Source organism: Vicia villosa, unplaced genomic scaffold, assembly GCF_029867415.1.
Source record: "Vicia villosa cultivar HV-30 ecotype Madison, WI unplaced genomic scaffold, Vvil1.0 ctg.000146F_1_1, whole genome shotgun sequence".
Lineage (NCBI taxonomy): Eukaryota > Viridiplantae > Streptophyta > Magnoliopsida > Fabales > Fabaceae > Vicia > Vicia villosa.
The window spans coordinates 1,174,407-1,242,374 of NW_026705038.1; the positions used below are offsets into that span (position 1 = coordinate 1,174,407).

Consider the following 67,968-nt stretch of genomic DNA (forward strand, 5'->3'; position numbering starts at 1 on the left):
GCCAAAATTAAAGTTCTCCTTTGACTTAGCGGATCTTTTGAAGCAATAAGTCCATACGGAGAGGATCTCCTCAATATTGGCAATTCCTAATTCATCATGCATGTTCATGTTTAAGCTTTCTTGCTTTGTTAAATACTGTTGCATGTAAAACTTGTTTGTTTTTTAACTATAATCATAATGCATTGGATATGTTTGTCTTGAAAAAAATCCATTCGCTTTTGCTCTTATATGTTTTTATATGCTTTTTGTGATATTCGACTTTTGTTAACAAAGCATGACAGCTCCAAAGGGAGAATGATGAAAATAATACCAATAACCTCAAATGGTATGCTTTTGAGTAGAACCTTGCTGATGATGTACAGGCATTGTTTCAAATTCCCAAACACTGGAGATATAAGGGAGTGAAACCCTCGTTAACCCCTTTGAGCCTTTGAAGTAGGAGTTTCTTTTCTATTCAGAAAAAACCCTTATTTTTAACCCAGGGGCGGGTAGTATTCAGTTAACCTGGTCGAGCATTCAAAATTCATCAGGAGCACACATCTAAGGATACAACAATGGCTATCCTTCAACAGATTGAGTAAAGTCAAATCCACAACGGTTATCCCTCACCTCAGGAGGTCGAGACATCAAATTTATCCCTCACATCAGGAGGTCGAGACCAACATCAAAGCCGCTGCGGTTTATCACTCACATCAATAGGTCAAAATATGACGATACCACAATGGTAATTCTTCATCAATCAAGGACTCAGGCAGTCACAATCGCTTCACACCAATCTGAGATTCAGGATCACACGACTTGTTCAAAAAAAAAGGGAAAAAAGAATGAAAAAAAAGAGAAGAAAAGCCCGTTAAGTCAACAACTTGAAAGCACGTGACTTAGGCAAAAGTTAGGGCATCCCGCTGGACATCCAAATCAAAATTCAAAAGAATTTGTCCAGGCAAAATTTAGGGAAACGAAAAAAAAAAAGCAAAGCTAAAGCGAAAAACAAGGATTACAAAATAAGAATCCTCATCAAAAGAACAAAGTCGTGTGATCAGACAACAAAAACGAAAGGTAAAGTGACTGCCATATCCAGAAGACCTCTTTGACTCCTCAATCATTTCCAAACTCCTCTTGAAAGATGAATGCTCGTGTCAAGTTAACTGAACTTAGGACTGGAGAACATCATGAAGGGGGTGGGCACCAAATAATTTGAGCCTAAAAATCTTTTTTTTCTAAAAACCGTGAACCTGACCACGTTACAACCCTGAAAAGTCCTAACTGAAGCATGGGTTAATTCGAAAGCATACTATACACGAGAATACGGTAAGCTGACTCCTAGGAGATCCGCTAATCGCTTGAGTTGGTATCACACCATCTTTTCTTTCTTTCATAAAATCGATATTACGACATCCTTTCAAAAAGTTTCTTTAAACTTCAAGACAAACATGAACTTTGCATTAGAATTATATTTCTCATAATAAACATTCTTTGCATATGAACAAGTGCTTAACATCAAGAAAGTTTCCATCATGAACTTCAGATGAAAAGTTTTATCCTCCCGAAGGACAGGTTGTCTTCAGAACTCCGTTGAGTTGAAGCACAAATATCTCAAAGTCTGATCACCCTCAGGGGTACAAAAGTGTTTTATTACTCTATCGAGTAAGTTTTCAGACAATCTAAGGCAATCAGGTCAAGATTCAAAAATCTCTCAAAGTGCTAAGCAATCAGGGGCATTCACCCAAGTGCAGTCAAACCTACCTACAATACAAGTCAGGCAGGGGCATGGTGCTAAAATACTTGATACTGGTGCATGACACTATGCATCGGCATTTTATCCTTATCAGGAGGTGTTCAGTTTAAAGTTCGGGTGTGAGCTAAACAACTTATGAACTTGAAGACCGTCGAGAAGTTAGGATTGTCATCCTCAACATTCATCAGATACTGAAAGCCCAATACTTGTTGACATCCTCACAATCAATATGGATATACAGAACACTATGAAAGCCAATTTCTGTTTGGTCTATTTGAAGCTAACACTTGCTTGACCCCTTAAGTCCACTTTCTGGTGGTGTTCTCTCGGAAAATCAATGTCTGTTTGATGCTCCGGCCGATGCTTGTTTGGCGTTCTAATCACTGCTTGCTTGCCAACTCGTGAATCCATTGCTTGTTTGGAAAGTTTCAAAGACAAGATGTGTGACAATCTGTTTGCTCTTGCATTTGCCCATGGTGGATGAGCATTACCGTTTTCTTCCATGTGAGGAAATCCTGTGAAGATGTCATGCTATATCCTGGGGCATTTTCATCTGTTCATCTCGTAGGTACATCCTTTTGAGCGCATCATGTCAGCGCATTGGCAGATCTAGCCAAGTGAGAGATTCTCATTCCCCAGCTGAGTGCATTCAGATAAGGTCTTCTTTGTTCCAAGATTCTCACCTCCTCAGCAAAGCACATCTCAATGCAATTTACGTGCTTCAGAAAACTTATTCCCCGGTGGAATGTCTTCTCCCTAATTGAATCATGATTAAATGGTATCTGATTCCCCAGCAAGCTCTTAATGAGGTTCTTTACCCGAATGCCTCTCTTTCCCCAGTAGAGCGCTTCTCTCTCCATCAGATGGACCTGTTTTCCCCAGGAGAGTCATCTTATTCCCCAGTGGAGTTGCCTTAATAAAAGGTTCTTATGTTAAGTTCCTTATCCCCGGCGGATCTCTCATCTCCTCAGTGGATCGTTATGCAGAAGTATTCATCTTCCCCACTGAGTTTCTTTCCTCAGCAAAGATTCGCGTGCATCCTCAGCAGAATCTATGTTCATCTAGGACTTCCCCAGCGGAATGCGTCCTATACAAGCAAGTTGGTCACTCCTCATCAGAGTTATCTCCATGACTTGCCCTTGTCTCCACCTCCCCAGAGTGTCGAGAATTTGCTTCTCCAGTGAAGTGACCAGGGTATTCCCCAAGCAGTTAATTGGGATGTTCATATCCCCAGGCAGGATTTATTCCCCAAATAGAGCTCGCTTCCAGATTTGATCATCTCCAGCAGATTTCTGATCCATCTCTGTCAGCTCGCAGTTTGTGACTTCTAGTCACTCATCTTGTCCTCCCCACAGAGTTTCGTACTCTCTCCAGGACTTATTCAGCAATTCAGTGCTCATCCGTTGTTTCCCTAAGCAACGCCCAAATCATGCATCATTTGCATAGCATTCTCTAAACGTGTAACGTCTTCCTCCTCGGAAACGTTATTCCATACGCATTCATACATGCATCATGCATAAATCATATCATATCTGTTTCTTTCTGCAGGGAAGTTATCAAGATACAAATGCCTCCTAAAGAGCAACTCGCCTAGTCATTACAGGCGCTTATCCTGATGTTTTGAATCAGAAGAGGATTGTTCTACTTATTTTCTGGCGTAGCTCAGATCAGTTCAAAGACATTCCTATTCCCGATGCCCCCAGATCGGTGGAAGATATTTGTTCCTATCCTGATATCCAGCTCAGTTTAAGGAACCGCCTCCGGATCTCTATAGATCTTCCGAAGGAGCAAGCCCTCTGATACATCAGATCAGTTGGAAATATCTACTCCCTGACGATTTAGTTCGTTCAGAAGAAGAAACTCGTCTGCCCAGTCCTGATGCCTAACCATCAGTTGAAGACGCTTTCTTTACCCGGCGTACACAGTTCGGAAGAAACATCTGTTCCTATCCTAATATTCAGATTCAGATTAGTTGAAGGAACCGCCTCCGGATCCCCGTGGTCTTACGAAGGAGCAAGCCACTGTTATCATCAGATCAGACGGAGATGTTTGCCTGATTGACTTTTTCATTCAGATGAAGATTGTCCTACTTATTTTCTGGCATCATGTCCAGATCAGTTTAAAGGCATTCTTTCCCCGGCGTACACAGTTCGGAAGAGATATTGTTCCTATCCTTATTTCCAGTTCAGTTGAAGGAACCGCCTCCGGATCCCCGTGGTCTTACGAAGGAGCTAGCCGCTAATTCCCAGATTAGTAGGAATATCTACCTGATGATTTAATTGCATCAGAAGAGATGTCTGCCCAGATTCCCAGATCATGATTCCCAGATCAGAGATACTTATTACCCGTTGATATTCAGATCAACCGATGTATCTCCTTCGATTCCCAGATCGACCTAACACATCTATCCCGATGCATGTTCGGAGACATCTGCTACGTCTGATACTCAGATCATTCGAGATGTTCCTTCTCTTGATGCCCAGATCAATTGAAGTGTTTCCCCTGCCTGTGGGTGCCCGTTCCTTCTTATCACAAGTTGGAGCATATTTAATTGTCCAGATCAATTGAAGTTTTTTCTCCCTGCTTGCGGGGTGGTACATTCCTTCTTCATTGCTAGATGGAATCTTCTATTGATCAAGAGCGCAAATTTTCGAGTTCATTCTGGTATTCAATCTCCTTCCACCTCAACGGTTCGAAACCTCCGTTTCTCACTCGTCACGTTCAAGAAGTTTGAATAGGGGCAGCTGTTGCACCCCAAAATTTGCCCTCTTTATCTGTGCTATAAGTTATCTGATGACGTTTATTTCGTCGTCCAAAAATTGAAGAAAATAATAAAAGGGTTTCTCATCTTCATTCAAGTTTGTTTAACCGGTTCTTTTTGCATGTGTTGAAACGTGAGATAGGGTTGGTTCATGGATTTCTTCTTCAAGTTACAAGTTTGACTGCTTAGAGTGATTGGATTTCAAGTTAAGATGTGTTTCTCTCCTTATCTCCATTAAAGAGGTCCTCAAAGCGTTATGGTTATGATAAGTCATTTGTTGAGGAAATATCTTCGTAAAAACGTGATATATGACTCAAGGATCTAATGTAATCAGGACATCATTGTTCTTTCTTTCAAATTGATTGGCTGTGTGAAATGCAAGCTGTTTGTGTTTGAGAATTGCAAGCTTTCATTAGAGTGAAGATTTGGATTTATTAGTGATTACTTAGGGCCATGAGTTCTTAATGTTCACTTTAATTGCTTCGAAGTATGCATTACTCGGAGATATTGTTACAAAAGCACATTCACTCAAAATTCAAAGTCCATACATTCATTTCAAATTCATTACAAGTCCAAGTCCATTACAAAAAATCGGCACTAGGCGTATCCAACAAAAAAAATCCAAACTCGCATCAAACCGCCATGGACCAAATCAGCCAAACCAAAATAGAACCGGAAATTGAAAGCCTAAACCGGTGGCAACCTTGAATTCTGCAGCATTCTTGAGTAAAAAACCGAACCTGCACATAAAGGAAAAACGAACCGAAACGGAAGAAAAAAGATCAAATCCAATGGCCAGCTCAGTTCTTATAGTGGAAGAAAATTCATAACAGAGAGGGGAATAATCAACAGAATCGGAAAAAGAAACTCACCACATAAGAGGATTCACAAAGATGTAATAAACCTCAAAAACGAAATAGAACGTAACAAACTTTTTCCTCTGAATCATCTACGCTTCAATCTCCATTCACGATCTCAAATCATCATCAAACCGTCATCCATCTTCTTGACCACACATTGACCTTCGTCAATCATCACCTTCATCACTTTCTGCAAATCATCATCACTGCTCAGCATCGACACCTTCAAGCACCATAGCAAGACAACCGCAAATCTTCATCAAACTCTTCCTCTTCATCGCATAGCTTCAATCATCATCTCCATACCTTCAATCTGCGAAGCGCTCCTTCAATCTTTGCCGTGGCACAATCATCTTCATCTCTTCTCTGTAACAACATCGTCGCAACAAACGAATCAACATCATTGCATCGGAAACATAAGAAACGAAGAAGAAGCAGAAGGAGAAGCCTACTAATTCTTGAAGATTCAACCGGATTTATCGTCTTCCTCATCGACTTCGAAGGAGCATCGGATGTTTTCTGTGGTAACACGAGATCAGAGAGGAACGAGAGAATTTGAACGAAGATGTTCCGAGATCGGAGAGAAGCGAGGGCGAGAGAGCGGAGGCGAGTGGCCGGTCGGCGCCGCGAGTTTGAACGGAGATGAAGAAGTTCCGCCGCGCCGTTGTGAAAGAAGGAGAGATGAGCTTCACGTTAGTTAACCTAATCCTCTTTTGGCTTATTAAGAATTTGGATATTGACTTTGAATTAACGCATTAATTGATATTAGTGCTGACTTTAATTGAGTTTGATTGTCAATAAATCTGAGGTATTGGTTATTAGTTTGAAGTGTAGTGAAACAAATCTGAAAATGAGTTGTCAAAAATCGGAATCCATGGATCAATTCAATTTTGGACCAAGAACAATTTGCTGCGCATGCACCTCCCTTAGAGCCCAATCTCATACTTAATTTTTGCCATTTCTTAAAGACAAAAACAATCATTCTGGGCCTGTCTGTTTGGGCCAGCGCCCCTACTGCTCTATGCACCACTGATTTCAGAATAAACTCCCCTGTGTATATAATTTTCTCCATTAGATTTAATTGTTTTTCATTGTTTTTTTTCCTATTTCTTTTAGGTGATAAAATGACATATAAAATCAATCATTTGTTAAACTTTTGGCTTGATAAAAAATAATCAAAAAAACATGTAATGCTTTGCTTGTTAGAATTGAGATGTTTTGCTATATTGCTTAGTTCTAATTCTTTGATAAAATGCTATAAAAAATATTATGTTTGATTAGGCTTTTGCATGATAAAAGATAATAAAAACATGTAATATTTCTTTGTTAGATTTTAATTGTTTAGTTACATAGTTAGTTCTATTACTTTTAGATAGGAATGTCACAAAAAACAATTTAATCTTGTTAGATTTTTGTTTAGGATTTAATTAGAATTTAATTTCTATTATTTTCTATGGTCGGTGCGCGTTTGTCTTGTTATTACTGATTTGTTTGCTGAGGTGTGCGAGGTACTTTGAGAGGGTTCGATTGTGATTTGATTGCTTCGTGTTCCACTTTATTTGTGGGACACGAATTCGCTTCCGATGCGACTTGATTTGCACCGTGTTCCACTTTATTTGTGGGACACGAACGTATTTCCAATCGATTCATCTGATCTCTCATTCATTGAGATGTATATTCCTGTATTGTCTGGTTTGTGTTCTCTTGCAGGTTACCCATGTGGTTATGCTCGACGCGTGCCACATGTCGCTTGTGATCTATTTTCACGACGACGCTTTCTGACTTGCTTTGCTTGATGATGGCTTACGCGAAGTATTTCGGACTTCTCTGCTTACGCTTGCTAGCTCATTGCGGATTTGCTATCCGTTCAGTATTGTCTCCTTGTCCCTTTTACTGATTTCCGCATCATCCTATAACATGAGAAGTAGGACTTAGACATGCATCTGGCCAAGCCCTCGAAAGAGGCTCTGTTTTTGTTGGTGTGTTTATATTTGTGCTTTGCGGCAGGGAGTCACGGTGTAATAAGTCATATATGGCACTCCGTTAAGTCCTCATGGAAGGAACGCGGAAAGGGTTAGCAATCAACCCCCGCCTAGTCTCATCGAGTCTGTTCAGTATGCGCACGCTACGCGTGGCTCGCTTCTGAACCTGCACAAGATCATTGTTATCGAGTATGTCAGGAAAAGGGTTCATGCAGCCGGACCCCCGCCTTTCTTATAGCTCGCGTCGCTCGACGTTGATGCTCGGTGTACGCACGCACCGTTTTCCTTTACGATCCGTGACGGCTTGGTTGCTGAGAGGGGTCTGCCCTCTTGTCTATGGCCCGATCATTTTCGCGAGGTCTAATGCTTGGTTGACTTGGGTTGAGCTGCTCCCCTTGGCTATGGCGGGACCGCTTTTCTACCACTCGGTCAGTACCGTTGGTTTGTTTGCTTTACGAGCGGATGCTCGTTTGTGTGATATTATTGTGTGCTTCCCTTTTTCCCTCGTAGGTTGCTAGTTTAGTTTAGACTTGTACCCTTTGTATGATAACATTAGGTAGCAAGCTTTCCCCTTTAGCTTAGGTTTTCCTCATGCATCTTTTAAAACACAAACCACACTCTTTGATTTTCTTTTCTTAAGAGCTTGTTATTTCCGCTCCATTCCCAGCATAAGTCTCCAAAGGTCGAGCAGCGGAGTGTGAATGTAACTCGTTCACCTAAAAAACACAAAACAAATAGAAATTAGTTAGCCGAGCTACGGTAGCTCTGATTCTGCAAAACAGATACGTAGGCAGCGGGGTAGGGCCCGTGCGAGCACAATCCTTTCTTTTCCCTACATTCTGCATTCATTTTAGTCCAGATTAGCGTAGTTTGCTTACACACCCATAGTTTTAGACACAAGCGTGGATACCATCGAGTACGATGGGCGCGAGGGGTGCAAATACCTTCCCCTCGCGTAACCGACTCCCTTACCCTTTTTCTCTGGTCGTGAGTCCGTTGTTTTGTTTTGTGGTTTACTGGCATTCCCTTCCTTTTCAGGATAAATATGTTAGTGGCGACTCTGTTAATTTTCGCGGTAGCGACAGCTGGCGACTCTGCTGGGGACGTCTCGACCTGTTGCTGGTCCGGACTCAGCGAGTCGATCCTAGCGCTTGTGTGTTTATCTTTGGGTGTTTTATTGCTTTGCATATTTACCTGTTTGCATTGCATTCTATGTGCGCTTTTACTTTTCTGCATCATATTCTGGACTGTCTGGATTTCTATCTGTGGGTGGGTGTTTCAAGAGGTAAAAGACCCAATACCCAGGTCATGAGTGATACCATAGGAACTAGGACTAGAGTGGCCGTGACGGACAGAAGGCGTATGCCTGATTGATCTGAGCACGTATCCACGGGCAGAGCTTGGTGGAATGAGGCAATATCGTATGATAACGCCTACATTCGATCCTCTGTTGGCTTTTTGACCTACCTTGGCCTAGATTTACCCGTGAGTGGGGCGGGAATCAATCATTGCTTAACAGGTACATTGATGGTGACTTTGGTTCTTGTTCGTGGGTTACCGATGTTCTCGTTCGAGTGTACTATTGGTTCCTGTTCATGGGGTACTATGGTTCTTGTTCGAGTAGTGATCTATGTTCTATTCCAGTGTGTTGGTGACTATATGTTCTGGTTCCGATGGTAACTTGTTCCATTGGTGACTTGTGGTTTGTGTGGTGGTCTGAAAATATGCCGAACCTCTGACCTTGTGCTGTGTGATTTCTCGGCGTCATCAGATATATCCAGTATTGTGGTTCCCACCACTTTGCATCATTGCATATTTACTTTTGAAAAAAATGATGTACAAAAAATAACTAGCATACATGTTCCTTCCATTTCAAAGGAATCATATCTTTAAGCCTCGTGTCAAGCTTTTCCATCTCCTTCTTGCTAAAAAAATCAAAACATGAGGATTCCTTGGAAATTGAATGAACATGGCATTGCATTCATATCATGCATCTCATACATTTCATGCATAACAGGTGTTCAGGATTGAGGATCTTTTATTCAAACTTGGTACTCTCACCAGACTCAGAGACTTGATTTGTTCTTATTGTGTGTTCAAAGGTCAGTCATGAAACAACTTTGTGGGGTGATCAAGAAGAAAGCTTGGTTGGGGTTCTTTTCGAAGATAGGTCTTATTCTCATTTGCTTCCATGCTTGCTTTATTTGCAACTGGTTAAGCTCCGCACTGTATGGATGTCTACAGATTCTCTGTTTGATGACAATGACACTAGGTGTGAGTTCTATTCTGGGGCACCTGGTCGTGATGTTAGTATCTACAAGTCTTTGAAATTGCTTGGGGCTCCTGCACGAGGGATAAGCAAGACATTGTCTATCTTGAGCATTGCACCATTTGCATTGCTCGAATCCCTAAAGCACTTACAAATTCCGTGTGACTTTGCCAGAATCTTCTGCCAGACAGTAATCAAGAGTGATCTGCAAAGGCACCTCTCATTCTCAAGGTTCTACTTTATATTCCGAGTCACCTCCTCTCTTGGAGTTTCCTTGTCAGTATCCTTTGTTTGTCAACAGAGACAGAAAGAATATGAGAAGTAATTCAATGTAATCTCAATGCCTGGTATTCAGTTGCTTCCCTGCTTGTTGGAATTTTAGTTGGTTAAGATTCATGCTTTGGGTGTTTCTCACCACAGATAGCTCTCCTGATTTCGATGATAATACTCGGTGTTTTCCATTCTGGGGCACCTGATCATAATGTCAAGTCTTACAAGGTGTTGAGGTACAAACAGTCCAGGACTTGCTCGATACAGAGATGTTTGAGTTTATTCATAATGGTTTCTACTGGTCAATCCTATTTCATCTGCTGCAAGTAGATTGTTTGTTCTTTCTCGAGGAAGTAACTCATGTGAATCACTTGCAACTTGTACTGCCAGAGGCTTCCTTCCTAACAGCTATTGTGTGTTCCAAGTAATGACTTTGATAGCCAAGCGTCATAGGTTAATGTTGTTCACTGATAGTAATACAAGTTTCCATTCATGATGGTGTTTTCTGGTTCAGCAGCTATATTTAGGGCTCCCGACCGAGGGATAAGCAAGACGCCTTGTATCTTGAGTTTGTGCACCACTGGCACAACTCAAATCCCTAAAAGCTGGACACTTACAATTTCTGTATGATTTTGCCGGAATCTTCTACGGGGAAGTAATCTGAAGTGTTCTACAGGAACATATGTTGTTGCTTGGGGTGCTTTCCACTCTGGGGGCACTTGGTTATCTGATTGAAGGCTGACAGTCATTCAAAGACAAAGTACAAGACCTGATTGACTCAAAAGCTATCACATTCGCACTTGAAGGCCAAAATTAAAGTTCTCCTTTGACTTAGCGGATCTTTTGAAGCAATAAGTCCATACGGAGAGGATCTCCTCAATATTGGCAATTCCTAATTCATCATGCATGTTCATGTTTAAGCTTTCTTGCTTTGTTAAATACTGTTGCATGTAAAACTTGTTTGTTTTTTAACTATAATCATAATGCATTGGATATGTTTGTCTTGAAAAAAATCCATTCGCTTTTGCTCTTATATGTTTTTCTATGCTTTTTGTGATATTCGACTTTTGTTAACAAAGCATGACAGCTCCAAAGGGAGAATGATGAAAATAATACCAATAACCTCAAATGGTATGCTTTTGAGTAGAACCTTGCTGATGATGTACAGGCATTGTTTCAAATTCCCAAACACTGGAGATATAAGGGAGTGAAACCCTCGTTAACCCCTTTGAGCCTTTGAAGTAGGAGTTTCTTTTCTATTCAGAAAAAACCCTTATTTTTAACCCAGGGGCGGGTAGTATTCAGTTAACCTGGTCGAGCATTCAAAATTCATCAGGAGCACACATCTAAGGATACAACAATGGCTATCCTTCAACAGATTGAGGAAAGTCAAATCCACAACGGTTATCCCTCACCTCAGGAGGTCGAGACATCAAATTTATCCCTCACATCAGGAGGTCGAGACCAACATCAAAGCCGCTGCGGTTTATCACTCACATCAATAGGTCAAAATATGACGATACCACAATGGTAATTCTTCATCAATCAAGGACTCAGGCAGTCACAATCGCTTCACACCAATCTGAGATTCAGGATCACACGACTTGTTCAAAAAAAAAGGGAAAAAAGAATGAAAAAAAAGAGAAGAAAAGCCCGTTAAGTCAACAACTTGAAAGCATGTGACTTAGGCAAAAGTTAGGGCATCCCGCTGGACATCCAAATCAAAATTCAAAAGAATTTGTCCAGGCAAAATTTAGGGAAACGAAAAAAAAAGCAAAGCTAAAGCGAAAAACAAGGATTACAAAATAAGAATCCTCATCAAAAGAACAAAGTCGTGTGATCAGACAACAAAAACGAAAGGTAAAGTGACTGCCATATCCAGAAGACCTCTTTGACTCCTCAATCATTTCCAAACTCCTCTTGAAAGATGAATGCTCGTGTCAAGTTAACTGAACTTAGGACTGGAGAACATCATGAAGGGGGTGGGCACCAAATAATTTGAGCCTAAAAATCTTTTTTTTCTAAAAACCGTGAACCTGACCACGTTACAACCCTGAAAAGTCCTAACTGAAGCATGGGTTAACTCGAAAGCATACTATACACGAGAATACGGTAAGCTGACTCCTAGGAGATCCGCTAATCGCTTGAGTTGGTATCACACCATCTTTTCTTTCTTTCATAAAATCGATATTATGACATCCTTTCAAAAAGTTTCTTTAAACTTCAAGACAAACATGAACTTTGCATTAGAATTATATTTCTCATAATAAACATTCTTTGCATATGAACAAGTGCTTAACATCAAGAAAGTTTCCATCATGAACTTCAGATGAAAAGTTTTATCCTCCCGAAGGACAGGTTGTCTTCAGAACTCCGTTGAGTTGAAGCACAAATATCTCAAAGTCTGATCACCCTCAGGGGTACAAAAGTGTTTGATTACTCTATCGAGTAAGTTTTCAGACAATCTAAGGCAATCAGGTCAAGATTCAAAAATCTCTCAAAGTGCTAAGCAATCAGGGGCATTCACCCAAGTGCAGTCAAACCTACCTACAATACAAGTCAGGCAGGGGCATGGTGCTAAAATACTTGATACTGGTGCATGACACTATGCATCGGCATTTTATCCTCATCAGGAGGTGTTCAGTTTAAAGTTCGGGTGTGAGCTAAACAACTTATGAACTTGAAGACCGTCGAGAAGTTAGGATTGTCATCCTCAACATTCATCAGATACTGAAAGCCCAATACTTGTTGACATCCTCACAATCAATATGGATATGCAGAACACTATGAAAGCCAATTTCTGTTTGGTCTCTTTGAAGCTAACACTTGCTTGACCCCTTAAGTCCACTTTCTGGTGGTGTTCTCTCGGAAAATCAATGTCTGTTTGATGCTCCGGCCGATGCTTGTTTGGCGTTCTAATCACTGCTTGCTTGCCAACTCGTGAATCCATTGCTTGTTTGGAAAGTTTCAAAGACAAGATGTGTAACAATCTGTTTGCTCTTGCATTTGCCCATGGTGGATGAGCATTACCGTTTTCTTCCATGTGAGGAAATCCTGTGAAGATGTCATGCTATATCCTGGGGCATTTTCATCTGTTCATCTCGTAGGTACATCCTTTTGAGCGTATCATGTCAGCGCATTGGCAGATCTAGCCAAGTGAGAGATTCTCATTCCCCAGCTGAGTGCATTCAGATAAGGTCTTCTTTGTTCCAAGATTCTCACCTCCTCAGCAAAGCACATCTCAATGCAATTTACGTGCTTCAGAAGCCTTATTCCCCGGTGGAATGTCTTCTCCCTAGTTGAATCATGATTGAATGGTATCTGATTCCCCAGCAAGCTCTTAATGAGGTTCTTTGCCCGAATGCCTCTCTTTCCCCAGTAGAGCGCTTCTCTCTCCATCAGATGGACCTGTTTTCCCCAGGAGAGTCATCTTATTCCCCAGTGGAGTTGCCTTAATAAAAGGTTCTTATGTTAAGTTCCTTATCCCCGGCGGATCTCTCATCTCCTCAGTGGATCGTTATGCAGAAGTATTCATCTTCCCCACTGAGTTTCTTTCCTCAGCAAAGATTCGCGTGCATCCTCAGCAGAATCTATGTTCATCTAGGACTTCCCCAGCGGAATGCGTCCTATACAAGCAAGTTGGTCACTCCTCATCAGAGTTATCTCCATGACTTGCCCTTGTCTCCACCTCCCCAGAGTGTCGAGAATTTGCTTCTCCAATGAAGTGACCAGGGTATTCCCCAAGCAATTAATTGGGATGTTCATATCCCCAGGCAGGATTTATTCCCCAAATAGAGCTCGCTTCCAGATTTGATCATCTCCAGCAGATTTCTGATCCATCTCTGTCAGCTCGCAGTTTGTGACTTCTAGTCACTCATCTTGTCCTCCCCACACAGTTTCGTACTCTCTCCAGGACTTATTCAGCAATTCAGTGCTCATCCGTTGTTTCCCTAAGCAACGCCCAAATCATGCATCATTTGCATAGCATTCTCTAAACGTGTAACGTCTTCCTCCTCGGAAACGTTATTCCATACGCATTCATACATGCATCATGCATAAATCATATCATATCTGTTTCTTTCTGCAGGGAAGTTATCAAGATACAAATGCCTCCTAAAGAGCAACTCGCCTAGTCATTACAGGCGCTTATCCTGATGTTTTGAATCAGAAGAGGATTGTTCTACTTATTTTCTGGCGTAGCTCAGATCAGTTCAAAGACATTCCTATTCCCGATGCCCCCAGATCGGTGGAAGATATTTGTTCCTATCCTGATATCCAGCTCAGTTTAAGGAACCGCCTCCGGATCTCTATAGATCTTCCGAAGGAGCAAGCCCTCTGATACATCAGATCAGTTGGAAATATCTACTCCCTGACGATTTAGTTCGTTCAGAAGAAGAAACTCGTCTGCCCAGTCCTGATGCCTAACCATCAGTTGAAGACGCTTTCTTTACCCGGCGTACACAGTTCGGAAGAAACATCTGTTCCTATCCTAATATTCAGATTCAGATTAGTTGAAGGAACCGCCTCCGGATCCCCGTGGTCTTACGAAGGAGCAAGCCACTGTTATCATCAGATCAGACGGAGATGTTTGCCTGATTGACTTTTTCATTCAGATGAAGATTGTCCTACTTATTTTCTGGCATCATGTCCAGATCAGTTTAAAGGCATTCTTTCCCCGGCGTACACAGTTCGAAAGAGATATTGTTCCTATCCTTATTTCCAGTTCAGTTGAAGGAACCGCCTCCGGATCCCCGTGGTCTTACGAAGGAGCTAGCCGCTAATTCCCAGATTAGTAGGAATATCTACCTGATGATTTAATTGCATCAGAAGAGATGTCTGCCCAGATTCCCAGATCATGATTCCCAGATCAGAGATACTTATTACCCGTTGATATTCAGATCAACCGATGTATCTCCTTCGATTCCCAGATCGACCTAACACATCTATCCCGATGCATGTTCGGAGACATCTGCTACGTCTGATACTCAGATCATTCGAGATGTTCCTTCTCTTGATGCCCAGATCAATTGAAGTGTTTCCCCTGCCTGTGGGTGCCCGTTCCTTCTTATCACAAGTTGGAGCATATTTAATTGTCCAGATCAATTGAAGTTTTTTCTCCCTGCTTGCGGGGTGGTACATTCCTTCTTCATTGCTAGATGGAATCTTCTATTGATCAAGAGCGCAAATTTTCGAGTTCATTCTGGTATTCAATCTCCTTCCACCTCAACGGTTCGAAACCTCCGTTTCTCACTCGTCACGTTCAAGAAGTTTGAATAGGGGCAGCTGTTGCACCCCAAAATTTGCCCTCTTTATCTGTGCTATAAGTTATCAGATGACGTTTATTTCGTCGTCCAAAAATTGAAGAAAATAATAAAAGGGTTTCTCATCTTCATTCAAGTTTGTTTAACCGGTTCTTTTTGCATGTGTTGAAACGTGAGATAGGGTTGGTTCATGGATTTCTTCTTCAAGTTACAAGTTTGACTGCTTAGAGTGATTGGATTTCAAGTTAAGATGTGTTTCTCTCCTTATCTCCATTAAAGAGGTCCTCAAAGCGTTATGGTTATGATAAGTCATTTGTTGAGGAAATATCTTCGTAAAAACGTGATATATGACTCAAGGATCTAATGTAATCAGGACATCATTGTTCTTTCTTTCAAATTGATTGGCTGTGTGAAATGCAAGCTGTTTGTGTTTGAGAATTGCAAGCTTTCATTAGAGTGAAGATTTGGATTTATTAATGATTACTTAGGGCCATGAGTTCTTAATGTTCACTTTAATTGGTTCGAAGTATGCATTACTCGGAGATATTGTTACAAAAGCACATTCACTCAAAATTCAAAGTCCATACATTCATTTCAAATTCATTACAAGTCCAAGTCCATTACAAAAAATCGGCACTAGGCGTATCCAACAAAAAAAATCCAAACTCGCATCAAACCGCCATGGACCAAATCAGCCAAACCAAAATAGAACCGGAAATTGAAAGCCTAAACCGGTGGCAACCTTGAATTCTGCAGCATTCTTGAGTAAAAAACCGAACCTGGACATAAAGGAAAAACGAACCGAAACGGAAGAAAAAAGATCAAATCCAATGGCCAGCTCAGTTCTTATAGTGGAAGAAAATTCATAACAGAGAGGGGAATAATCAACAGAATCGGAAAAAGAAACTCACCACATAAGAGGATTCACAAAGATGTAATAAACCTCAAAAACGAAATAGAACGTAACAAACTTTTTCCTCTGAATCATCTACGCTTCAATCTCCATTCACGATCTCAAATCATCATCAAACCGTCATCCATCTTCTTGACCACACATTGACCTTCGTCAATCATCACCTTCATCACTTTCTGCAAATCATCATCACTGCTCAGCATCGACACCTTCAAGCACCATAGCAAGACAACCGCAAATCTTCATCAAACTCTTCCTCTTCATCGCATAGCTTCAATCATCATCTCCATACCTTCAATCTGCGAAGCGCTCCTTCAATCTTTGCCGTGGCACAATCATCTTCATCTCTTCTCTGTAACAACATCGTCGCAACAAACGAATCAACATCATTGCATCGGAAACATAAGAAACAAAGAAGAAGCAGAAGGAGAAGCCTACTAATTCTTGAAGATTCAACCGGATTTATCGTCTTCCTCATCGACTTCGAAGGAGCATCGGATGTTTTCTGTGGTAACACGAGATCAGAGAGGAACGAGAGAATTTGAACGAAGATGTTCCGAGATCGGAGAGAAGCGAGGGCGAGAGAGCGGAGGCGAGTGGCCGGTCGGCGCCGCGAGTTTGAACGGAGATGAAGAAGTTCCGCCGCGCCGTTGTGAAAGAAGGAGAGATGAGCTTCACGTTAGTTAACCTAATCCTCTTTTGGCTTATTAAGAATTTGGATATTGACTTTGAATTAACGCATTAATTGATATTAGTGCTGACTTTAATTGAGTTTGATTGTCAATAAATCTGAGGTATTGGTTATTAGTTTGAAGTGTAGTGAAACAAATCTGAAAATGAGTTGTCAAAAATCTGAATCCATGGATCAATTCAATTTTGGGCCAAGAACAATTTGCTGCGCATGCACCTCCCTTAGAGCCCAATCTCATACTTAATTTTTTCCATTTCTTAAAGACAAAAACAATCATTCCGGGCCTGTCTGTTTGGGCCAGCGCCCCTACTGCTCTATGCACCACTGATTTCAGAATAAACTCCCCTGTGTATATAATTTTCTCCATTAGATTTAATTGTTTTTCATTGTTTTTTTTCCTATTTCTTTTAGGTGATAAAATGACATATAAAATCAATCATTTGTTAAACTTTTGGCTTGATAAAAAATAATCAAAAAAACATGTAATGCTTTGCTTGTTAGAATTGAGATGTTTTGCTATATTGCTTAGTTCTAATTCTTTGATAAAATGCTATAAAAAATATTATGTTTGATTAGGCTTTTGCATGATAAAAGATAATAAAAACATGTAATATTTCTTTGTTAGATTTTAATTGTTTAGTTACATAGTTAGTTCTATTACTTTTAGATAGGAATGTCACAAAAAACAATTTAATCTTGTTAGATTTTTGTTTAGGATTTAATTAGAATTTAATTTCTATTATTTTCTATGGCCGGTGCGCGTTTGTCTTGTTATTACTGATTTGTTTGCTGAGGTGTGCGAGGTACTTTGAGAGGGTTCCATTGTGATTTGATTGCTTCATGTTCCACTTTATTTGTGGGACACGAATTCGCTTCCGATGCGACTTGATTTGCACCATGTTCCACGATGCGACTTGATTTACTCCGTTAAGTCCTCATGGAAGGCACGCGGAAAGGGTTAGCAATCAACCCCCGCCTAGTCTCATCGAGTCTGTTCAGTATGCGCATGCTACGCGTGGCTCGCTTCTGAACCTGCACAAGATCATTGTTATCGAGTATGTCAGGAAAAGGGTTCATGCAGCCGGACCCCCGCCTTTCTTATAGCTCGCGTCGCTCGACGTTGATGCTCGGTGTACGCACGCACCGTTTTCCTTTACGATCCGTGACGGCTTTGTTGCTGAGAGGGGTCCGCCCTCTTGTCTATGGCCCGATCATTTTCGCGAGGTCTAATGCTTGGTTGACTTGGGTTGAGCTTCTCCCCTTGGCTATGGCGGGACCGCTTTTCTACCACTCGGTCAGTACCGTTGGTTTGTTTGCTTTACGAGCGGATGCTCGTTTGTGTGATATTATTGTGTGCTTCCCTTTTTCCCTCGTAGGTTGCTAGTTTAGTTTAGACTTGTACCCTTTGTATGATAACATTAGGTAGCAAGCTTTCCCCTTTAGCTTAGGTTTTCCTCATGCATCTTTTAAAACACAAACCACACTCTTTGACTTTCTTTTCTTAAGAGCTTGTTATTTCCGCTCCATTCCCAGCATAAGTCTCCAAAGGTCGAGCAGCGGAGTGTGAATGTAACTCGTTCACCTAAAAAACACAAAACAAATAGAAATTAGTTAGCCGAGCTACGGTAGCTCTGATTCTGCAAAACAGATACGTAGGCAGCGGGGTAGGGCCCGTGCGAGCACAATCCTTTCTTTTCCCTACATTCTGCATTCATTTTAGTCCAGATTAGCGTAGTTTGCTTACACACCCATAGTTTTAGACACAAGCGTGGATACCATCGAGTACGATGGGCGCGAGGGGTGCTAATACCTTCCCCTCGCGTAACCGACTCCCTTACCCTTTTTCTCTGGTCGTGAGACCGTTGTTTTGTTTTGTGGTTTACTGGCATTCCCTTCCTTTTCAGGATAAATATGTTAGTGGCGACTCTGTTAATTTTCGCGGTAGCGACAACGGCATAGTTGAATATGTTACTTGAGTTGATAGATGAATATAGTATGGGTTATATTCATTGAAATTGTTTGATAGCAATTCTATTTTTCCACGTGCGATGTGCATAATATGATGAAAGCACGAGGTATTCAATTGTGTTACGAGATGATTAGTGCATATTATGAATCTTGGATGTTTGTTTTAGGTTTTCATGTATGTGAAAATAACATGTGACACCTCTTTTACTTTATGCATGCTAATACTCTGTGATTAATATGTTATATTTGGGGTTAGAAAAGGGGTGTTACACTCCACGTCTGCAAGTAACCAATGAACCCCATTTCCTATATTTTCTCAAATTAACCAAGTCTCCCGAAGATCTCTGCATGAAGCCACGACCCCTATTATCACTCAAAAAGAAGTTACAGTAAAGGGCTTTAAAAAAAAGGCAGTTGACAGAAGAAGGGTTCCTTCGTTTTTCCAATTTTTGAGTGCAGGGCTTTTGTTTTTAGTTTTCTTAAGCAGTTTAATTACTTTAAAAACAGTGATATTTTCCTACACCGGGGAGCTATCGCAACCATAGTTTTAGGTTTTCTTTTCTGTTCAATTTACATTTTCGAGAAGCAAATCCTGCCGACATTCTGTGGAGGATTACAGTTAGTACTTAAAGTCCAATATTAATATCCAATTTCCTTTATCAATTCTAGGTTCCAATTTAATTTATATTTAATGTCTTTACAATTAGTAACCATGCTTGAATCTATGTTTTATATCTGCTATTGTATGTTTGCGTTTCTAAGCATGTGCAACTAATCACTTTTGATACCGATATGTAAAGTCATACACCCTGAGGGGTTCGGTAATAAATTGGGATAAATACTTACAAAATACTTTTCTGTTTTTGGTTTCCAAATTTAATATTAAAATTGTTTTTTTACGAGAGTAAAAGATAAACGAAGGTTAAAATCAACACAACGAGAGTTTGAGCTTTTAACCGGATAGTGGTTACTGAACATTAATAATAAACACAGCGAGAGCACTTTAGGATTAATTAGATTCTATTTGTTTTCAAAAAGTATTTTTAGATTTTAAATGAGACAGCGGGAGCAAGCATTTAAATTTAAGAATATAGTGTGAATCAATAAACATGGGAGTGTAAGATAAAGGTTTTTAAATTAATAGTCTCTACTGAAAAGTGTTTTTAATAATTAAAAGCTATGCCAAGGGTTTATTGAATCCCCGAAGTCCGACGTATAGCACACCAGTGTCTTGCCTTTTAATATTTCAACAAAAACCTAATTTAGTTCCCGTTTCTTCCTTACCCCGATATTAGTCATTAGCTTTAGCTTACATAGTAACATTATATAGTACTAGTTCGATTATCAGTCTTTGTGGGTTTGATATCATTTAAAACTACGCGATTAAACTGTGCACATGCAGTTTGTAACCCGATAGACTCATAAAGTCGCGATCAAAAACCCATAAATATCCATAAATATGAGGGGTGACAAGAAAGAAAAATGAGATAACGACCCCCTTTTTATACACTCTCAATCAATTTAGGAATATCAATGGTTCTTAAATTCAACATTTGATAAGAGTTTGAAGGACCGCCAATGAACCAATACAATGACATCACATCATTTAAGAGAAATTTATTCTTTACAAAAAGAAGTAATTGAACCTTGGTTCTGGCATAACAATTAATGAGCCCTTCACCATAGACCACCTAGGCCTAGAGCTATAGCCAACGTGGCAGAAAAAGGAAGTACAAAGTTCAAGTTAAGTTCACATTTATTATTTGACGAAGGACATGATTGTGTATTGTGACAAGATAAAACAAGATATTCATATGACAAGAAATCCCAAAAGGATGAAGGAAGTGAGGCATCTACAAAGTGCACATCAAAACGTAAACAAAGAGTTTCTTTAAAAAATCAATAACATTCTATCCAACTAGAAGGAGAGGTGGATTTTCCTACATATGTCGGTTGACATAACCTTGCTACAAGGGAAAAGATGAGCCATAATCTAGTCTAGCCAACTAAGATTTATTGGCAATTATTTTGGGCTTGTCCGAAATAGGTACACCCTAGTCTAGTCAGGCTAAGAGGACCACAAACTTCACTCACCCTATATGCATACTCGATTAGATTCAGATAGACCTTTGGAGATCACTATATAAAAATACTTGTAAGATCCTCTAATATTTATCCCCTAAGACAATTGTCTACCGAAAGGTTATAGGATCTCTAAACCCTACACTCTTACTATAAACTATAAGTAGTGGTTGGGCCTCAAAGTCTTAGATCCACATCTTTTTAATATATGAGTCAACTTCTGATCAACTGATCTAATCTTTATATACATTAAATTTATACATTTAACTTAACTTTAAGAAATAATGTATATTAAAAAACTTAAACTTGTAATTGAAATTTTGAGAAGGTCTTGACTTAATCCCCCTTCTCTAAACTAATTTAAAAGTTTTTAAAATACAATAACTTTTATAGCATTAAAATAAATAAATTATTTACAATTAAGAAATTATAAATAAAAATATATAAGATTTTGATTTGATTCAAAACACAAATAAAACCCAGAAAAACGTATAGATGGTATGAAAATAGATAAGGAGCTCACAAGATGCCGTCTAAAGTGGTTAAAGAAATCACCAAGATTCAAACCAATTTTTTATGGGGAGGGGCGGTTGAAAAAAGAAGCATTCATTGGGTTAGTTGGAATGAGGTGACTTTACCTTACTCTAAGGGAGGTTTGGCTATTAAGGATATAAAAGATTTCAATGCGGCACTTTTAAATAAATGGAAATGGAGGATAGCGCAAGAAGGAGGATCTTTGTGGCATGAGGTGTTAAAAGCCCGTTATGGAGATGTGTGTATGCATGCTTTTACCGGTGGAGATGTTTTCAAGCCTATTTCTTCTTCTTTTTGGTGGTGCGACTTACTAAAGGTTGGTATCTCTACTCCGTTACAAAAGGACCCTTTCTCTTCCTATTGTAGTTTTGTTGTGGGAAATGGTTTTAATACACCTTTTTGGGAAGTAGTTTGGTTAAATAATATCTCTTTGAAGGATAATTTTCCGGATCTTTTTGAGCTTTCGTCTCTTAAAAAAGTGTCCGTTGCGGCTATGGGAGGTTGGAGAGAGGAGGAATGGTTTTGGGGTGATCTTGGAATTCCGGCGGAGGAAGTGGTGGAAGCCGGTTTAGAGTCGGACATGGGAGTGCTCCGGTCCCTCCTTGAGGTTTATGGGGGGTTGAAAGGTGGTAGAGATTCCGTGTGTTGGAGTCTTGAGTCGGATAAAATGTTTTCGGTAGCTTCGTGTTACCACCGGTATGTTTCTTTTCGTACTCCGTTTGGTCCATCCAAAAGGTTTGAGGAGGCTTTGAAAATTGTTTGGAAATTGGAGGTCCCTTATAAGATTAAAGTTTTTGCTTGGAGGCTTTTTGTGAATAGGCTACCCACTAAAGATCTTTTAGTGTATAGAGGTATTTCTTTTGCTTCTTCTAATTCTAGCTTAAATTGCATTTTTTGTAACACACACTTGGAAGAAAAAGATCATATTTTCTTTAAATGTGTTGTGATCAAAGTTGTTTGGAGGGAAATTGGTGTTTGGTTGGATTTTCCGGATTGGAGAGAGGAGGAGGGAATGTCTTCTTTTATGGAATGGTTACTCTTCGGTCGGAGAAAGGGAATTAAAGACGGTAAATTGGGGGTGTTTTGGCTTGCCGTTTGTTGGAGTATTTGGTTAACAAGAAACGGTTTTTGTTTTAGGAATGAAAAGTGGAATATAAACAATATAGTTTGGAATATAAAGTTTTTGGTGTGGAGGTGGGCTTCCATTGGCGACATTGCTTATTCCAATTGCAATTTTTACGACTTTTGCAAGGATCCTTTGTATTTTATGTCGTAGGTGGAATTGGTTTGTAATTTTGTCTTTTTGTCGGACTTTTCCGCTCTTGTGTATCAAGGTTTGGAGAACCCTTAGTTCTCCCATATATGAAATTCTTGCTTACACAAAAAAAACGTATAGATGGTATGTTTACGTTTATTGACTTATTTGTTTGCTTTTTACATTCTACAAAATTTCATTAATAAAGCGGACAATTTACATAAATAGTTAAATATTTTTTAAACTTTTCCAAAACTATATTTATTATAAAACTAAATTATGAGAATATATTATATTTTACAGGAAAGAATAGTAAAAAATTTATTTAGCATAAACTAATTGTTAATATATTTTATACGAAATAATATATTTTCCATGTTAAAAATCAAATTTTATTTTATTACTTTCTAAACTTAAATTTGTGCTGGTTTGACCATAAATATTTTATAAATTATTTACTTTTTATAGATAACTATCTAAACTAAATTTTTAAAAATGAAAAGTGATTAGAAGTTTGAACGTATGAAGAGGGAATAGAATTCTCTGAACTTAGGGCGCCAAGGTCAGTCTACCTTTCGATAATTTATCACCGTCCGATAAAATTAACGACGGAGTATACGCCACGTGGACATCTCATTGATTTTCAGTTGAAAAGCTTAACCGTGGGGTTGCATGAAAGGTAGGTTGGTTCGTCCATGGCGGTCACACCTTCTCCGACCAGACCGCAGAAGACTACACGCCGTCGAAATGGTAAACGGCCGAGAAAGAAATGGAGAGATCTGAGATCGTGACGGGACAAGTCATCAGAAATGTTGCAAACGGTCCTTGGTTTGGGATAGAGCTAAGATTGCGGCGGAGTTGCGGTGCTCCGATGACGGAGATCTGATAGACCAAAGAAACAAAGTAACGACGGCAGTAAGTAAGTAGCCAAGAGTTTCTGGTTGGTGTATGTATCATTCTCTTGTCTGCTTCTATTTTTTCTGTTCTAATCATTGTTTGACACGTGGCAGTATCTAGATGGTTCAGTTTATCGGACGGTTAAGCATGGTTGAACTACACTCTAACCTTCGCGCGTATACAATAGAGAATCGAACCCTGACATATTGTAAAAATGAAAAAAGTGTTGTAGAATAAAGAGCAGTTGAAATTGAAACTCAAACTATTGATTCTATACTGTCTCACTATCATAATGTCTCTTTCACGCTTCATCGCTCCTCTCTCTTGCAATTCTTCTACTTCAGGTCTCTCTTCTTCACTTTTTCTTTTAATTTTCGGTATTTTTTCTCTATGTCGTTATGCCTTGGTAGTAATTTTCAAACTTTGCTATACTATATGCTGAATGGCCATGCAAATTTTTTTTTTCATTTCTTGTTTTAAGAGTTTGGTGAAGCTGCTACACAGACACGGAAACACGACACTGGCACATTGACACCGGTAATTATTTGAATAAAATGAATAAAGGTTTCAGATGCTGACAACTTTTATTTTGAGGTGTTAGTGTTAAATTACTGGATACTACATTGAGTTATTACTGGAAAATTTCTGGTGTTTACTTACAGTGTTAAATTACCCTAATTGAAATTTCATATTTTCAGCTCCTAAGTCCGAATTGAGATATTTATATGAAACATGCATTTTTGTTTATATGAAGGGTCTGATAGTTTTTTTCCTTCTTCACAGATTCTTCTATGGTTGCGTCAACAGTAAAGAAGAATATGAACACTACTACAGCGTTGGTATGACTTGCATATTCTTAAATTTTTTCTAATATATATTAGTGAAGGAAGGAAATAAAATGAGTTTTATTGTTTGTAGTGTTTGGAAGACACTAAAGAAAGAATCAAGAACATGTTCAATAAGGTTGAGCTTTCAATTTCTTCATATGATACTGCTTTTGTGGCAATGATTCCTTCTTCAACGTCGCCGCACACCCCCTTTTTCCCTCAATGTTTGAATTGGTTGCTGGATAATCAACTTGTGGACGGCTCTTGGGGTCTTCCTGATCGACATCCATTGTTGATGAATGATGCTCTCTTGTCTACCTTAGCATCTATCCTTGCATTAAAGCAATGGGGTATTGGTGAAGATAAGCTGAATAAGGGTACTTTACTCTTCTCCCGGTTATCGTTTACAGAATTGTTACATGCTATACATTGTATTGTATCTATTGTTATTTGGCATTGTGAATCTGTTCTCAGTCCATCAACCAGTACCAGAGCCAAAGTTCTTATTTTATAGTATTCTCATATGAGTAAATATAAAATATGTCAATGCATCAATTTACACTTGTCTTTTCGTCTGTCATAGAAATGAGGTTTCTTGATTTTTTGCAGGACTTCATTTTATTGAGTCAAACTTTACTTCAATCAATGATGACAAGCAACACCGTCCCATAGGATTTGATATACTTTTTCCTTCTTTGGTTGAATATGCACAAACTTTGGGCATTAATCTTCCAATTCGAGCCACGAGCTTGGAAGCAATGATCCAAAAGAGAGACAGAGAGCTTCAAAGGTAGTATTTTTGTTTTCTCTTGTGTATATCTTATTTTTCATTTTGCCTAAATTCTGCAAGCTGGTTGGCCTCAAATGGTTAATGAGTACCCGAGTTTAAATCTTGGCTGAAACAAATTTCGGTCAAACTTTATTTTCTTCCAGGCCGAACTCCAGATTACCAGGACCCTTTATCCCTAGGAACCTGAGGTTTAAAACGAAAAAATATTCTCCAAACTGACCTCTTTCTGATGCATTTGTTTTGATACAGAGGCTCTGAAAGCAATTCAGAAGGGTGGAGAGCATATCTAGCATATGTGTCAGAAGGAATGTTGAAGTCGCCGGACATGAATACAATCATGAAGTATCAAAGAAAGAATGGATCTTTGTTTAATTCACCGGCTACAACTGCAGCTGCTTTTCATCACTTAAAGAATGCTGACTGTCTTAGTTACCTCCAATCAGTATTACAAAAGTTTGGGAATGCAGGTTCATTTTCAGACTTATTTTCCTTCAAATTTAAATTTATTTTAGTCGCTTACCTTTTGTGCATTAATTTTTTTTCTGTAAAAAAACTCAGTTCCCACGGTTTATCCTCTGGATATATATGCCCGTCTTTATATGATTGATAGTCTTGAAAGGTTGGGTATTAATCATCATTTCAAAGAGGAAATTCGAAGTGTACTGGATGAAACATACAGGTAATAATACATTTGAGATGCATGCTCCTGTTAGAGTAAAATACAATGTCAGTAGCTAGAGAAGTAGGAAAGAGTTTATGTATATGTGATAAAAATATAGAGATAGTAAGGGTCTGTTTGGATTAGTACTGGAATAAGCACTCGTGAAACTATTTGGAATAGCTTATGGAAACAGTTTGTAGAAAACAAATTTGACATTATTTTATGTTGTTATAGAAATAGCTCACATATAAGCATTTATACGATAAGCGCTTAAATAAGTTGTTTATCTAAAGAGGCTCAACTTCAAAAACATTTGTGCATGCATAGAAACTTTTCATTTTCATCAATTGGATATCTTCACCATTTAATTCGTGAAAAAACAGATTTTGGCTACAAGGAGATGAAACTATATTTTTAGACCCAACAACCTGTGCAATGGCATTTCGAATGCTGCGTCTCAATGGTTATGAAGTTTCTTCAGGTAAGATCACCTGTAACATTTAAATGCATGTTTAGTTTGTAGTTGGCAAATTACATGTAGAGTAAACGTACTTTTCTTTAAGCAAATGGACTTTGACACTATGTTTGGTAAATTCCTTAATTCCTTTATAGAAGCAAGATTCATGTTGAATTTTCATTCTCATTTTTTTGTTTGAGAGGTTTCATATTTTTGAGACAGTTTAGTCAAAACATAAATCAGTTTGAGCAAACTCACTTTTTGACCAAACTTAATTGTGCAAATGTGTGCCAAGTAGTTATAATCTTTTTTATCGATAAAAAAAGAAGAAAAGAAGCTGAGCTATATGATGTCTTTGCAGATCCATTTTATCGATATTCAGAAGAAAAATTTCCCCATTCCTTGAAAGGTTACTTGAAGGATGCTAGTGCTGTTTTAGAGCTATATAGGGCTTCACAAGTCATTATACATCCGGAAGAATCAGTTTTAGTAAAACAAAGTTCTTGGACAAGAAATCTTCTGAAGCAGGATTCTTCTGATTACCATTTGTATGCCGATAAACTTCATATTTATGTTGATAACGAGGTAGTTTATTATTCCAATCTTTCATTAAATTTAACTGCTTATATGAAATATTACAATGCATTTTGAAAACTACAATGTTTTTGCATCTTAGGTCAATGATGTTCTTAAGTTTCCACATCATGCGAATTTGGAGCGTGTATTAAACAGGAGATCGGTGGACCATTATAATGTAGACGAAACAAGGATTTTAAAAACATCATACAGGTACGCCTCCACTAGTTTGTTTCCCATCTCAAATTTCGTTTTTCATACCTCTTTTTTGCAGTCAAATTCTTGATTATTTGTCTGACACAGATCCTGGAATCTTGCAAACAAAGAAATTTTGAAGCTAGCTGTTGAAGACTTCAATCTCTGCCAATCAATACACGGTAAAGAGTTGAAACAACTTTCAAGGTATATCTTTCGTTTGAATCTTTCTAAAATTTCATATGAATATGTCTCCTTAAAAGAAAAAGTTATAAATTTTTAGCTTAAATATTGAATTAGCTTTTAATGCCAAAATAATCTAGTCCAAAAGCAGCTGTAACATATGATTTGCTTTCTAGAAAATTTATCCAAAAGGATCTTTCATTTCCTCAAGCTAAGTATAACTAATCTCTATCATATGCAGGTGGGTTGTTGAAAACAAACTAGACAAACTAGAGTTTGCAAGGCAGAAACTGGCATATTGTTACTTCTCTAGTGCAGCCACTTCTTTTTCCCCCGAACTTTCTGATGCTCGCATATCTTGGGCCAAAAACGGGGTGCTCACAACAGTTGTTGATGATTTCTTTGATGTCGGGAGTTCTGAAGAAGAGCAACTGAACCTTATTCAACTAGTTGAGAAGTATATTCCTATTTTTAATTAAAACCATGCCATCTCTTGATTTCCTTTTGAATTTTTCTCAAAATTTTCAGAACAATTAGTAATATTGTGGTTATGGAACTGCAGGTGGGATGTAGATGTCAGTACTGTTTACTGTTCTGAGGCGGTTAAGATAATATTTTCTGCAGTTCGTAGCACAATTTGTGAGATTGGAGAGAACTCTGTCGAGCGGCAAGGACGCAATGTGAAAGACAATGTTATCAAGATTGTGAGATGTTTCTCCATCTTTCTGCCTATATTTTTTTACTAATGTTATTTTGCATCCTTGTTCCAAGATTTTTCTTAATGGATTGACTTTGTTTGATACTTTGATTTGCAGTGGTTAGATTTGATGCGGTCTATGTATACAGAAGCTGAGTGGTTGAGAACCAAGGCCACTCCAACAATGGATGATTATATGCAAAATGCATATGTATCATTCGCATTAGGACCAATTGTTCTTCCAGCCCTCTATCTTGTTGGACCTAAGCTTTCAGATGATGCTGCTGTAAATCAGGAATTGAATCATCTTTACAAGACCATGAGCATTTGCGGGCGTCTTCTCAACGATATTCAAGGTTTTAAGGTAATATAGTTCAGTTCATTCCTTCTCTTTCCATGACGTGTCAGCTTTGAGGTAAGAGTTCGGCGTGTTCGGTGTCCTACATGTGTTAGTATCTGACTAACATTCAATTTTTTTATTTTTTCAAATTATTATCAGGGTCAACGTGTCAGTGTCTATGTCTATGTTTGTACTTCATACGTGGCGACTAATATCTTTTTGTGTCTGCTATGTTGTAGAGAGAATCTGAGGAAGGAAAACTGAATGCAGTGAGTTTGCATACAATTCATAGTAATGGAGCTGTTACTTATGAAGACGCCGTTGATAAGATGAAGGGTGTTATTGAGGATAAGAGAAGAGAACTCCTGAGATTAGTTTTGAAGGAAAAAGGAAGCTTAGTTCCAAGAGATTGCAAGGATTTGTTTTGGAAAATGATGAAAGTGTTGAACCTATTCTACATTAAGGATGATGGGTTTACTTCAAATGAGATGCACTCTACTGTTAATGCAGTGCTTAAAGACCCAATCATTCTAGATGAATTGTTGGTAGATTCTAAAAGCAACACCCTCTCTCAAAAGCACTAGAGCTGCAATTGATTTTGATAAAGGAATAAAATAAAAGGGAGTCTCTTTCTTTTATGTGAATTTTAGTGTTTTTCAGGAAGAGGATGGGTTTGATTTATACCCCATATTTTTTTTTTCTTTTTACATATTTTTGGTATTCATTAAAGTATATACATTCTTGGTTGGTATGATGCAGATTATTTGTGGGAATTTCTTAACCCTCCCTATGTTTTTTTTATGCACCACGCGAATTTTCAAAAATGCTTGTGAAAACCAAAAATGCATTTTCAGGACGCACCCATATACACTTTACGATTTAATTTATTCCGGAAATGCATTTCTTGAAGTTCCCGAAAATACATTTACGCTTCCTAGTTTTACAAACTAGAGAAAGAACCTTTAATGGGAAATGTTTTACTTCCGATTAGCTTGAAATTGAAAAGGGAATAGCTAGTAGATCTAAAAGAGTGTTTCATTTCCTTAGCATTTATTTGTATTGCAGCTAGAGAAGGAACCTTAGAGCTAGTTGTGGATATGGAAATATGTCTCGTAGACGTCTCTAATTATAGGGAAAACTATACAGGTATATGCTTTTATTACTATCTTTATCCACAATAACTATAATGATGTGCCATTGACCATTTAACTTCTCAGCTGTCACACATTCCATTTTTTTAGTGTAAATATGAGTTCTTCACCATGGATCCTCTTCTTCTTGACCCATTAAAGGTTCTTTCTTTGGTGTGTAAAACTAGAAACGGCCCATTAAAGGTTCTTTCTTTTTTGTGTAAAACTAGAAACGGAGATATGTTTCTCAGAATTTTCGGAAGTGTATATTCATAATAAATTAGGTGGTAAAGTGTGTATCGGTGCGTTCCAAAAATATATTTATGATTTTCAGAGACATTTTTAAAAATTCACGTGGTGCGTAAAAAAAAACATAGTGCGGGTTAAGAAATTCCCTTATTTCTAATGGTTGGAGTCTCAATCTGATTGAGATCGTTTTCTCTATAGGGATGCTTTTCCTCACTATTTTGACCCGTTTGTTTTGCTTTTTATTTTAAAATAATTTTTATAGTGTTACATAACTTTATTTATCCCAACAAAGGAAAGGAAATATCCAACAAACCTCAAACAGGGAAAGGGATGGCCTCGCGACCAAGAGAAGGGTACGAAAGTCGGTTACGCAAGGGGAAGGTATTAGCATCCCTCGTGTCCGTAGTACTCTACGGGATCCATTCTTGCCGTTTTTAATCAAAGGGTGTGTTATCCAAGTCTAAAGCCTAGTGCTAAGGGAATGCACACATGAAGGAAAAAGGAAAGAAATAAAAAAGTGAACTCGCCTAGATTATTCGAATCCGGTGCCCTACGTATCCCTAACGTGCAATAGGAAAATCAGAGTTCCGTAGTTCTTCCATACAATTTCTTTTATCAGTTTTTTTTTAATGGGCGGCGTTAACGTTTGCACTCTTGCATTGGGCACGACCTTCGATGCAGTCGAGTGGAAATAACGTAGTTTCATCATTATTTATTAAGTGTTTTTTTGGGAGTTTGAGAAGAAAATAAGTTTTAGAAAAGGAAAAGACTAAGGAGAAAGATCTACCCTATTGTTGTCATGCATTATGGACCTAAGGTTAGGATTGAGGGACTAACCTAATTGTTATCATACTTGGATTGCAACCTAAAGTCTACTCAACTCACATCTCAAGCAAGATGGAATCAAGAACCTAGAGGTACATGCAATTCTCAAGGAGAGAAGAAAGAAGAAGAGGGAAAGCAACATCATATCAAAGTAAACACTTAGACATGTCAGTCAAGGCATAAGGGTCATGCATACAATGTTTTTGGCATTAGAAGGCTTAAAAGAAAACAATCACCTAAGCTTTAGCAAGTGAAACCTTATGTCTCAAGTGCTAACCAAACATGGCATAAGGAAGTGAAACGAAATAGATGTAGAAGTGCACAAGTCAGAAATAAACACATCAAGGAATCGTCATCATCCCCTAAGCATGCTCGAGAAATATTCACAACAAAATATCACAAGAAAAGGATCACAAACAAACCTTAATGGACATAAGTCCTCATGCAATACTAACAAGCAAAATAAGTTGAAAGGGAAGGGATGTGGGAAGAAAAAGAGGAAACTATATACATGGTAATCAATTATTACAAGTCTCAAGTTTAATAAGAAGTTCAAGTAAGCATTAAATTCATGGTACAAACACCAAGGCACACAATTATCAAGCAAAGTTGACAAGTGATAGTGGACTAGTCTTAACAAGTGATGTGATCAATTAGGCATGGCATTAAGCATCAAAAGAGGCAAGTTCATAAGCTTAAACATGGTGTTAAGACACATAATAGACTTCAAGACATCACAAAGGCATCATACAAAACCACATTACAGGGTTGAAGCAAGACTAGGTCAAAACCAAACCCTAACATGCTCCTAAAGGCACATAAACATCAAGCCAAGTATAGATGAAGAGGTATCATAGTAAAGAGGTATAAAACCATACAAGTAAAAAGAAAATGACCTATTGTCATACCCTAATTTTTGAACCTAAGATTTCCCAATTATTTGCATTCCTACCACATATCAAGATCACAATCTTGAGTTTGACCTTTGGCTTTGTGCTCATCTCACCTTTGAGGAGATCACCAAGCACCTATGTTTGTTTAACTTATGAATGCTTCTTTTTTATGTTATATTATCCTAAACTTAAAAATAGATATGTTGCTTGTTTCATTGTTTTGTATATTATAGGTTTTGAACCAAGTGCAGTCATATCCTCTCCCAAACTAGGGTTTTGAAGATCGACCCTGAAGTAACTGGTAATTCATCGAAGCTTAAGGGCTTAGACTTCAAAAGAGGAATCCTCATCATCAAATGAAATTTCGTAAGAATATCTTAAGTTCATTTGACCAAGTGCATCTAAAGATCATGTGGCTTGATTCATCAAGAAACTATATAGGTTCATGTGTTTACTTCCATGTCTTCTTCAACAAGTTTCATCAAGATATGAACCTCATCATCAAGTGTTCTTTAAGATAACATCCTTTCAAGGTCTTATATATGTAACACCCCGATATCCGCTACACGCATCAACCGTGTCGGCCAACCGAGCATGTCACCGGCTTAATCAATACTCCCCCTAGTGAAGGATAGAAAAACACTTAGAAAGGGGGGTTTGAATAAGTGTAGTCTAAAAACTTGAATGATAAAAACAATTGCACAGTTATTTTTATCCTGGTTCGTTGTTAACTAAACTACTCCAGTCCACCCCCACGGAGTGATTTACCTCACCTGAGGATTTAATCCACTAATCGTAACAGATTACAATGGTTTTCCACTTAGCCCACGACTAAGTCTTCTAGAGTATCCTGATCACAACCTGATCACTCTAGGAACAAATGCTTAGACACAAGCTAAGACTTTCTTAGAGTATCCTGACCACCACGTGATCACTCTAATTACAACTGCTTAGACACAAGCTAAGACTTCCTAGAGTATCCTGATCAACACTTGATCACTCTAGTTACTTACAAATTAATGTAATCAATTCTAAGAGTATTACAAATGCTTCTGAAAAGCTATAATCACAACAGTGATATTTCTCTTAACGTTTAAGCTTAATCTCACTAATATATTACAACAACAATGTAGTGAGCTTTGATGAAGATAAGTTTCTGAGCTTTGATTTGAACAGCGTTTCAGCAAGTTAATATTCACAGAATCGGTGTAGAAAATCGTAACCTTGCTTCTCATCAGAACTTCATACTTATAGGCACTTGAGAAGATGACCGTTGGGAGCATTTAATGCTTTGCGTGTTCCGTACAACATTGCATTTAATGTTTCACGCTTTTGTCAACTACCTCGAGCCTTGTTCACGTTGTGTCTACTGACGTTGCCTTTAATAGCTTCCAACGTTCCTTTTGTCAGTCAGCGTAGCCTGCCACCTGTACTTTCTTCTGATCTGATGTTTGTGTATACAATGTTTGAATATCATCAGAGTCAAACAGCTTGGTGCATAGCATCTTCTTGTCTTCTGACCTTGAAGTGCTTCTGAGCGTGATACCATGAGAACTTCAATGCTTCTGCTTCTGATCTCAAGTTCTTCTGATGCTTCCATAGACCCATGTTCTGATTCTGCCTTGACCATCTTCCGATGTCTTGCCAGACCATGTGCTGATGTTGCATGCTGAACCTTCTGAGACAAAGCTTCTGAGCGCTGATTTGTGCATACTCTTTATATATTTCCTGAAAAGGAAATTGCAATGTATTAGAGTACCACATTATCTCACACAAAATTCATATCCTTGTTATCATCAAAACTAAGAATATTGATAAGAACAAATCTTGTTCTAACAATCTCCCCTTTTTTGATGATGACAAAAACATATATAAATGATATGAATTTACGATCAGAAAGAGCAGACAGCTAAAGACAATTACACAGCTATAACATAAGCATGTGAATATGTCTCCCCCTGAGATTAACAATCTCCCCCTGAAATTAATACTAGAAGAATTTTAATAATAAAAGACTTCCCTGAGTATTTCAGTAGAGACGTTCACAGTGCTTGATCTTCAGAACATTCATGACTTCTGATTTCTGCTTCCATAGGACAGCTTCAGAACATTGAATTTCTTTAGATCCACAGAACTTTCACAGCTTCTGACTTCTGCTTCCATCGGACAGCTTCAGAACTTGAATTTCTTTGATCTTCAGAACATTCACAGCTTCTGACTTCTGCTTCCATTGGACAGCTTCAGAACTTGAATTTCTTTGGTCTTCAGAACATTCACAGCTTTTGATTCTTGCTTCCATTGGGACAGCTTCAGAGCTTGAATTTCTTCTTACATCACTTCATGCTAGATTGTATCAGAACATTGTTGAATGTACCAGAGCATCATCAGAGCATCTCTACATCCTGAAATGTTACAGAACAAAACTAAAAGACGAAAGTTAGCATGAATGAGTCAGAACATAGAATATGTTTCAGAACACATAATATGTATCAGAGCCATATGGTATGTGTCAGAGCACATAAACATAATGTTTCAGATCATATTCTATCATCAGAATATCTGAACATTCTTCCTTCTTGCTTCTGATTCTGAAGCTTCATAGCACTCAGCTTGCTTCAAGAATCCAAGAACTTGATTCATCTTGTTGCTTCTTATGTTGATCTTGTAAAGAGAATCTTCAATTCCTGCAACAGCACAACTTAAAACATAGAACTTTGCAAGTTCTGTTAGTGATGTGGGGCCTTTTTACCCGGTAACTGTTAATATTAATCAGATCATTTATCATATATTTTCTCCCCCTTTTTGTCATAACATCAAAAAGAATATAAAAGATTCAGATGTAGAAAACGACAAAATCAAACTTTTCATTGATTAAGCAAACAGAATTACAAAAGATGTATGCATAATAAGCAGATGCAATCAAACAAAGAAAACTACAAGGACATAAGGACTACAACCCTAGCTTAGACATAATCTTGGCTAACATATCATGAACCCCTGCGGTCTTCTCAGTTTGTTCAGCCATGAAAGCTTGATACTCTGCATGCCTGTCCAGACTAGAACCTCCACTGTAAGAGAATGCATGAATTCAAGGAGGAAGTGAGAGACAGTTCACACGAAGAGAGCTAATGTCCCAAACGAGGCTTTCCCTTAACATAGAAGTCAAGAACATGATTCTTAACTTCATCCAATAGCTCAAGAAAGTCTTCTTCATTTGGATAAATGTTGATAACAGCATCACAGAAGAGATCTGACTTGAGACTTCTTGAAATCTTGAGAGATCCGTCTTGAAATCAATGTCAGCGATCCCCGAGATTTGTTTCTCAACCTGGAACCAGACAATCCTTCCAACCGTTATATTCAAATAGATCGACCACCCTTGAGCCTTCGTCTTCGTTTTTGGTTTGAAACCATAAGCACCCCAGTCATCAGAGTCCACAGAAGATTTACACAAAACTTCCATTTCTGATGGAGGAATGTAGCGAGTTTTCAGTGGAGAAACCTCTTGTCTGATGAATGCTTGTTGGGAGGAACTTGAAAAAGGATTCATGATGAATGCTAGGTTGAAGATGAATAAACTAGGGTTTATGCAAGACACTTATAAAGAGATAGAGAGAGAGAGAGAGAATGACAATGAATGCACAGAGATAGAGAAAAATAAATAGAGGGAAAGGAAACGTTTGAGGAAGATGAAACGAAGAAGAAGTAAACTGAAAAGAAATAAAAGGAAATGATGAATAGCATTTAATGTTACGTGACGTGAGGAGAGATAATAATGACAAAAGAAGTGATTAGCACAGTTACCTAAGTAGGCGTCCCCTCAACTGCACGCACGCTTGTCCAGAAATAGTGAACACGTGTTTACCATCTGGATAGCCAGTTACAGCTGTTTTACTTTTAAAGAGATTCTGAGTCAACTTAGACAATGAAACGTTAGTAATAACAGAATCACTGCTTCTAATTGATTACAATCAGAACTTCTTATAAAAGACTAATCCAATCTCATTTCAGAAGATACTCATACATAAGATCTTCTCATCTTCTCATTCTGGGCATAAATCCATACTGATATTCTTCATAATGAACTTAAACCTATCTTCAGCAAGGGGTTTTGTAAAGATGTCAGCCCATTGATGGTCTGTATCCACAAAGTTTAAAGATATAACACCCTTCTGAACATAGTCCCTTATGAAATGATGTTTAATCTCAATATGTTTAGCTTTTGAATGTAAAATAGGATTCTTAGATAAACATATAGCAGAAGTATTATCACAGAAGATAGGAATGTTACTCTCATATATCTGATAATCTTCTAGTTGACTTCTCATCCAGAGCATTTGTGTGCTACAACCAGCAGCAGCAACATATTCTGCTTCTGTTGTTGAGAGGGCAATTGTAGCTTGCTTCTTGTTGTACCATGAGATCAGATGACTTCCAAGGAATTGACAACTTCCAGAAGTGCTTTTCCTTTCTATTCTATCTCCAGCATAGTCAGCATCACAGAATCCTAATAAGTTGTAATCTTTGGATCTTCTGTAAACTAAACCAACATTAGTAGTACCTTTCAGATACCTCAGAATTCTCTTAACCGCAGTTAAATGAGATTCTCTCGGATCTGATTGGAATCTAGCACACAAACAAACACTGAAGAGAATGTCAGGTCTAGAAGCAGTTAGGTATAGAAGAGATCCAATCATACCTCTGTACAACTTCTGATCTACCTTCTTACTTACCTCATCCTTACCTAGGACACATGTTGGATGCATAGGAGTTTTGGCTTCTTTGCTTTCAGAAAGATTAAACTTCTTCAGAAGTTCTTTCACATACTTCGTTTGATGAACATAAGTTCCGTCAGAAGTTTGGTTGATTTGAATTCCAAGGAAGTACTTGAGTTCTCCCATCATGCTCATTTCAAATTCAGCCTGCATAGACTCAGCAAACTCCTTTCCAAGTGTAGCATTAGATGTTCCAAAGATGATATCATCAACATATATTTGACATATTAAAATATCCTTTTTAAAGGTTTTACAAAAGAGAGTAGTGTCCACTTTTCCTCTAGTGAAACCATTTTCCAGAAGGAAGGAACTTAAACGTTCATACCAAGCTCTCGGAGCTTGCTTCAATCCGTATAATGATTTCTTTAATTTAAAAACATGATTTGGAGACTTGGAGTCTTCAAAACCAGGAGGTTGATGGACATAAACTTCTTCATCTATATAACCATTTAAGAAGGCGCTCTTAACATCCATCTGATAAAGAGTGATGTTGTGTTGAGTGGCAAAAGAAATTAATAGACGAATAGATTCTAACCTGGCCACTGGTGCAAAGGTTTCTGTGTAGTCAATCCCTTCTTGCTGACTATAACCTTGGGCAACCAGTCTGGCTTTGTTTCTTACCACTTCTCCCTTCTCGCTTAGCTTGTTTCTGAACACCCACTTAGTGCCGATGACGTTAAATCCTTTTGGTCTAGGAACCAAGTCCCATACGTCATTCCTTGTAAACTGATTTAGTTCTTCTTGCATGGCAATTATCCAGTCAGGATCTTCTAGAGCTTGGTCAACAGAAGTTGGCTCGATCAAAGAAACAAGACCTAATTGACATTCTGCATTGTTCTTAAGGAATGCCCTTGTTCTGATGGGATCATCTTTCTTCCCAAGGATCACATCTTCTGAATGAGCTGAAGCAAGTCTAGGTGATCTTCTGACTGTTGGCTCTTCAGAAATCCTGAGATTCTCTAAAGATGCAACAACTTGATCTTCTGATCCATTGCTTCTGAGACTGCCAGCTTCTGCAGCTTTGCTTCTTGATTCTACTGCTTCTGATATATCAATATCAAAATCTGCAAAATTCTCAAACTGCTTTGGTTTTTCGAGACCAAGCTTATCATCAAACCTGATATTGATTGATTCTTCTACAATCAATGTTTCAGTATTGTATACTCTGTAGCCTTTAGAGCGTTCAGAATATCCAAGAAGGAAACACTTTTGTGCTTTAGAATCAAACTTACCAAGATGATCTTTAGTATTCAGAATAAAACATACACATCCAAAAGGATGGAAATATGAAATGTTGGGCTTTCTGTTCTTCCACAATTCATAAGGAGTCTTATTTAGAATAGGTCTGATAGAGATTCTATTCTGAATATAACACGCAGTGTTTATTGCTTCTGCCCAGAAATGCTTAGCCATATTGGTTTCATTGATCATGGTTCTGGCCATTTCTTGTAGAGTCCTATTCTTTCGCTCTACAACTCCATTTTGTTGTGGAGTTCGAGGACAAGAGAAATCATGGGCAATACCATTTTCTTTGAAGAACTCCTCAAAGAATCTGTTCTCAAATTCGCCACCATGATCACTTCTAACCTTTATGATTTTGCACTCTTTCTCAGATTGGATCTGAGTGCAGAATTCAAAGAACACTGAATGAGACTCCTCCTTGTGTTTTAAGAACTTTACCCATGTCCAGCGGCTATAATCATCAACGATGACTAATCCATATTTCTTTCCTCTGACAGATGCTGTTTTGACTGGGCCAAACAGATCAATGTGCAAGAGTTCTAACGGCCTTGAGGAAGAAACAACATTCTTAGACTTGAATGCAGGTCTGGAGAACTTGCCCTTCTGACATGCTTCACAAAGAGCATCTGATTTGTATTTCAGATTTGGGAGTCCTCTGACAAGATTTAGTTTGTTAATCTGAGAAATCTTTCTCAAACTAGCATGTCTTAATCTTCTGTGCCAGACCCATTGCTCTTCAGAAACAGACATAAGACAAGTCACCTTCTGATTCTTAAGATCCTGAAGATCTGTCTTGTAAACGTTGTTCTTTCTCTTGCCTGTAAATAGGATTGAGCCATCCTTCTGACTTACAGCCTTGCAAGACTTTTTATTAAAGATTATGTCATAACCATTGTCACTTAATTGACTTATGGACAATAAGTTATGCGTTAATCCTTCTACAAGAAGTACATTAGTTATGGAAGGAGAGTTACCAAGACTTATGGTTCCAGAGCCAATGATTTTGCCCTTCTGATCTCCTCCAAACTTGACTTCTCCACCTGGTTTAAGCACCAGGTCTTGGAATGTAGACCTTCTTCCCGTCATGTGTCGCGAGCACCCAGAGTCCAGGTACCATGACATTTTGCTTTTTGTCCTCTTTGCCGCCAAGGATATCTGCAACAAAAATTATCTTCTCCTTAGGTACCCACAATTTCTTGGGTCCTTTCTTGTTAGTTCTCCTCAAGTTCTGATTGAACTTGGGTTTAGCAAAATATTTAAAAGGAGGAACAACATGATATTCTTTAGGTTTGTCAGCATGATATTTCTTAGGATGTGTCACATGCTTCTTGGTGTGAACAGTGTTAAACTTCTGTGCATGTGAAGTGAGCCTAATATCATGAGTATGGCCATATTTGAACTGATCATACAATGGCTTGTATGTGATCTTCAGATCATCAACAGGTTCAAATTTATGTGAGGTATCACCCTCATAGCCAAAACCAAACCTTTTGTTTCCAGAAACACCATATATCATAGAAGCAAGATGACTTCTGCCAATACTTCTAGATAAGAACTTTCTGAAGCTCGAGTCATATTCTTTCAGAATATGATTCATGCTAGGAATGGATTTTTCTGTTTCAGAAGGAGATCCACTATCTTTGGATAAATTTAAAACTTTTTCCTTCAGTTCAAAGTTTTCCACTTCCAGCTTCTTAGTTTCAAATTCAAACTGCTTCTTCAGCTTTTTGTATTTGATACTAAGATGAGCCTTGAGTTCCTGAAGTTCTGTTAAACTGGAAACTAACTCTTCTCTAGATAGTTCAGAAAATACCTCTTCAGAATCTGATTCTGATGTAGATTCTGATCCATCATCTTCTGTAGCCATCAGCGCGAAGTTGGCTTGTTCTCCTTCAGAGTCTGATTCTGATTCAGAATCATCCCATGTTGCCATAAGACCTTTCTTCTTATGAAACTTCTTTTTGGGATTCTCCTTCTGAAGTTTTGGACACTCATTCTTGTAATGTCCAGGCTCATTGCACTCATAGCAGACAGCCTTCTTCTTGTCAGATCTTCTGTCACCAGAAGATTCTCCACGTTCAAATCTCTTTGAACTTCTGAAGCCTCTGAACTTCCTTTGCTTGCTCTTCCAGAGTTGGTTTACCCTTCTGGAGATCATGGACAGTTCGTCTTCTTCTTCTTCAGATTCTGATTCTTCAGGATCTTCTTCTCTAGCCTGAAAAGCGTTAGTGCATTTTTTAACATTTGATTTTAATGCAATAGACTTACCTTTCTTCTGAGGCTCGTTTGCATCCGGCTCTATTTCATGGCTTCTCAAGGCACTGATAAGCTCTTCCAAAGACACTTCATTCAGATTCTTGGCAATCTTGAATGCAGTCACCATTGGACCCCATCTTCTGGGTAAGCTTCTGATAATCTTCTTTACATGATCAGCCTTGGTGTAGCCTTTATCCAGAACTCTCAATCCAGCAGTCAGAGTTTGAAATCTTGAGAACATCTTCTCAATATCTTCATCATCCTCCATCTTGAAGGCTTCATATTTATGGATTAGAGCAAGAGCTTTTGTCTCTTTGACTTGAGCATTTCCCTCATGGGTCATTTTCAATGACTCATATATATCATAGGCAGTTTCCCTGTTAGATATCTTCTCATACTCAGCATGAGAGATAGCATTCAGCAAAACAGTCCTACATTTATGATGATTCTTGAAAAGCTTCTTCTGATCATCATCCATTTCTTGCCTCGTAAGCTTTACGCCACTAGCTTTCACCGGATGTTTGTAACCATCAATCAGAAGATCCCATAGTTCACCATCTAGACCAAGAAAGTAACTTTCCAATTTATCTTTCCAGTATTCAAAGTTTTCACCATCAAATACTGGTGGTCTAGTATAACCATTGTTGCCATTATATTGCTCAGCAGAGCCAGATGTAGATGTTGAAATTTCACCAGCCATCTTGTACTGAAGCGTTTTTCTCTTCCTGAATCTTTTCTAAACACGGTTAAGTGCTTGCACCTTAGAACCAGGCTCTGATACCAATTGAAGGATAGAAAAACACTTAGAAAGGGGGGGGGGTTTGAATAAGTGTAGTCTAAAAACTTGAACGATAAAAACAATTGCACAGTTATTTTTATCCTGGTTCGTTGTTAACTAAACTACTCCAGTCCACCCCCACGGAGTGATTTACCTCACCTGAGGATTTAATCCACTAATCGTAACAGATTACAATGGTTTTCCACTTAGCCCACGACTAAGTCTTCTAGAGTATCCTGATCACAACCTGATCACTCTAGGAACAAATGCTTAGACACAAGCTAATACTTTCTTAGAGTATCCTGACCACCACGTGATCACTCTAATTACAACTGCTTAGACACAAGTTAGGACTTCCTAGAGTATCCTGATCAACACTTGATCACTCTAGTTACTTACAAATTAATGTAATCAATTCTAAGAGTATTACAAATGCTTCTGAAAAGCTATAATCACAACAGTGATATTTCTCTTAACGTTTAAGCTTAATCTCACTAATATATTACAACAGCAATGTAGTGAGCTTTGATGAAGATAAGTTTCTGAGCTTTGATTTGAACAGCGTTTCAGCAAGTTAATATTCACAGAATCGGTGTAGAAAATCGTAACCTTGCTTCTCATCAGAACTTCATACTTATAGGCACTTGAGAAGATGACCGTTGGGAGCATTTAATGCTTTGCGTGTTCCGTACAGCATTGCATTTAATGTTTCACGCTTTTGTCAACTACCTCGAGCCTTGTTCACGCTGTGTCTACTGACGTTGCCTTTAATAGCTTCCAACGTTCCTTTTGTCAGTCAGCGTAGCCTGCCACCTGTACTTTCTTCTGATCTGATGTTTGTGTATACAACGTTTGAATATCATCAGAGTCAAACAGCTTGGTGCATAGCATCTTCTTGTCTTCTGACCTTGAAGTGCTTCTGAGCGTGATACCATGAGAACTTCAGTGCTTCTGCTTCTGATCTCAAGTTCTTCTGATGCTTCCATAGACCCATGTTCTGATTCTGCCTTGACCATCTTCCGATGTCTTGCCAGACCATGTTCTGATGTTGCATGCTGAACCTTCTGAGACAAAGCTTCTGAGCGCTGATTTGTGCATACTCTTTATATATTTCCTGAAAAGGAAATTGCAATGTATTAGAGTACCACATTATCTCACACAAAATTCATATCCTTGTTATCATCAAAACTAAGAATATTGATCAGAACAAATCTTGTTCTAACACCTATGTCCGCTTATCGGCTGCCCAAGAAATATTGTTTTTTCCTCCTGCAGGAATCGAACCACGTACCTAGGGGTTAAGTACGTATTCATAGCAATTTTTGCTGCCAATTGAGCTAGCATAACACCGGCTTAATCAATACTCCCCCTAGGTCCGCTTATCGGCTGCCCAGGAAATATTGTTTTTGCCTCCCGCAGGAATCGAACCACGTACCTAGGGGTTAAGTACGTATTCATAGCAATTCCTGCTACCAATTGAGCTAGTAGCTCAAGTGGTAGAAGGAATTGTTATGAATATATACTTAACCCCTAGGTACGTGGTTCGATTCCTGCGGGAGGCAAAAACAATATTTCCTGGGCAGCCGATAAGCGGACCTAGGGGGAGTATTGATTAAGCCGGTGACATGCTCGGTTGGCCGACACGGTTGATGCGTGTAGCGGATATCGGGGAGTTACAATATATCTCATCATGCTTTATAATGCAAGAAAAGTTCAAGATATTCAAAGTTGATTCAAGAAGTTTGACATAATTTGGCAACTCCTTGATTCTATGATCAAAAGGGTATAACTTCCTCAATTCTCAACATTTTTGAGTGATTCTTTATGAAAATGATTCTACTTAACACCATCAACAACTTATCTTTACAAGTCAAGAGAAAGGTTTATGAAGAAAGTCATCAAAGATGAGAAGACATTATAGGTCCTCCTTTGAAAGTTCAAGGAATCATGTGTCCACTTCAAAGAATCATAATTTGCTCTTTTCTTATCATTTTGAGCCACTCTTTTTGCATAGTACTCTTGAATGAGTCTACTTCAATTCATCTTTGAGGATCAAGGGTCAATTTTGAGTGGAAGGTCATCAAAGAAAGGGAAACATTACAAGTCATTTCTAGATGCCTACGTTTAAAGGCATGCCATTGTATGCAAGACTGACCGCAAGCCCAAATTACTCAATTTTAACTTTCTCTCGCATAACTTTTGGCCACAAGCTTATTTTTTCATTATCTACAACTTTCATGTTGGAATTTTTAATCAATTCAAGCTCCAAAGTGCTCATTGGAGCCATACCTAAAGGTGTTTAATGAAATGACCTTGCGAAATTGCCTTGTATTTGCCCAAGTTTCCAACGGCATATCTCTCAATTTACAAGTCCTATGGGGGTGACACTTTTTGCATCATGTTCATCTTAATGAGGTCAAGTTTGAAGTAAGCTTCCCATAAATGCCAATGATGCTAAAAATGGCTATGTGTTTTATGCACTATTTCTCTGAACTTTGAAGGAGCATAAATTTTTTCTCAGGATCCCAAATGAAAAATTTTAAGTCGCATAACAAAAATGAGAATTTCCTTTTTCAAATGCATTTGGTCTCATTCCAAAAAAAAAGCTTCCTACATTGAAAGAACCATGAGTTCAAAGTCAGTTGCTTGATTGAAAAGAAATGTCAAAATTCAAGACACCAAACTCAATTAAACCAGTTTTGCAAGCTTTATTGAAGTCCTATTACGTGCCTTATCAATTTTAGGACATGTTTAGGTGATGTTTGGCAAGTGAAACGTATAACTAGAATGTGTTTGGGTCACTCTCAAGTCACACTTTTCTCATGCCATGGGTGCCACACGAATTAAAGGGAAATTGCATCATTCACCCCTCCTCAGCATCCCATTCACTTATCCAATAAAAATAGAACATATTCCATTCATTTTCCTCAAGATTTGATAGCCTAAAGACCCCTACTAAGCTTGAATTTCCTTTTTGCTCTTCCACTCTTCAATCACTAAAAAACTCCTTTCAGTTAGCTTCATTGAAGTTATCTGAAGCTAACCACATCATTTACTAGTAGAATCATGCCCGAAATCAAGCTCACCAACTCCATTTTCAGAGCTTTTAACTCGAGCTTCAACAGGTAGAATTCTCCACCAATTCTCTTCAAAATTGTTGCTACAATGCAGCTCTTCACTCTCTGATGCTCATAGTATCGTTTGTTTGTAACTGGAGTTGAGTTTTATACGGCTGTTTTGAATTCCCCTTTCAAATGTTTCTCTAGTTTTTTCCAAATCGAGTATGTTGTAATAAAAATAATTTTTCAACGAGGGCACGATTCTGTTCGTCTTGAAGAGACAAATCTAATGTTACCAGTATGAGTTCCTAATTTTATAGTTCATGAACCACGGTTTCAGAGTGGGTGGAGGTTTAAGACGATGATGTGTTCTTATTCAACCAATGAAACATTGTCGCACTTTTTTTCAAAATCTGATTTAAATGTGATTCAGTGCCCCACTCACTAATGACCATGATATACACAACATGTCAGATCCATTGGATTTGATTACTAACGCGTTTTGACATTGATCAGATGGTCCACATTTTTTTGAATTTATTTTATTTTCCAAAAATGTTTAATCTTAAAAAATTTATAACTCTTTCATTTTAATTCCAAAAAATATCAAATTTGTTGCTAAAATTCTCTTTTAATTTCTCTTTCTGATTGATATTTTTTCATATTATTGTTTTTGATTTTACTATTTTTAGTTATTTTTTCTTTGTTTACTTGATTTTAATTGGTTTAAAATTAGTTTTAAATTTTCAAAAATTACCAAACCTTTTTCTAAAAATATTTGATAATTTTTCTGATTTTATTATGATCTTCTTTGAAATTTATTTGGTGTTTGGATACTCATTAAGTATTTCATCAATAATTTCTCATTATTTGACCATTTAAAATCCCTTTTCTTTTCTTTAAATTAGATTTTGTTTCTTTTTTTGATTAGTACTAACTTTTATCATATTTTGGTGACGTGTTGTTTTTCTCTCCATCTCTCTTCTTTTGATTTGTGGGTGTAAGTCTTGATAAATCCATAGTGTATAGACTATGATTTTATCATTCTTCTGATGGATCATTACGTTGAGATCCCATAATGATCAAAAGGAATTCATCTAGACTTATGGTTTTGTTTTTAATCCACCCCCTCCCTCTTCATCTCAATCACATTCTTGTTTTTGTTTGTTATTTTACATGTCTTGCAAGTTGTAGGAGAATGATTTCATATATCATTTCTCTAACTTGCTTTTAAACACATAAATTTTTATTGACCGACCTCGTTGTAGGGTGACTTCTATATAAGTTACTCGGCGATTACTTAACATAGCGCTAAATTTGTCCCGTATCAAAAAATGACCATTCCTGACTCAAACTTATGTTTGAAAGTCCAAGTATGAAATAATTGGTCCAACATCTATGAAACTTGTTGCTAGGAGGCTTTTATTTTATCAAACCTCCAATGAGTTTTATTAACTTTGGTCTAAGTTCATTATTCAATCATCATTGATCATTCACTCTAACAACTAACTTCTGACCATTAACTCCTAATTACTAATACTTACTATATATCTCTTCTATTACTTTGTTTTATTTTTATGCTTCATTTTACATCTTTAGCATTCATTATCATGTTTACTTATGCTTGTATATTCCTTTATCCATTTGGACTTTTATTTTGTGCTTAATACATTAATAAAGGCTAAACCATAAAAACTTAATGAGGATTTGGACTTTGGTTACTATACCCTATGCTTGGAGGATGGACTATTGGACTAAGACCTTGATACCTTGGCTTTTACCTTTTTGATATTATGAAGTCCTTGGGGCTTACTCCAAGGTAATGGTTTGATTCTCTTTGTGTGCAGGTTGTTTTGATTTCTATACTTTGTCTGAAGTCCTTAGGGTTAACTCCAAGGCAACGTGATTGGGAATTCCTCTATATACAACTGTTACTCTAGCCAATTTTTGTCTTAAGTTATTATGGTGAATTTCCAAGGCTTTGATTGCAAATTATTCATATAAAGATGTTATGTTTAACTCAAGAAAATTTATCTGGTTCATTGAAGCTCTGAGATAATAAAGACTTTGCTTGATTCATAATTCATCTGAGGCTTATTTCATCTGGTATTTGGTATTAGACTTGTTTGGTTTTGTTAATCCAAAGGATGAGAACTCTATATTGAGTTCTTTATGTAAAATGTTAGCTTCTTATTGATTGGATTTTTCCTTACCTTAAACATTTACTTTATGCTTTAGGATAGTCCATTCATCTGTTGCTCCTTTTTTAAATTTTCAAAACTTCTCCCTGTGGCGCAACCATCCTAATTTTTCACGGAGCAACAATCAAGGATAACCTAGGCCTCAAGATACCGAAACCAATCAAGCACCGCAAGTTCCTCTTGGTTTTGCCACGTCTGCTCAAGGCAATAACCAGCTGGAAAATTACTGAAACCATTCATTCAAGAGACAAAGAATCGGTTCTTAGCAAAAGGCATGAGTATAAAAAATCTTGAGAACCAAATGGTGAAAATTGCCACAGCTTTAAGTTCAAGACAACAGGGGACACTTCCCAGCTTGACTGAAACTCCGTCTACATCTAAAGTAAATAATGTATAGACTTGCAAAATTATCAAGCTAAGAAGTGGAAAAGAACGTGAAACACCCCCACACAAAGGAGCTGAGACTAGTGGAGTCCTGCCTACTGAGGACAACACTGAAGAAGAATATGTATCTATCGAAGGAACCAACCTCAGTAGAGACAATAGAAGATGGATCTGATTGTGGCAAGACTGTGGAGTCAGCTAAATAACCTTAAGTCATAACCCCAGTAGTCAAAGAAAACAAATTTGTTTAAGAAAGGCCACCAACTCCTTTTCCTCGAAGGATTAGGAAGGCAAAAGAGGAGCAACAATTTAGCAAGTTCATGGAAATACTCAAGCAACTTCACATCAACATACCTTTGATAAAAGCTATTGAACAAATGCCAAATTACTCCAAGTTCATGAAGGACATGCTTATTAAAAGAAAGAGATTGGGAGAATTTGCCACTATTGCACTTACTCAAGAATGTAGTCAATTGGTGCAAGGCAAGCTCCCTCCCAAGTTAAAAGATCCTGGAAATTTCACTATACCTTGCAACATTGATGACTTATTTGGTGGAAAAGCACTATGTGACTTAGGGGAAAGCATTAATCTTATTCCTTTGTCCATATTCAAGAAGCTAGGGATAGGTGCATCCTGGCCTACAACCATCACTCTGCAGTTGGCAGACAAGAGCATTTGTTATCCCCAAGGAAATATTGAAGATGTTCTGGTCAGGGTTGACAAATTTGTATTTCCAGCTGACTTCATCATAATGGATTTTGATGCTAATGAAGACATTCTCATTCTGTTGGGAAGACATTTCCTTGCTACAGTAAGGACATTAATTGATGTGGAAAAAGGTGAACTCACTATGAGGGTAAATGGTCAACAAGTGGTGTTTAATGTGATGAATGCACTACAATATCCAGAAGAAGAGGTTGCTGATTGTTTAATGATTTCCTATTGGGATAGAATTGTTCACAAAAGCTTGCTGAAGTCCATTGATGTCCTGACTCAAGAGCTGGGAAAGGTGAAAGAGATATTGCAAGAAGGAATCATGTATGGTCCCATGAATCAATCAGTTGTGAAGAAGGAACATATGGAAGAATTTGATTTAAAGGCTGATCAAAATCCACATTCACCATCCATAGAGGTTCCTCCTGAGTTAGAATTGAAGCAACTTCCTGCCCATCTTTAATATGCATTTCCGGAGGCAGGACAAAAGTTGCATGTAATTGTGGTAACAGACATGTCTGAAGAGAAGAAGAGCCAACTATTGGATGTTTTAGAGAAGCATAAAAGAGTTATTGCTTGGTAGATTACAGGCATAAAGGGGATCAGCCCTACTGTTTGCATGCATAAAATTATTTTAGAAGAAAATGCCAAGAATAGTATAGAGAGTCAAAGAAGGCTGAATCCCATTATGAAGGAAGTGGTTAAGAAAGAAATCATCAAATGGCTTGACGCTGAGATTATCTATCCCATTTTTGATAGCGCCTGGGTTAGTCCTATCGAGTGTGTACCAAATAAGGAATGCATGACAGTTATCAGCAATGAGAAGAATGAGCTTATCTCCACAAGAACATTCACTGGATGGAGGATTCACATGGATTATATGAAGCTGAATAAGGTAACAAGGAAAGATCATTTTCCTTTACTCTTCATTGATCAGATGTTGGATAGATTGGCAGGCAAGAAGTATTATTACTTCTTAGATGGCTACTCGACTACAACCAAATAGCCATTGCACCCAAAGATCAAGAGAAGACAACATTCACGTGTCCCTATGGCACCTTTTCCTTTAGGAGGATGCCTTTTGGATTGTGCAATGCACCAAATACCTTCCAAAGGTGCATGATGACTATCTTTTATGATATAAAGAGTTCCATTGAAGTCTTCATGGATGACTTTTCTTTATTTGAAGAGTCATTTTAGAATTGCTTAGACAACCTGGATATAGTCCTGACAAGATGTGAAAAGACTAATTTGATGCTGAACTGGGAGAAGTGTCATTTCATGGTAAAAGAAGGAATTGTGCTAGGGCATAAAATTTCAAAATATGGTTTGGAAGTGGATCAAGCCAAGATAGAAGTTATTGAGAAGCTGCCCCCACATGTGAATATAAAGGGTATTAGAAGCTTCTTGGGACATGTTGGCTTCTATAGAAGGTTTATCAAGGATTTTTCAAAGATCACCAAACCACTTTGCCAATTGCTGCAACATGATGTTCCTTTCGTCTTCAGTAAGAATTGTTTGAATTATTTCAATGTACTAAAGAAGGCTGTAGTTTCTTCCCCTGTAGTGAAGGCTCCAGACTGGATAAAACCATTTGAGTTGATGTGTGATGAAAGTGATTTTGAAATTAGCGTTGTACTTGGTCAGAGGCACGACAGAGTGTTTCATACTATATATATTACACTAGCAGTACCTTAGTTGAAGCTCAAATCAATTATACCACCACTAAAAAGGAGCTGCTAGCTGTAGTATTTTCTTTTGACAAGTTTAGGTCATACTTGGTGGGCACCTAGGTTATAGTGTATATTGATCACGCAACAATTAAGTACCTCATTGATAAGAAGGATGCCAAGCTATGGCTTATCAGGTGAGTACTATTGCTGCAAGCGTTTGACCTTGAGATACGAGACAAGAAAGGAGTTGAAAACCTGGTAGCTGATAACTTGTCAAGGCTTCCAGAAGAAGTTCATGATAAAGAAGCTGGAGATATTCACGAGAATTTCCCTAATGAGAAGCTTTTGATAATAATTGATGGCCTGACTCCATGGTATGCTGACATTGTCAACTACCTTGTAAGTGGAGTCGTGCCACCTGAGTTCAACTCTCAACAGAGGAAGAGGTTCTTTCACATGACACAAATCTATTTTGTGGGATGAATGCATGGATGCATGAAAGAAAGGTTTGTTTGATTTTAAAAATATGCTCGGCAAGATATTACATCTTGTGCCTACATACCTCCTTAGTGAAATGGAGAAGTCAGAGCAAATGTAGTTCCACTTTAGCGAAAAAAGGTTTTAAAATCTGGATAAACTCTTTATCGTCATAGAAGAGAATACTCGGTCATTTATCTTAAACATGAGAACAAATGGACCATTTGCATCACCAATGAAATAAGGGATGCAACTTGGATAAAATCAACAAGTATGCTACTAACTCCTTCAAGTGGAAAAGGTTCCATCATATCAATCAATATCAAGAACTTTGGAGATTTACATCTCACCACAACAATTAATCATGTCTAAACTTTGAAAGAAAAGCCAACAAGGGAAAAAGATATTTTTAAATAAAGATTTTTAAAAGAGATTTGCAAACATAAGAAGGTTTTTGAAAAAGGGAGAAGATATTAAAAATATAAGAAAGGGGAAGGATATGAAGGGACTATCCTAAAGCATAAAGTAAAAGCTAAGGAAAAAGAACGATCGAAACAAACAAGAAGCCAACACTTGACATTAAGAGTGAATGTAGACTTCTCATCCTTTGAACTACCATAACCAAGCAAACATAATACTAACTAGGGACCCAGATGAACTTAATATCTTCATGTATAATCTAGAACAAAGCCTTGGAAATTTCACCATGAGAACTTGAGAAATTTTTGGACAGAGTAACAACTGTGTTCAAATGAATTCTTTATCACAACGCCTTGGAATTAACCATCAAGGACTTTCAAAGAATCGCCTGCATACACAAACACAAATAACCCAATGCCTTGGAGTAAACTCTAAGGACTTCCAGACAAACAGAATATAATCACAATAACAAGAACTCAGATGAATCTCCAAAGTGCTAAGGTCAAGATCTTAATTCTAAGTTCATAGGTCCATCCTCCAAGCTTAGGGTAAGGTAGTCAAAGTCCAAGTCCACATTAATTCTTTTAGGATTCAAGTTGATTATTAGTATTTTAAGCATACATGTAAAGTATGGTCGAAGTGGACAAAAAAAGAGTATAAGCATAAACATATGTCCGAGTGGACAAAGGAAAAAATTGCATAAGCATAAATATATGTCCAAGTGGACAAAGGAAAATTGCATAAACATAAACATGATGATGAATGAAAAATGATAAAGCATAAATCATAAAAATAAAGGCAATATAATAAAGAGCATAAAAGTAAAGTTAGTTGTTAATTGGCAGTTGTTAGTAATTGGTGATCAATGGTGAGTGAATGATGAACTTAGGTTAAAAGTCAATGAAAACTCATCAGAAGATTGATAGAACCAAAGTAACTACACGATAAGTTTTCAAAAGTCTTGAACCAATTGCCAAACAATCTCTGCCATTTAATCTTTTTTTTTTCCGATTCGGAACAAAAAAATGTAGCACTATGTTAAGCAATCACCAAGTAACTTACATATAAGTCACCCTACAACGAGATCGGTCAATAACAATTTGAGTGCTAATGCATGCGAGAGAAACGATGTGTAGATTGTTTTCCTAAAGCGATACCGCACAAAATGAAAAGAGGTAACAATCTAATCTTCATCAAGAACTCGAAAGAGTTCCAATGACATCGAAGATTTTCATCGACAAAAAAAAAGAGATGAAGAAAAAGATAGAATCACATTAAATGTTCTTTCCATCTTCAAGTTCAATCACTTAATATTGTCGATTAAAGCACTAAACATATCATTAACTCAAAGCACCAAAATGAATTGAATGATTCACTTTATGATAGATTTGAATTAAATAATGTTTATCTAACATCATCAACACCCTAAGTCCATTGAATTTGAAGAGGAATTAGACCTCTAAATTTACAATTCAAAGCAATCATCAAAAGAAAGAAGTAGAAGAAGAGGAATTACCAAAAATAAGTTAAAAAAGGCAAAAAAACAACATTCTGTCAGCATGAAATTGATTTACCCAGTAGGGAAATCAATTTCAGCAGAAGCTTTTTCAAAATCTGCGCAACAAAACAACAAGGAAATTGATTTACTCCAGAGGGAAATCGATTTCACCTATTCATTTTTTATAAAAAACAACATCTAAAGGGAGAAATCTTTGCTCAAACATATTATCAAACACCTTATGATCTTTACTGCACTTGTGCACGAAAATATCATCAAACCATGAGAAATCACCACCATAGGAACCACACAAATGTAACAATCAAGATCCATAAAGTATCACATCTTGAGGGATGAAAGTGGATCAAGGAATTACAAATTGAAATCAACTTCTATAAGAACAATCTCCAACAAGCTTTGATCTACCAAGAATGGATGAAGAAAAAGTGTTTGGATGAAGGTTTAACTAAAAAATTAGTAAGATTCAATGTGAATCTCACTAACTTTTTTTTTTTGTGAAAGAAGAGCTTTGAGTGATTTCGAAAAGGATTGGGAGATAATTTGCAAGAGTGATTTTGGCTATCAAAAGCTTATAAAGAAAGTTTTTCAAGGTGAGTTTGGCTATCAAAAGTTTGTCAAATAAATGAGAGGAGACCTCTATTTATAGAATTGGAAATGAGAGTAGTGGCAAATTGGTAATTGTCTTTTAGAGATTAATTTGAATTTAATTGGTAAAAATGAGATTAAAATGGGGTTTATGAAGGCAATTAATTATGTTAATGATGTGGAATATTGGTGATGATAAAAAATGATAAAAAAATGGGATTGGTGTAAAAAATGATCAAGTGGTGCACATGTCATCAACTGAGGCTGTATGATAGAATTTAATCATGATGAGGTATGAAATTATGAGATCAAGAATATTTTCCCAATAAATGAAAATGGTGCCAAATATCACTAAACTTGAGAATTGCTCTTTTTGGCCAGATTTTCTGCATGAAATCGATTTAACCTGGAGTGAAATTGATTTCCCACTGCTCAAAGTGAAATCCTGGCAAAAATGCAGCATGGAAATTGATTTACTCCAGATGGAAACCGATTTACACAGTGAAAAATGGCCAAAAAGCCCTGTTGGTTGGATGCTTTGACTTGATACTTACAAAACACAAACATACAAAAGGGACAACGAAATATGTTTGGTATTTTGGTTAGTATAACATATACAAGCTAAACAAATCACAGTGCTTGATGGTCCCTCTTAAAGATGAGGCGAGCACAACACCAAAGACAAAACTTCACGATGGAGCTCTTGATTAATGATTGAGATGCAAATGATATATGATATTAGGGTTAAACATTGGGGTATGACACTGTCTTTTTGAGTTTTCTCTATCTTAAGGTTGGAGGTTTGTCTAGGGGAGTTTCGTCATAATTTGTCATGCAATGTTGTGGTAAATCTAGTTAGTGCGGAATGATAAATAGTTTTCTGTTTCGTCATCAAATAAGAAAGAGGTGGAGGATAAGAACATTTATTTGGCTTGAAATCAATTTTTTTTATTAGAGGTATAAATAAAATACCACATTATTAAAAAGAAGAAAATGAACAAATCAGATAAGCTTGAAAATATTTTCAAATCTCACTATCTAACTCGAGAACTCGGCTACAATACGACACAACACGTAAAGAAAAAGTGAAACACGGAAACCAAATTTGGATAATTAGTAAGACTATAAAATTGACTAATATAATACTATTTTCGTTCCTTTATATAAGAGACAATTCACTTTTCTAAATTTATTGAGTAATTAATGTATCTAGTTAATATACATATCAGAAAGTCAACAAAAAGTTTTAATAATATCATTGCCATTTGTGGTATATAATCCCACATATAAAAACAAAGCATATTTATTTGTACAAATATAATATTTATAATGTATAACATTTGTGACATGTAATCCTTTTTAAACCACAGTGGTACTAGTGTTTTCATTGAAGTGTATACGTCATATTTAGTCAAAGTTCATGGAATTGAGTTGGGTTAAACTGAATAATAAGCATTGTTTCAGACTCGGGATATTCATAAAGGATGAAACCTATAGCATATAATGGGAATTTGGCAAGTCAGTCACTAAATCATCCTTTCCTGAGGCTTCCCTCACCTCCGAGGGCAAGCTCCTATGAATCTGATTTTTTAAACAAGAACAAGCATAAATGTAGTTTTTTTGTACAAATATAATATTTATAATGTATAACATTTGTGATATGTAATCCTTTTTTAAACCACAATTGTACAAATATAATATTTATAAATGTAATTTCATATGTACTTTCTTAAGTGATACTAAGCAAATATGTAATATAGACAACCTTTGAAGAGTAAATCAAAAATATTTACACACAAATAATTATTTTTTATATTAAATTGAATATTAAAATTGTAGATAAGTCAAAGATTTCTTCAAATAGTGTCTTATATTTTATTACTACCTTATAAAATAGTGGTATTTTTATTTCTTATTTTTAAATAAATGAGGAGTAGAAGTTTATATTATTAGATCATAAAACCGCTTTAAAAACTTATAAAATTAATAGTTTTAAAAATATTTAATAAAAAAAGGCAAATCATATTTGTCCATGTATTATTAGAAATCTTTATTACATAGAAATTTGTTCATTATAATTAGGTATTACAATTACCACCTGGTCCTCCAAATTGAAGAGAATATCCCTGATTTCTTTTTTTATCTTTATAATTTGTAATTCCATAGCAATTAGGAGCATCATTATAACTTTCTACCGTAAATGGTAGAGGATCAAAATGGTTTCTAACTATATCCAAATATTTTACAAACCTAAAATAAGATGCATGTGTGAAGTCACTGTCAGGTTTGTGTCCGGAACCCATTGCAGGGCTATTAGTACCCGCAGGAGTTACAGTATATCCACCAAATCCCACTTCTTCAGCTCCGTCCAATATGAAGAATAAAGCCGCTGGAAAGTATCCAATATCCTTATCCATCACTTTTAACCACCAATTTCCTACATTATCCTGAACACGACAACATTTTATATTGTCAGTATATTTCCATTAAACTCTATTTTTAAATTTAAATTATACGTAAAGAGATGAGTTTGTAAAGAGATGAGTTTACTCGTGAAATTTGAAGGGGCACTTCAATTATCTCTCCACCATAAGTAGATGTTTTAGATACACGCCCACCAAAGGTGTATGATCTGTCAACCTGAATGAAACCCTTGCATAGCATATTGAAGCATCCATTTTTACCTGACTATAGTTTTTTAATATCATGTTTAGTATTTTAATTTTCTAATAAAATTACATATAAATTGAGATTAAAAAATATTAAAAATATTAATAATAGTAATAAAATTATCCATAACCATTTATGTGAAAGAAGTGTTCTAATTTACCAATTTGAAAAAATTTGGTAGAGTTATCCATAAACATTTAACACTTAAACTATTTCATAAATAAAAATATATAATAACATAAAATGAAGTTAGATAATTAGTTTAAGGTACAATCCTTAAATGTTTGTGATGAGTAGAAAAATTGTTACTTATGTAAAATAATTTATATACTAATAATAATTGAATAGCTAAATTAATATATAAATTTTTACTTACCGTCCAAAACAAAAATAAATGTGTTTGATCGTCATTATATAATTCTGGAAATACCTAACATAAAATATGAAATAAATTAGAAAATAATTCATAAGTCTTCAAATTCATTTAAAGATAAAATTTATATCTATATATACAACCATATTTTTTAGAATAAACAAAAATTAGAATGATAAAATAAATTTAAACTCACATGCCATCCGACCGAGATTTTATTAAGATCATTTCCTCCCCCACTTCGAACATATAAAGAACTTGCACTTGATTGGCCTTTATAAACTTTTGGATTCCAAACACTAGTAGTTCCACTAACTCCATAATAAGGAGAACCCACTATTGAAAGATATATACGAGAAAACTACAATTCCAGTAGATTTACATAATAATAAAATAAAGATAAGATATGTTGATTATACAAATAAATTAAGAAATTTAAAATATAATTATGGCTTAAATGCATTTTTGGTCTCTATAAGTTAGCGAGTTTTTGATTTTTGTCATCTAAGTTATTTTTTTTTGTTTGAGTCCCTATATTTCACTTTCGCGGTCGTTTTAGTCCCTAAAATCAAAATCCTCATGAAACCTGCATATTTTCCTGTGAATTTTAGCTTTAGGGACTAAACCTCAAGCAAAAAATAAGATATAGGTATTCAAACAAAAAAAAACTTACAGGGACGAAAATAAAAAACTCGCTAACTTATAGAGATTAAAAGTCCATTTAAGCCTGTAAATATTTATTTGAGAAAACTTACATGATTAATTGCGCCATTTTGAGTTACATTTTGAGCATTGAATAATAATTTTCCTTGAATTAAATCATTTTTCGTTGTCCTCCGTATAGGAACGGTTTCTTGAGGACACCTAAATTTCTCAAGTACAAACTTATGCTTGATAGATGAATTTTGAAATCTTTTTTCAGTAATATTATTTTCAAAAACTGGTTTTCTCTGAAAAAACAAAAACAAAAAATGAACATTGAAACAAATTGTATAAATAATAAAAAAATTGAAAATAATACGCATTAAATTATTTTACCTGCAAAATTTGGTTTTCTCTGCCACCATAAACACAAAAATGAACATAGAAAAAGTTGTATTAAGTAATACAAAAATTTAAAAGTAATAGTATTAAATTATTTTACCTGCAATTTGTGATTTTTTAGTAAAGGATGATCAAAAGCTGGTTGTTTGTTAATATCAACACAATCAACTATGTATCCTGACTTTGTCTATAAAAACCATAGAAATGAAATAAAAACAAAATTGTTAAAAAAATGGATCAGATTAAACCAACTTAAACCACTAGTAAATTATGTGTAAATACATGAATACTCTTTATAGGAGACTTGTTAAGGAAGTTTAGTTGTCTCTCTAGTTCCAAATCTTCTTCATTCAACCCATTTGGCATACCATTATTTTTGTGCGCAATAGTAATTGTCACCAAACAGATAACCAAAAAAAATATATTGATCATTTTTGACATTCTCTTTTAGCAAAGACTTAATTATATTAGATCTGAGTTTAGTATCATGCTTATTTATAGGCAGATGTTGAAGAACAAATAAAACAATATAATAATTTAATCAAGATAAAATAAATGAGGACAATGATATGAATTGAATAAATTATTTTTTATTTGTTTTGATAAATGTTTCTTAATAACCTACTTTTTTTTGTTTGACCTTTTTATTTTATTTTTTGAAATAATCTTTTTGAGATTAACATTTCCCTTTTTTTTTATTCAATTGAAAAAGTCATAATTTTTCAATTTTTAAAAGCACTTACCATCTTAATATTTGTAGTTTTATATACAAACAAAAATTCAATGTATCAAACAAACTACATCTATATTGCTAATTTCATACAAATTAAGAAAGAAGAGAAAGTATATATATATGAAAATGACAATAACATTTTTATGTGAGAATATGAAAATGAATCTGAACCATTAGATTTTAAAATAAAAGGTGGAGATTAAATATCAATATTTTTTCTCTCTCCTCCTTAATTATATTTTAATAGTGGAAGAGAGAAAAAAAACCAGTGTTTTAAAAACCGGACCGGACATCAAACCGGTGAGTACTGGGTCACTGGTCAAACCGCATGACTAAACCGAACTACGGATAACTCGGTCGAATAAACCGGTCGTTATAACAAAACTATATAGGTATAAAACATGTCGAACATAATTCAGTCTCTACAATATATAACTGACACTTAAATTTTTTTAAAATATCATATGCTAAATAAATTTTCAAGTTCATAATTTAAATTCAAATTTTAAATATAGGTATCACACATAATAAAATAATACAAAATTACAAAGTATATATTTGCAAACAAAATTTAATTGCAAGATAATCTAATTGAATAAATTATAATAAAGTAACTTTATTGTCTATTAAATTTAATTTCAAAAGAAAAAAATTATTTCAATGTTGGTATCTCCTTCTTCAATATCAAAATCATCTGCAATAAAATTAACCGCATCCGAAACATCTTTATATTTATTTTTATTTTTTATTTTTTATTTTTTATTTTATTTTAATTTTTTATTAAAATAATTAAAATAATGTTGTTTTAAGTTTTTTAAATAAAAAATTAAAAATGCATTTAAACCACCGGTTCTGAAATATATATATATATATATATATATATATATATATATATATATATATATATATATATATATATATATATATATATATATATATATATATATATATATATATATATATATATATATATAACTGTTAATGTTATTCTATTTATTCAATATAATTATTTTGTATTTTTTTAATATTAGATATGATTTATTTTCTAATGAGATATCTTTTGAAAACACTATTTATCTTCTTCCTTCAATTTTTTTTTTTTTTTTTACGTTTTTGAACTTAAGAGCTTCAATTAATATCACAACTCCACAAATTGATATTTATAAGTTTAAGTTAATTATAAAATCATTCTAATTTACATGATTTTCTGGTTGATTTTTTTTTGGTTTTCGATATTAAGTATTTTAATTTAGATCACAACTTCGCTAGTTTAATAATTATGAGTTTATGTTCTTAAAAAAATATTTTAATTTAAATTATAATTTTTTTATCATGATGTGTATAATATTGAAAAGAATTATGGTTGGCTTGGTGGTGTCTAGTAGGGGTGGCAAAACGGGCCGTGGCCCGCGGGGCCGGCCCGCCACCCGCCAAAAAACGGCGGGTTGGGTTGGGATTTTAGGCCCGCCGCTCGCCAAAGCTCGCCCCGCAAAAACCCGCCGCCCGCCATACCCGCCCCGCCAAAGCCCGCCGCCCGCCAAAACCCGCCTCTCCTCCAAAACTCATTCTTTTTTTAGTTAATTCTAGTAATTTTAATTCTTGATGGTTTATTTTATACATTTATTTATAAATATATGTAATATTTTTTTAAGTAAGTTTGTTAAAAAGTTGCTTTTATAAAAAATTGTTTTAAAAAACAAGTGAAAAGTTTAATTAAAAGGTAAAAAAACCTATTAATCTATTAAAAAAATATAAATAAAAATAGGCGGGTAAGCCCGCCGCCCGCCAACCCGCCATCTTGGCGGGGCGGGCATGACTTTTATGCCCATTTTACTTGGCGGGCATGCCCGCCCCGCTCGTTTTTTTGCGGGCATATGGCGGGGCGGGCGGCGGGCGGGGCGGGCGGCCCGTTTTGCCACCCCTAGTGTCTAGGGATGGTAAAATTATTCGTACCCGCGGATAAAATCTGTCATTGATTTGGGGCGAATAATTTATTAGATATTCGCGCATAAAATAAAGGATATTTAAATATTATTAATTTATTATAAATTATAAAAATTATTTAAATATTATTAGTTTATTATACTATATCTTTTAATTTTCTAAAAAATTAGTCTCTTCGTATATATTTGTTTGAAGTTTTCTTTGAGGAAAACCTTTATATTCCATACAAATTCCATTGGCCATTTCATATTTAAGCTTCTTCTATACTCCATACTTCACTTCAACAATTCCACCGTCCAACCAATTAGTATTGCTCTTTCCCATCCAACTAGTTATGTTCTTTCTACTTCTCTGTTGTTGTCCGCTCTTCCACCATAAATGACAATCACAATATCATTCTTTTTTTTTTTTTTTTGTTAAAAGTGATATGTATGGATATTATGCTTTGATGAAAATAAAGAAAATTAATGTGATAAAATTTTATTAAAATAAAAGAAATTTGTATGAATATTATATGATAATAACGTCTTGTCTCTTTAAAAGAAACTGAAAATATTTTTTTTAAAACATGATATTAGAAAAATAGTGTTATCCATGGATATCTGTAAATATGCGCAAACATCATAAAACCGTAGATTACATGTTTAGTAGATATATGCACAGATATGGGGCAGATATAGATATCAAATTTATCCAACGAGGTGGACATGAATATCATACTATATGTCCCCATGAATATCCATTTACATCCCTAGTGGCGTGGTAGAAGAAAAAATTAAGTTTAAGCTATTGATTGACTGAATTCGAAAACAGAGTCGTCAACGAACTTTATTGTTTTCAAAGAAAATGGAAAATATCGATTAAACTCCACGACAAAATAAAACAAAAGAGATATCTAGATATAGGGGTCGGTTATGAAAGGGGAATGTATTAGCATCCTTATATCTATGATATTCCATAGGAATCTCTTGAAAATACGTGTTATGATAAAACTGGATTGTTTGCAAAAATAATTGGGATGATAAGAAAATAGGTATTTTATTATTGTGCTCGCCAAGACTTCAAGAGTCTTGTGCCTACATCTCATTCATGTGCAATGAAGAAGCCAGAGCCTCGTATCATGTGCAATGAAGAAGCCAGAGCCTCGTATTTTGTAGTAAAAGTAATCACAAAAAATTGTTGATTGATTTTAAATTGAAAAGACATTTCATCTTACTCGTGTCAAAAACACAACTTGCTACCTACAAGTATGAGAAAGTGAGCATTTACATCATCTTGATATGGAGATCTTCTACTTGGACTTTCTCACAAGTACGTCTCTATATTTAAAGCGGAAAATGTAAATCAGTTCACAACATATTGTAGAAGTATAATGGTTTATATCACTATTAGAATAACCTAATATCCACTCTTATGAAAAGAATTTAAAAGAAAAATGCACAAAGGCACAATTTTTTTTGATGAGGTTTGTCTTTTTCAGAAGTTTTGAAAAGAATTTGAATATGCATAAGTATCTTAGCATTTATTAAGAAAAATATTCTCGAGATCACTTGAGAAAGTCAAGGTTTATTGACAAAAAATTTGAAGTTTGAAAAATAAGTTTTTAAATTAGGGAGAAGTTTTGAATATTGAAGAAGTGGGTAGGAGATGAAGATACTAGCCTAAATCATAAAGTAAATTACTTAAAATAAAAGGATTTGTTGTAAAGGAGCCTAAGAGGAAGTCTTAGTGTGTGCAAGTGTACTAACCACAAGATAGAGCGAGCATTTGACATTGGTCAAAATTAGCATTCCTTTTCCTTTGGGTTGAGCCACGAGATAAGCAAAGCAAGCAAGCATATAAGCAGATTCTCATCTTAAAAAAGTAATGGAAGTAGATGAATATCAAGAGTTCCAGAGAAGTATCAAGATCACAAAGTCATATAAAAAATTCCAAGTCTTCAAGTAAAGATAAAAAATTTCCCAAAGTCAAGTCAAGTCTTGAATTGAGGTTGAAAGTCCAATTAGATCACAAGGTCTCAAAGATAATCACTCCAAACAAAGTAAATAATTAATTACTAAGGTCCAAAGTTCATAATACTCCTAAAGCAAGGGATAGTAACACAAAATCCACAAGATCAGACGGATATTTTTTAGGTCTTATCCATTTTTATCATTTTTTTGTTCTTTTTGAATTAATAAAGCAATAAAAGCAAAATGATAAGAAACAAGTAAATGGCATAATAAAATGGCAATAATAAAAAAGCATGAATGTAAATGACTGACATTAAACGTAAAGAGATTAAAAGATAAAATTTAGGAGTTAGTACAATTAAATGTCAAATTTAGTGTTAATAAGGAATTAATTGAGTCAGAACAATTTAGCGGTACTGTTCGTGGACTTATGTAGAAGTCACACCTATATGAGGCCGTTGAAAATTGATGAAGCTTTAATCAACCAAGCCATGATCCAAGTCAAACAAAAGTTAAGCATAAGTGGATTAAAAATGATTTAAATGATTTTTAAATGATTTAAAATGGAAATTAAATAGAAAATTCAAAAGAGGTATCAAAACATAAAACTAAATGGCCAAAAAAATTGAGAGAGTAAGAAATATTCCAAGTAATTTTATCCCAAAAATTGGAGAAAAAAATATTTCAAAATATGTGAAAATTATTTATTGGATGCAAATTAAAAAGAAAATACGAAGAAAATAGAAGAAAAAAAATGCTAAAACTGATTTTAAATTCTAACAAAAAAAGATATGTGATAGAAAATATTTTAAGTGATTTAAAAAAATTGAAGTCAAAAGGGTCAAAGGAGCTATTAGAAATAAATCAGAAAAGTAAAAAACTATTAAAAAGAATTTTAAAATAAAAAGAAATAAAAATCACCAAAGGCTAGATGCGTGTGACACTCTCATTGGCCTGAATTCAAAATTCCCACCAGAACACGTGCAAGCTTGCATCGTCTTCAACCTTGAGTTGATTTTTGCAAATCCATGAACTCTAAGTTTTGAGCTCAAACACTATGCGTTTAAACTTCCACTCACATCATTGTTCATGTCTCTTTGCTTTAGAGTCATTGGTTGGCTTTGAGCAAAGTGAAGTTTCTCAAGAACATAAAGAACCATAGTTCTTCAAAGTAAAATTAAATGATGAAAACGCAATATAAAATCTAGGTAAGAGAGGGCTTTCAATCAGTGAGTCAAGACGAAGAGTGTGGTAACTTGTTTGCTCAGTAAATATACCCTAAACTACATTTTCAATTGGATCTTCAAAGGTCAACGATGGTGGAACAAAGATAAAGGTTGCAGATAGTTTCAAGCTTCAGTAATGGTTCAATTAGCTTCAGATGATACCGGTGAGTGATTATGGGCAAAGAAATGAAGCAAAAGCAAGCTTAATTTAGGAAACTGATTTCTAGGTTTTGAAGCTTTTCGTGAGTCAAAATTGTAGATGTTTTGTGGCTATTCAAGTTTTCCAATCAAGGGAAAATGGTCCTCTATTTACGGGAAAAGAGTTGAGGTCTTGGTATATGTGAGATTAGATCTAGAACGTGTGAACAAAATTGGAATTTCTTATTTTGTAATCCGTGTGAGAGTTGGTGTAAAATGTGTGAGTTAAGCATAAAACATGGTCGTTTTTCACTTGATTTTATGCATTTTGTCATGACAAACAAGTTTGCACATGTGTTGGTGGCTCTAACTGAAAATTTGGTTGATTTTAGATTTTGGATCTTGCGTGAAATGTATAGTACTTGGTGCCATGTTATAACTTAGTCAAAATGAAATCCACTTGTGCATTTTGAAATTTTCTTTGTGCCAAATGATCACCTTATGATTAAGAATCAAATGAAAAAAGGATTACATCAAAAGCATACTTGAGTTGAAAATCATATGGATGATAAGTTCAGGTCATGACCTAATTTATGGTCAGGCAATAGGTCGAACCAGGGTTTGGCCTGCTTTAGTGCATACATGGGCAACTTGGCCAATTCCGAAATTGAGGTACTTAAAGGAAAAATTGATGTTTTACCCTTGAAAAAAAGTTGTAGAGGAGTTTAAATGTGACATTTGGCTCGAATTAGATTTAAAAAATGTTGAGAAATGAGACAGATATGGTGTTTTGATCAAGTGACATGCCATACTTGAATTTTAGGAGACCCAACCATGCACCAACTTGTTATTTTTTCTTTTATTTCTTGAATATAATTGCCTAGTGAGAAATACTTGAATACCTAATGAAGAAATATTGATTGTCCCTTGAACTACTTTGATAATATCTTGAGAATTTGATTGGGATGACATGGAAATAAACACATAAAACATACGTGAATCAATTTTGAAATAATGCACCAAACTTGAACTTTTCTTTAGAAAATAAAGTTGATTGAAGTTTTACATGAATATGACCTAATATTTTAGTTCATGCCTTGAAGTAAAAGCTCCTTCGACCACTTGTTAACCAAACTTTGACTTTTGGAACCAAAAACCTAATTTAGATATCAAGCTTGTTCCTTTGATATCTTCAACCATAAATCAAGTAACTTTGAATCTCTAACCATTATTGATCATTAAATAATGTCTTCTAGGCATTAGAAACTCTTTTACTCTCTTAATTACAAGCCCCTACCTTTTAAACAACACATTTTTATATTTTGAACAAGGTTATCAAAGTTAGTTGACAAAATATAAACATCATTGATGCAAAAAGAAATACAATGGGTGCTTGGTGATCTCCCACAAAATCCAAACCAAAGGGTTAACGATTAGTAGGATTCCATGTTAGGAAAATTTAGTAAAACTTGCATCAAAGATAACATTCACATGCTTAGTTGTTTCCTTTGCATGTCTGCTATTCTATTATTGTAACCTTGGAGAGAGAGATTTGAAAGGAGAATAATATTATACTGCAATATATAGTGGGTATGTTTGCATTAGGGAGTCTCATATGTTTGATATTGGTTCGTGTGAGATGGAGATATTTTATAATTAACAGTGTTGAAATATTGATGAAAGTTGCTTACAGTGTAGAATCACAATCAATAAAATCATGATAATTTGCTACTCTATTAATTTATATTTTGGATGTGTATTATGATTTATTAAAGCACCAATGATATCTGAATTCGTATCTTGATGTCTTGTTTATTGCAACTTGGTGAGCTAAGGGACAAGCAAACTAGGCAAATCAGAAATGATTAATACAATCGCGTTGCACACAATAAGTCACCCACAAAGAGGTGATATGTCATCACTCAAGGTTGCTAAGCAAATAAAGGATTGAGCATGTTCAAATTTATATATTTGAAATTACTTTTATTCTTGGATAAAGCGAGATATGGTCTATGTCGTTTGTAATTATTGTAAAGTGTAGAATTACTATAAATGATGGGTGTCGCCCTTTTCCCTGCTCGAGCACGAGGCACCCCTGTTTTTAATGTAATTTGTAGAAATTAGACTCTCCATGATCATAAGAAACTAGAGTATCACAACGGGAAGTGTAAGACTAGTCGGTACAAAGTTTGGATAAAGAGTCTCCAACAAAAATTGAAGACCGAGAACAACAAATTAGGTAACTCCCTAGTCACATGGGTAACCACTCCCGGTCGTACGGATAACTCCTCCAAATTTACGCTAAACTCGATAAGGCTCTGAACCTACTCTGTCAACCTTGCTAGGGGCTCTGAATTGCAAAAATCAAGGTTAACTCATCCTTGCCAAATGGTAACTCCCTTTGTGGAACTCCCAAGCAAGATTAACTCCCTTTGTGGTACTCCTTGCCAAGTGCTAACTCCCTTTGTCGTAACTCCCGAGCAAAGACCAAGGTTAACTCCCTTTGTGGTAACTCCTTGCCGAAAGGTAACTCCCTTCGTGGTAACTCCCGAGCAAAAACCGAGGTTCACTCCCTTTGTGTTAATTCTCAGGCAAAACTGTGAACATGTCAAAGCAAAATGTCGAAAGTTCATCACGTGCCTCCTCGAGTGCAACTGGAGGAAATTAAAACATTTGGGTTGTAGAAACTTGACCCCTATGACTTGGGCTTGTTACAACATCCGAGTTGTATGAACCCGACCCTCTGATTTGGGGCTTATTAAAAACATTTTTACTACTTATTGCCTTGTCAAAGTTGATTAACAAACAAGAGTTGTCAAGAAACGTAAAACATCACTTTTCCCAAGTACATCTCAATCTGGATTAAACAGTCTCAACAGAACAAGACTGAACTTCGCAGGTACATCGTAACCTAGATCTTTAATATCCGAGAATGTCACTTCGCATTCGAGAAACATAGCCTGTGCTGAATTTTAACAAAGATAACATTAAACCGAATACATAAGGTATAAGGCTAGCTAGGAAAAATAAAGTGATTAAAAATTCAGGCATGCATATATAATGCCTTTGGCAAATTTGACACTCCCTGGTGACAGGTCGAGTTCTTAAGTCCAGACATACTTAACGCCTCTAGCATATTTGACACTTCCTGGCTACGGGTCGAGTTCTTAAGTCCATGCGCACTTAACGCCTCTAACATATATGACACTCCTCAGTGGCGGATTGAGTCTTAAAATCCCGACATACTCAGAGTCATTGGCTTAAAAATTCTTTGATATACCCAAGTGCGGAAACCCGGGGCTCAGCACAGTGCCAAGTCACAAAAAATCAAGGACTTGGGGCTTGTTACGTGATGGTTGTACTCGACAATATTCGATACTCAACAGCTAGACAATGCGTCTTAAAAAGCAAAACTTGCGTTGAAATTGTAAAGACGCATAGCGTTTAAAATGTTTTGTGCGCATGTACTTTGATTATGCCCGATCATGAAACAATTCTTTAGCTATTACTTGCTTGAAATTTAGATTTTTATTATAGGTAAAAATAAAATACCACATTAAAAAGAAGAAGAAAATGAACAAATTAGATAAACTTGAAAATATTTTTAAATTTAAGAACTCGACTACAATACAACACAACTCATAAAGAAAAATTGAAATAAGACTATAAAATTGACTAATATAATAATATGATAAGACTACATATATGAGATTTTTACTTTTTTTTTTTTAAAACCATAGTCAACAAAAAGTTGTAATAATATCATTTGTGATATATAATCTCTTTTGTAAAAACAAAGCATATTTGTTTGTACAAATATAATATTTATAATGTATAACATTGTCATTTTTGATATGTAATTCTTTTTAAACCACTGTGGTACTAGTATTGTCATTGAAATGTATACCTCTTTAAGTCATATTTAGTCAAAGTTCATGAAACTAAGTGGATTAAACTGAATAATAAACATAAAAAGTGATTATCCAAGTACTCGAAATTAATGATGATTAAAATAAGAAAAATGTTAATGAGTGTTTCAGTGGTATTCTTTAAAAGATAATTATTTTTATAAACTAGTATATAACCCGCGCGTTGCGCGGTTAACCTATAATTTATTATTGTCATTGTATATGAAATTTTAACCTTCATAAAAAAAAAATTTTAATGATTTTAATTGAGTATTGTTATATGTAGTTTTATAATAAACACATACATGAGAAAATTTTGAATTTTCAGAATAATATAAAGGATCAATTAATTATGTTTATAGGAATTTTTTCTAATAAGTTTATTTGAATAATTATTATATACGAGTTTATTATAATATTTGAGAATATGTTGAATTTTAAGGGGTAGTAAAAAGATAGATGTAATTGTAAATAATATAGAAATTATAATAAATTTTATCAATTACTTTGTATGTAAAAAATTTAATGATTTGTGCATTTTTTTTAATGATTTTAATGAATCAATAAATATACAAAATAACAGTTTGATTGGTTGTCATTTAAATGGTTAAATTTATACCCTATAATTAATACTCTCTAATTAATACTCCTCATTTAGGGATGTCAACTTGCCTCCGTTAGCGGGGATCCCCGTGGGGATTCTCGGTTTGGGGCCCCAAAGACGGGGAATTTTATCCCCGTGGGGACGGGGATGGGGAGCAAAGTCTCCCCGAATGCACTTCGGGGATGGGGGTGGCGTAAATATCCCCCGCCCCGTGGAGTCCCTGCCCCGTCTAAAATATGATAATGTCATTAATTTATTTATAATTTTAAATTATTATGTAAGTTTATTTGTCATTTCATATAATTAATCTTATACACAAATTTAAAATATATATGTATTGTTAGTAAAAGAGTAAAAACTAAAAGATTATTTCAATTTTTTTAGTTTGAAATTTTTGTAGTCATGACACTCAATATTTTAGATTAAATATTATTAAAACAATATATTTATCACAAAGGAATAATTTCTAAATTTCTTGTGGTTAGTTTTTGAAGTTTTTCCTATTAATTTGGTTTAAAATAATAAATAAAAAATCATGTTTATGGATCTCCGCATGAACCTTGGGGATCCGTGGGGACCCGTGGGGACGGGGATGGGGGACAAAATTCCGCCGTAGCGGGGATCCAAAGCAGGGATGGGAAATAGATTCAAGGGCGGGGATTGTGATGGGAATGTATCCCCGGCCCCGCCCCGCCCCATTGACATCCCTATCCTCATTTACTATTTCTCTCACATTACATTAATGATGATAAGAATATTTCAATAACAAATAAAGATAATTTGGTAAAATTGTTACTCTCTCTTTCATTTATTACATTTTCTTAATTTATGTAAAAGTGTCAACTATGACACTTATTTTGAGACGGATGGAGTAATAACTAAGGAATATAATTTTAAAAATTCTAATAGTCATCAATTATATGTTTAAGATAATTGAGACTATTTTTTTAATTAGAATTTGGTACTAACTGCAAAGTTAAAATTTTTATTGGTAGATAGTGATATTAATATAATTTAATGGAGTTTTAATTTTTTTAGAGTTTCAATTTGGATTTTTAAAAAATCAAAAATAGTGAGAAATATATTTTAATTATTTTAATAAGTCATCAATGGTTGAATAGGAATGTAGAAATAAAAAAGAAAAATTTTAAAAAAAATTAAAATTACAATTAAATATCGTCAATACATATTAATTATAGTGCAAGAATCTTGATTGCTAGAAATTTTTTTGTCTAAACAAATAAAATATTTTTTAGAAAGAATAAAAACATCAACTATTCCATGTTACTAAACCACAGAAATATTTTAAAGTTGAGATGAAGGAAATTATTCAAAAGAAAATCATCATAACAATTAAATGAAAATTAAATATTATTGATATGGTTATATTCGAAAGAAATCATAAGTGGAAGAAGGAAATTAAACAAAAATAAGAATATAATTGATATAATTATATATGAACGAAAGCATATATGTGAATTATAGTTCTAGAAATTTTACGATCTAAATGATTGCAAAAGTTCTTTTATTCTTAGATGCAGATAAACTTTCAAATTGAAAGACCAATAAATTTATGTGCATACTTATTACAGCAACATATATCAAAATAATTATGAAAATAAAATAGGATTAAAATAATAATTAAAATTTATACTATAGAAGAAAATAAGAATTTAAATCCAAAAGAAAGCATAAGGAGTACTCCTCCGTCCCAAATTATAAGAAAAAATCACTTTTTAGATTCATTGAATAATTAATGTATCAGGTCTATATATAGAACATATACATTAATTGTTCAATGAATCAAAAAATTGAACCTTAAATTTATATTAAGTACATTTTTTATTTTATATATTCTTATAATAAATATTTATTAAAATTTTATTTGTATTTTTTATTTTCAATTATTGCATAATAGATAAAAAATATAATATTTATAAATAATATTTTTTAATAGTGCTAGATAGATATTATATTATTATTATTAATAA

The 67,968-nt window shown here is 35.7% G+C and overlaps 4 protein-coding genes across 5 annotated transcripts; 3 read left to right on the forward strand and 1 right to left on the reverse strand.

Annotated features, from left to right (window-relative positions):
* Nucleotides 1-23,097: 23,097 nt before the first annotated feature.
* LOC131624658 (terpene synthase 6, chloroplastic-like) lies at nucleotides 23,098-28,985 on the forward strand. Of its 2 annotated transcripts, XM_058895593.1 has the most exons (15): nucleotides 23,098-23,500; nucleotides 23,592-23,822; nucleotides 24,262-24,317; nucleotides 24,397-24,682; nucleotides 24,915-25,095; nucleotides 25,345-25,562; nucleotides 25,654-25,774; nucleotides 26,140-26,237; nucleotides 26,575-26,798; nucleotides 26,890-27,002; nucleotides 27,093-27,191; nucleotides 27,409-27,624; nucleotides 27,730-27,871; nucleotides 27,983-28,228; nucleotides 28,444-28,985. In XM_058895593.1, exons 2-15 carry the CDS (start codon nucleotides 23,771-23,773, stop codon nucleotides 28,786-28,788), a joined length of 2,397 nt encoding a protein of 798 aa, XP_058751576.1. In that variant the 5' UTR covers nucleotides 23,098-23,500; nucleotides 23,592-23,770; the 3' UTR covers nucleotides 28,789-28,985. The 2 variants fall into 2 exon arrangements, with proteins under 2 accessions (XP_058751576.1, XP_058751577.1); XM_058895594.1 differs by having other exon boundaries at nucleotides 23,098-23,822.
* A 17,331-nt stretch (nucleotides 28,986-46,316) lies between these two features.
* Nucleotides 46,317-47,174, forward strand: LOC131624648 (uncharacterized). The gene has a single exon (XM_058895585.1). The coding sequence runs from the start codon at nucleotides 46,317-46,319 to the stop codon at nucleotides 47,172-47,174; it is 858 nt and encodes a 285-aa protein (XP_058751568.1).
* Nucleotides 47,175-47,399: 225 nt separating this feature from the next.
* LOC131624649 (uncharacterized) lies at nucleotides 47,400-48,867 on the forward strand. The gene is made up of 3 exons (XM_058895587.1): nucleotides 47,400-47,606; nucleotides 47,912-48,353; nucleotides 48,599-48,867. The coding sequence occupies exons 1-3, from the start codon at nucleotides 47,400-47,402 to the stop codon at nucleotides 48,865-48,867; spliced, it is 918 nt and encodes a 305-aa protein (XP_058751570.1).
* Nucleotides 48,868-53,463: 4,596 nt separating this feature from the next.
* Nucleotides 53,464-55,915, reverse strand: LOC131624630 (protein neprosin-like). The gene is made up of 7 exons (XM_058895574.1): nucleotides 55,755-55,915; nucleotides 55,573-55,659; nucleotides 55,184-55,378; nucleotides 54,625-54,789; nucleotides 54,432-54,485; nucleotides 53,936-54,073; nucleotides 53,464-53,832 (listed from the first exon to the last, which is right to left on the reverse strand). Exons 1-7 carry the CDS (start codon nucleotides 55,911-55,913, stop codon nucleotides 53,464-53,466), a joined length of 1,167 nt encoding a protein of 388 aa, XP_058751557.1. The 5' UTR covers nucleotides 55,914-55,915.
* Nucleotides 55,916-67,968: the final 12,053 nt, after the last annotated feature.

Coding starts and splice junctions, on each gene's coding strand:
- LOC131624648 (XM_058895585.1), top strand. CDS start 46,317: ATGGAAATACTCAAGCAACTTCACATCAACATACCTTTGATAAAAGCT.
- LOC131624658 (XM_058895594.1), top strand. CDS start 23,771: ATGTCTCTTTCACGCTTCATCGCTCCTCTCTCTTGCAATTCTTCTACT. Junction 26,799..26,889: donor ATATTTATGTTGATAACGAG/GTAGTTTATTAT, acceptor TTTGCATCTTAG/GTCAATGATGTTCTTAAGTT. Junction 27,192..27,408: donor GAGTTGAAACAACTTTCAAG/GTATATCTTTCG, acceptor TATCATATGCAG/GTGGGTTGTTGAAAACAAAC.
- LOC131624630 (XM_058895574.1), bottom strand. CDS start 55,913: ATGTCAAAAATGATCAATATATTTTTTTTGGTTATCTGTTTGGTGACA. Junction 55,660..55,754: donor CTCCTATAAAGAGTATTCAT/GTATTTACACAT, acceptor TGGTTTTTATAG/ACAAAGTCAGGATACATAGT. Junction 54,790..55,183: donor AAAATGGCGCAATTAATCAT/GTAAGTTTTCTC, acceptor CTGGAATTGTAG/TTTTCTCGTATATATCTTTC.
- LOC131624649 (XM_058895587.1), top strand. CDS start 47,400: ATGAAGGAAGTGGTTAAGAAAGAAATCATCAAATGGCTTGACGCTGAG. Junction 47,607..47,911: donor ATTATATGAAGCTGAATAAG/GTAACAAGGAAA, acceptor GAGTCATTTTAG/AATTGCTTAGACAACCTGGA. Junction 48,354..48,598: donor TGAAATTAGCGTTGTACTTG/GTCAGAGGCACG, acceptor TATTGCTGCAAG/CGTTTGACCTTGAGATACGA.